The sequence below is a fragment of the Cryptotermes secundus genome, unplaced genomic scaffold (genome assembly GCF_002891405.2).
Source record: "Cryptotermes secundus unplaced genomic scaffold, Csec_1.0 scaffold6, whole genome shotgun sequence".
In the NCBI taxonomy this organism is placed as follows: Eukaryota; Metazoa; Arthropoda; class Insecta; order Blattodea; family Kalotermitidae; genus Cryptotermes; species Cryptotermes secundus.
This window is the reverse complement of record NW_019725001.1, coordinates 1,431,982-1,489,818: the sequence shown is the minus strand read 5'-3', so window position 1 is coordinate 1,489,818 and position 57,837 is coordinate 1,431,982. Positions and strand designations below refer to the sequence as shown.

General features: G+C 41.6%; 1 protein-coding gene across 1 annotated transcript; it reads right to left on the bottom strand.

Moving 5' to 3' along the window:
• Nucleotides 1–7,437: 7,437 nt before the first annotated feature.
• Nucleotides 7,438–40,788, bottom strand: LOC111863151 (transcription factor Sox-21-B). The gene is made up of 2 exons (XM_023849202.2): nucleotides 40,355–40,788; nucleotides 7,438–8,438 (listed from the first exon to the last, which is right to left on the bottom strand). Exons 1-2 carry the CDS (start codon nucleotides 40,564–40,566, stop codon nucleotides 7,820–7,822), a joined length of 831 nt encoding a protein of 276 aa, XP_023704970.1. The 5' UTR covers nucleotides 40,567–40,788; the 3' UTR covers nucleotides 7,438–7,819.
• Nucleotides 40,789–57,837: the final 17,049 nt, after the last annotated feature.

Genomic DNA, 57,837 nt, shown 5'->3' with positions numbered 1-57,837 from the left:
TGGGATACCCGCACTCGGGGTACTGGATGTTGTTGTGTTTTACGCTCCGATACGTGTAACATCTTCCACAAAAAACTGTATATTGTGATTGTTGAGCAGTGCAAGTGTTTCCATGTTTTTGTTGTGGATGCCTCTGATGATGGCTCTTTGTGAGCCGAAACATGTAAGGCAAATGTGAGAAAATGGTGACAAGAATATATATTGTTACACTCGACGGAGGTTCTATTGATAATTGGTGATTGATAGTGTAACGGACCAAAATGAAACAATTCAAAATTTATGCATGAAGTTTATTTATGCATAAATATTGGGAGATAACCCCAAAACGGACCATAATATAATGATGCAAATCAAATTTGAGTGACCTGAAAGAGAATTCAGTTGTTTTCCTTTTGCTTTGAAATGTCGAAATTTCTTGTTCAGGATGTAAAGAACTTAATTTTTTTGACTACCTCATGTTGATATAGTTTTATTGATCTATTCATCATCGTCACAATTATAGTCTATATGACTATCAGGGAGATGATCTTTTTTACCCTTTAACAGGCCGTGAACACACATGGGGTTGTGAGATGTCGAGGCTCTCACATTTTTCTAGAAAATTGGCTCATAGATGGCCATAAAATTGTCAGCCTTACGCGATGGCCGCCCTTTGCCCCATTATTGTTATTATTATTATTTATTATTTCTAGTGGGGTGGGACAAAGTCCCTTGTACTGCGGCCACTTCTGGCCTATTGTACTAGCCCCAGATGATAGGTGAGGGTGATTGTGGAGCAATTAGTGGAATGAAGATTGGCAGGGCAAACCTGCCCCAGCGCCACTTTGTCCACCACAAATCCCACTTGACCAGACTCCGGGATCGAACCCCGGCCGCAGCGGTGGGAAGCCAGCGACTAACCGCTTGAGCTATGGCGCGAGCCCTTTGTCCCATAGGAAGATGCCTGGTACTTATATCTGTTATAGGCAGAGTCGACCCCAGGGCCATAGTGTGGCTGGAAGGATTAGGTAAGTTGAAAAAAAATCTCATCGGGACTCCAATCCGCGACCTTCCGGCTTGTACCATAGTGCTTCAACCAACTACGCTACCGCATACCCCTTTTTTGATCAGTTTCAGGGTAATTCGCCTAATTCAAGAACCTTCCTACTTTCTTGACCCATGTGGTTTGCAACTTCTTAAAAGTTGGGTAGTCTCTTTGTTTACAGCCTGTCGTATGATAAAGCAAGTTCGTTACATATTTCATAATTTAATCTCTTCAGTCCTAATCAGAAGAACTTGGAAGGGGTCAACCATGTTCTTTTTACTCCGCAATTTTTTCTTTCATTGGCACTACAGCCCCAGTGGGCCTAGGCCTACCTCCATGAACTTCTCCGTTCACTTCGGATTTTCTAGATCTTACACATTCGTTAGGACTCCTTGGGCGGGTGATCAGCTCGTCGCAAGGCCTCTACCTGTACATAAACTAAACATCCATGCCCTGAGTGGGATTCGAACCCACGATCCCAGCTTTCGGGCGAGCGAAGACAGTACATGTTTCAGACCGCTCGTCTACCGTGACAGGCTTATTCCGCAATTGGAATGTGACAAAGAAACGTAACCTTTGGGAGTTGAAGTCCGGAAACTGGTGAAGCCAAGTCTTAGTATTTTCCGGGTTTAGCAGACTGCCATTCCGCTTCTCGACGAAGACGCCATAGAAATGATCAAGTTCCAATTGCTAGTCAGGCCTATGCCTTCCTTCGTCTCCCAGGGTTAGTGTTACCAGACTATTTTAAGAAAGTAAATAATGTAGTCTGAACAGGCATTTGGTTAATGCTCGCTTCGGTTCTCTAAGCGGAAATGTTTTTGTATGTGACTGATGAAGGTTTTGAAGAAGAAATGCTCAGCGCAGTGTAATTGTGTCATTAAAGAGGGCCAGACTTACTGAATTATAGACTCAATTCATGTGACATTACAACAATTTATTTACAAATACACTATTGTACAGGCTCCATGTAAAATTATAGTATCAATAAACTATAAAAAAACATAATTTATTTTAATAAAACTGTAACACAGACCAACAAGAAATAAACTGTTCAATTTTTCGGTGATCTCTGAAATAATATTTCAATTCTGCAACATTTATCTTCTTGTTTATGTTCAGAAATAAACATAATGCGTCATATTGTACTACTTAAAAGAATTTCACGTTTCCTAAAATAACAATTATATAATAAACGACATGAACGCGGATACTTTTGTGGTAGATAAAATTATTTGCGATTTTGTAATTAAACTTAAGAAGTATGGCTCTTCTCATCCAGAAATGTAGTGAGCGTTCTTTATACTAACAAATATAATTCAGCCTTTTTGTTAACAATTAATTTCTGTTGAGTGCCAGTAATTTATATATATTTTCGTTATTTATAGTGAAGTGAGAAGGTAAAAACTGATTCATCAAATAGCAAAGAACCAGAAATGCTTAAATGCCTTAACTCTTTCTTGTCACAATCAGAAGAGGGAAGCTGCGTTCAGATACACTGCTGATTTCATGCCCGTAATTTCTCCACGGAAATTGATACAAAAATATATGAGATTTATTAAAATTGTTTCATGTACTTTATGTGTTCAGGTTTGATATACTCTTGCATAAATTTCATTAACAAAATTAATGAAGAAAGCAGTCTTCTGGGATGTGGCCCCGTGTATATGTGGTGTTAACCGACGTTTCGGAGGAACGTATCGCCTCCATTTTCAGGGTAGAGGGAAAAATAAGAAATCCGCAAGCAAAGATACCGTGAGAACCGATACTTGTACCGGTTCTGTCGCTTGCGGATTTCTTATTTTTCCTTCTACCCTGAAGATGGAGGCGATAGGTTCCTCCGAAACGTCGGTTAACACCACATATACACGGGGCCACATCCCAGAAGACTGCTTTCTTCATAGTCACCGCCGTGGAAACCTCAAATCTTACAATAAAATTATTGTTTGATATAGGCCGTAGCTTATTCGGAATGTGTAATTTCTCTCTTAGTTCTTTAAAGCTTGAAAAGCATTTGTGTAGTACTGTACGTCAGAGGGAACTGTGCTTCTTCATTACAAAGGCCAGCAGATTAACAAGTGTATGTCTAAGGATACAATTGCTGTTTATTCTCAGTATCATATTGTGTACATAACTGCACTGTCTGGGCAAAATATAAAGCTTTTTGATATTAGAACACGTACATGTACTGTAGATACTCAAATATTCAGCAAAGATAGTAGAAACTCGTCATTTTATTTGTCGCTGTCAAGTATTAAGTTTGCTGGCCCAGGAAGTGTTTACATTCGACGAAAGTTACACCCCTCCCCCGCAGATACACGGGGTGTCTGGACATAAGTGCCTGGAATCAGTGATATAATGTGGAACATTTAAAGCAACGAATTCAAGCAGAAATTTCCTCCATCAGTCCAAAACTGCTAAAACACATTCACAACAGCTTGAACTTTCATTTTCGAACGTATTTCGAATGAAATGCAAAACAGATAGTTTAAAGACGCCATTGATTCTCGACTATTCGGACACTCTGTGTATTAAATATATTTTTTCCTTGTATTTCGAGAGAAAAGTGATTACATTTATTTTGGTTGATTTAAAAAGTTTTGAAAACTGGAAGCAAGAATTCAGCAGCGTATAATATTTTTGTAAGGGCGCTGGACGTTAGACAAGAAGGTAATTGATGTTTATGTCGTGAAATACACATTTCAATTATTAGCAGTGTTCTACTGGTTATTCCGAACATGTGTTCAGGCAGATCAGGCCCTAAAATAAACTTTGTCGCATACGCAAGACAGTCAAAGCCCAATTTCTTGTTCACATACAACCACTGATGTTCCATTTTTATTTGGAAGGAAACAAAATGTCATGGCACAAAAACAAATGAAAATAAATGTAATTATGCTAATTTAATTGCGAATAGACTCAAGTACGAAATATTTTTGCTTGCACCGATTGTGGAAGAACGGCATAAATTTTACCCATTCTTAAAAATTAAATTTCTCGCGATCATTACTTGTTTGGATCTGCATCATTCTTATAACATTTTCGGCTGTCTTCACTCTATCGTTTATGTTACTAAATGCTATGATTAATTCTTATCACAAACTCCGAAGGATATGTGATTTTATTTTATTAACTAAACAGTGTCTCGTATCACCTTCCTGCCCTACTTTTCCCTTAATGTCCTAAAGGCATTTCACTGCAAGTCAATATCACTTCAGATTCGTGCTCGGGAGGTCCCGGCTACGAACCTTGTCCATGGGACCGGAAGTTCTGACTGAGAATCTTCTGTCGTTTTCCTCACTCTGTTGAATTCAAGGCACAGAGTAGTCTGCTTGTGTCAAGTACCGCTTTCTCCCGCATTCACTAATCATCATGTCCTTTCTTCGCTCAATAATGCGAGCTGTCGAGGGCGTCGTTGTGTGCGTTGAGGACAGATAGCAGAATAGCAGTTTCCGCAAGGCGATGGCGATAGTGAAGCAAGCCAAAAATAATTCAGATAATGTTCGTGGGAAGCACGTAGCCTGGATAACCAATTAGACGGGGTTTGAATCTCTGTGGGTGCCGAGATCTGCATCTCGCGACCACATCCAGACCGGCTCTAGCGCCCCCTGCCGCAAAGCGGTCGGGCAGTGAACCGACCGAGTGCAGACTGCAGTTACATCTGCACTTGATAGCCAAGGGCATCTGCGTGTGGCGGTACCAAAGTGTTACCTTCTAACAGTTCTTAAGTAATGGAACATAAAATATCCTGAAAGAAGCATATGTTTTGGTTCACTTCTAAGAATAACCTGTTGTTATATAACGGGAATCGATATAACATGTTTGGCGATATTAAAATAAAAATAATATATAACATTTGATGTAGCAATGAAATGTAGAATAGTAGAAATGTAAACACAACTTTAGGACAGCTAATATTTGAGCATATTACTTTCATATGTTAATTATGTAGCAAACAGAAATTATATCATATATTTCGCACGAATAAAACATCATTATTTTGAAATATAAATGGTAATATTTATGAACGTTCTTAAACGCTTATCAGTAAAGAAATATCTGATTAAGGATAAACAGAATCTGCTGTATTCCAAGGTACGCGGCAGTCTCATTTCTTTTCCTCCTTGACACACATTGCTAATTGTCAGTGTCACCCTGCACATTCCCTTACTTCACAGATGCAGATGTAAAGGCTGTAAATATTTATCAAACCTATGTTACACCATACCTGTTTTCCACTACGAAGTACTTTCTGCTAAACGTAGCATAAACAATCGGCAGATTAACATTATTACATCATTTTAATAGTATATTTATGGTGTTGTGATATGTTGAACTTCACTAAAATACCGTATAAAATATTTCGTTATATCTTAATACAGGACTGATAAAGTGTTTGGCAACGCGATTTGGGGAGAAATATTCTCTTTTCTTCTGAAGTTATTTTTCCTTATTTCAACAACAATACTTACGTATTTGTCGTTACATTGATAGATATATCTCTTTTGTTCGATTTTCTGTGATCGATTTTTGTTTCATTATTAATATGGTAAAGCAACCGAGAAGTTGTGAATGTCCACAGATACAAATATAATTTAACGTAATTTAACACTTCGTCTAACTAGCAATTTGAGTTTCTCGGTTCGGAACGGAATGCGCTATGTTGGAAAATGCTGGTAGGCATTCGGAAGGATCTGCCTTGAAATATATAAGAGGCATCGCATTGAATGTTGTACCTCTTTGTTACTCCATTCGAAGAGTTTCACAGGCGACCCCCAGCAAGATGGCGCACGGCCGCATTTCTCAAGACATGTGCAAGTTCTTAGTGCAGAGGTGGTTCAGTCCGCCTGGGAGCTCTTGTTAGACAAAGCTTGACTTCTTATTTTGTGGCTGTATAAATAATTATTTTTATATGAACAAAATTCGGTACCCGAATAATTTGAAAGCAAGCATAAAAGAGGCCGCTGAGCATGTAACGAGAGACATGCTACAGCGTGTAGACAAGATGGCGGAATATCGGTTGGACTTAAGCAGGGCCACGGATGGTACGCATGTGGAAACTTATTATGTTCAAAATTATTTGTGGTACATTTTAAAATAAATTTTTAATTTCTTGAATATGCATCTGTTTTTTGTTAAGTACCGTTTCTAGAAGTCTCAGAATTATTTTTCGGACACTCCGTGTGTAATTCAAGGAATCGCTTTATGAACGCAATAGGTCTACGTAAAGTATAGCCGATAATAGAAATTCTAGTGCTCAGTCTCTCCTAATGACTATCAACCTCTCGATTATTTCTTCCAGTTGTCAAAACAGCAATATTGATAGTATCGCTAGGAAATGGAAACACGTTATTAATATGATAAAAAGACATATTATTTTCCATTGAAAATTTATTGAATTATCTGCTTTTATATGAAGTTTGGTACATGTAATTTAAGAACTGTTACTTCACACACATCTTAGGCCATTTACTTCTTTTATATGAATAAGATAATACGCCAAGCGACATAAATGAATTTATGCAAATATATATTTTGAGCCCGTTCTCCAAAATATAATACTTCTTAAAATATACCACAGGCGATGATTGTGAAGTGTGGAAGTACTCTGTAAGTGCATCAATTGATCCGTACTGATCAATTGATCCGCCCCTGAATCGAGAATGATTCATGATTTTGTTGATACGGGTTTGTAAGAAAGCGGAACTAGCCATTTGTTTGCGTTCGAAGAAAGTTCTAAGCCTTGTTCTCTGCCCGCCCTCCCACACTCCTCCAGTGCTTTGCAGAGCCAACAGAAGAACACGAGTATACAGCAACTTGCATGACATTTGTGCCGGGTCAGCTCGGACTGCAGCTTGGGGCTCAGAATGGTTCTAAATAAAGCGAAATGAAAAAGAAACTGAACTCGGTTGACATTTATGAACTTTGATGGTGTTTAGGTCATTAGTAGGGAAGTAGCTCAACATGTCGAAAGTGAAAAGGTTAAGTTGCCTCTCTGCTTAACTAAGCACCACGCTATGAAAACGTTTGGGACAGTGGAGGTATAGTTCCACCATTCTTAACTTCGGCACTAGAAAGAGGTGAGTGGTCAGCTTCACGCCCCGGCTGCTTTTACCTCGGGGAACAGACCTCCCGGTGCCCATTTGGTAAGAGCTGGGTGAACCTCAGAGCTGGTCTGAACGCTGTAGAGCAGAGAAAACTGTCTTGCCCCTGCCGGGAATCTAACCCCGGCCGCCCAGCCAGTAGCCCATCGCTATACTACTGAGATATCCGACATTATTGTTAATCATAAATTAATTATGAAATGTTTCAATGTAAGGCCTTTCCTGAACGGTCCATGCGTCTTCTTGCCATGCTCCCGGGTATGTACGTTAATGCAGAGATACAGAGAAAGCCGTTCTTTCTCATTCGTTCAAATTCTGATAAAGAATCACTCGCATTGTTGCCGACAGTTTCGCCAAAATGAACTCCGGAACCGAAGGAGAGTTCCATTTCGAATTGAAATAAAACCGCACTTGTTTGAGGGGGCTTAACGTCCTCTTACGGACGAACCATCTCGTGATGCTGGCGATATCGTCTTGTATATCAATTCTACTGACTGCTGTTGGTTGAGCTCGGACGCTCGTCTTGGTCTTCAGGCGTTCCTGAGGGAGCAGGTGCGGTCGACGCTGTGGAAGATGTGGATGGTAATTGTCCGTGAAGCCCCCACCACCCCACCGCGGCCCCGCAGTCAGACCCGGCAGCTAGCAGGCTCCCCAGGTTCCCCCGCGCCGAGTCCGGGAGAACGGGGAGAGGCCTTCAGATAACATGCGGAGACGCAGCCGCCGAACTTGCGTAGTGATCCTCTGGTTTCACTAGCAGGTACGCCACCGGCCGCTTGATGCCAGGGTCAGAAGGCGTGGGGGAGCCCGGCGATGGGTCGGTCGCTGTCGTGGGTACTGTGGTGGGCCCGCAACTGCACGGAACCATACAGGGAGCACCCGCGGCCAAACTGTTTGGCCAGGTTGCCGCAGCTGCTGCAGCTGCCGCGTGCGAGTACAGAGAACTGCCGTACAGCGCCTGGAAAGCAAGGTCCGCCGCTGTCTTGCCACCTCCTGAAGTCGAAGCCAGGTCGTCGGCATGCAGCTTTGCTGCGTGATGAAGAGGGTACAGGGGATATGGAAAGGGTGGGAATAAAGACCGCGGGAATTTTAAGTCGGATTCTCCTGTTAGAAGAGGGTGAGGCGGTGGGTGTGGGCCAGGGGGAGGCACTGGTAAGGGAGGAAGCAGTGACCGGGGAATGCCGTGAAGGGGATCCATTCCAGACGACAGAAGCGGCGACAGTGAGAATCCGAATTTTGGTTCCTTCTTCATGAGAGACTTCGGTTTCCTCCGGGGGCGATACTTGTAGTCGGGGTGCTCCTTCATGTGCAGCGCCCTGCAGCAGAGAACGGCAGTGGCGTTAGGTGGATATCGGTCAGGAGCTGGCAAAATTCAAACGAAAATGAGTTAATATTGGAAGAATGGAGTTAATGGAGTTAATGGAAGAATGTAAACAATGAAGAAGAGCAGGAGGAAATACAGGAGACTGAGGAATGAATTGAAAAGAGTCACGGACAGGGCCAAAAAGGAATATCTTGAGAATATATGTAATGAGATTATAGAATTTCAAAGAACAGGACGTTATGATCTGATGTACATGAAGACAAAAGAACTAGGATGGAAAGAGAATTATGGGGTTCGAAATATTGGCATCGAAGACTCCCAGGGGGATAGAATAATAGATCAGAGGCAAGTGCTGAAAATTTTGGAAAATTATATTACAGAACTATATGATCAACTTAATCGGCCAGAAACCTTGGAAGTGGAAGCGGAAGAAGAAGTAGATACAGACGGGAAACGACCGTATATTTTACAAAGAGATGTGGAAAAAGCTATCAAGGAAATGAGGAATGGAAAGGCTACAGGAGATGATGATGTACCTGGAGATGTTCTTAAGTTACTGGGAGAAGGTGGTTTGAAAACACGGACAAAACTAATAAACACCATATATGAAACTGGGGAGTGGCCCAAGGACTTTACAGAAGTGACAATGACTGCCTTAAAGAAAAAGAAAAAAGCTACAAAATGCAGCGACCATCGCACAATAAGCCTTATTGCACACACAGCAAAGATACTTAAAAGAAGAATTGTAAGGAAAATGGAGGATATACTTGGAGAAGATCAGTTTGGATTTAGAAGAGGAAAAGGAACCAGGGATGCAATTGGGATGATGAGAATTATAGCATAACGAACTTTGGAGACAGATGAAGAACTGTGTGCTTGCTTTATAGACTGGCAGAAGGCATTTGACCGTGTAAACTGGACCAAATTAATGCAGATCCTAAAAGAAACAGGTGTCAACTGGCGTGAAAGAAGATTGATTAGTAAATTGTACATTGATCAGAAAGTTAGAGTACGACTGGACAGAGGGGAGACAAGAAGTGTGCAGATTGAAAGAGGAGTTCGACAAGGATGCTGTTTATCACCATTTTTGCTCAACTAGTACAGCGAATGCCTTACCAAAGAAGCTCTGGACGGGCTTGGAGGGTTCAAATTAGGAGGGCAAGTTATTCAAACTGTAAAATATGCAGATGACCTTGTGTTAATGGCTAAGGAAGAAACTGTGCTACAAGGCATGATTGAGAGACTAAATGAAATTGGAAGGTGCTATGGCATGGAAATGAATGTGGAAAAAACAAAGTAATGAAAATTTCGAGACAACCAACCCCAGTCACAATAAAGATAGACCAAAAACAACTGGAAAATGTGAAATGTTTTAAATATTTGGGTAGCTTGTTAACAGATGATGGAAGGTGTACTAGTGAAATTAAATCCAGGATTGCAATGGCAAAAGCTGCATTTAGCAAGAAGAAGAATCTTTTTACCAGCAAATTGGACTTAAATTTGAGAAAGAAACTAGTGAAATGCTACATTTGGAGCATTGCTTTGCATGGAGCTGAAACTTGGACACTTAGGGCAGTAGGTCAGAAACACCTGGAAAGCTTCGAAATGTGGTGTTGGAGAAGGCTGGAGAAGATCANGTCTTGACAGATTACTGATGAATGAATGACTATATTATAAATAATGTAGCACTACAACAGTTATATTATGATACATATGTAAAATGTATTGTAATTTCATAAAATAAATACACAAATAAAATAATGAAACAAATAAATGAATAAGTAAATAGAAATGGAGAGAACGAAAATGCAATATTTTGGATTCCTGTTACACATATTTCCGGTCTAGAAAACCAAGATTAACGACCGTTGCGCTGACCACATGACACTCTCTATCCGCAAAAGTTGGCACTAACTTCGCCGAAAAGCGGCGGTCGCTCGGTCGGTATAATTGGCTTACGGACTAAAACCACGGAGTTTGTTTTGTTACACACATTTACCATATCCGTCGAAAAGTCGAGTGAGGCCGGAAGTACAAGATTTTTCTGCTATAGAACGTGTTCGTCCCAGTACAAATAATTTATATCAATGTATTTAGCCTAACATATTGTCACTTTGTTGGGGTACGCGTGACGAAAATAACGGGTTCTACTTCGGATGATTGGATTTCTTAGCACTTCAGTTACAAATTTTCTTAATTACAATTAGTATAACTTTGTCCCTGCTTTATACAATTTACAGTTTACCATTGCACAAGCACTAGAATTTCCAGTTTCCACTAGTCGGCCCCTAGCAACGAATCTCAACACAGAAACTAACACTTCAGATCACTAGGATGTCTTCTTGTCATTTCTTGTTCAATCACCCTGCAACTTTGGAACTCATCAAAACTCTTCTGGACTCTTAACTACACTGCACTAACCTGCATTAACCTAAGCTACAAAAGATCTTCGTTATATACGTAGACTCCGTACGGAGAACACAGAAAACACAAGTCACTTCATTCCTAGTAAGGGAGTTCATTGTCGCGCTGGCTGTTGCCTAGTAACGGGCTATACTATTCGTCCACTGAGACATGTCTTCTATTGTCCCACGTTGGAAATTGTTTACTGAGCATTTGCCTAGAAACTCTTTGAGCAAATCTGTTACGATATTTTAGAAAAAGCATTTAATTCTTCTCGCAAAGTTTCACCATTTCGACCCCGAATATAAATAATTCGCCCTCTTATTTTATGTTTTGTAATTAACGAAATTAATATATTTTCCTATTAGACATATTCACATGTTTGATTTGTTAATTATTTTAGGGATGTTTTAAAAAATAAATATTAGATAAATAAAAGTTGCACTTTGATGATGTTAATAATGACAAGGACGGTAACATGAAGTAGGGTATAAAAAGAAATAACAGATCAAACTTGTGTAGAATCCATAAGCCCACTGTATGTGTAGCAGTAGCTGTATGCGGAGCTTACGGACGGAACCACAAAACGGGCCACTCACAACACACACTGAAGTTTCCTGTATTAATGTATATTTTCATCACGCGTATGAGGACTAAAGACGGGGTTCGGATTGGTAACTGGATTCATTAACCACCTGAACGTAAAGCTATCCCTGCAACAAGCCGCCCTTTAGCCCCAGGAATAATCCTGGTACTCATTTCTGTTAGAGGCGGAGTCGATCTCAGGGCCATAGTGCGGCTGGAAGGATTAGGTCAATTGAAGAAAATCCATCTCATCGGGGCTCGAACCCGCAACCTTCCGACTTGTAGCACAGTGCCTCAACCAACTACGCTACCGCGTGCCCCTTTATTAACCACCTACAGCTCGTAACTACAAATAGTTGTTACGCTGATCCTGATTTTCACGCTAAAAACACTCCAAGCTCTTCAGTCTATCTTCACTAGTGTTCGCAGATTTATAGCACAGGAACTATGAAAGTCTACTAAATTACACACATTCCTAATATCTATGTGCTACAGCACATGTAACGTCACACTAATTCTTCCAATTCTTCCTCTGGCCACACTTCTCTTCCTCTGGAACTTCGGAACTCAAGTCACTCTTCCAGCTTACGACTGCCTCATACCTTCCCTTGAACTAACTGTCACCACATTCACTTCTCTTATAAGCACTCTGCATAGCCGCTTCTATTGTTGATGACGTTACCATTTTCATAGCAGGGTCCGATACACGGAAATGTGTTTAGCGAGCCTTTGCTTAGAAGCGGGTTGCATATCCCCGTCACCGCTGCTCGGCACAGTCTCATATATTGTTGAGTATTGGACCCTGCTTACAGTGCTGTTGCCTGGCAACATGTTGATGAAATCTGTTACAGTATTTATTTATTTTATTTATTTATTTGTAGTTTATTTATCTTAACTGTGCTCTCAAACACACATTACAGACGTGCATGTCGAATGATAAGATGATCAATGAATAATGTGACTGGCGGTCTAATTTGAAGCGCTGTCCTCATATCTGCTTGAAGGACTTAGGGTATCTCGTCCCCTGGTTGAGATCTGAACCCAGGATCTCCAGTAAATTAAGGAAGGATGCTGACCGTTCGATTTTCGATACTAATGTAAACTGCAGGATATTGTAATATATTTTTCTGTTTCCACTTCACATATTGAATAGTGTATTTTTATTTCCCCTTCTGTAAATTATTATTGAGCAAAAAAAAAAATGTTTCCACAAATCTTTGCGTAAACATAAAGCCCTGCATTTCCTTCCTCTAGAAGACAATTCGTGTGTGCTTCACTTCTGATATTCTCTCACTGCTCAATTTGACCCTTGCTTCTCTGCAAGAGTCCTGTATTCGTGCCCTCAGGCGGGTACACATTTGTTTCTTTCTCGAGAACCAGGCGTTTAAACAGTGCCGTTTTCTGGGATGTGGCTCCGTGTAGATTTGCAGTCTGCAGCCACCTGCTCACGATGATTCCTCGCTCACGGATTTTTATACACTGAAAATATAGGCGATACGTTCCTCCGAAACGTCGGTTTATACAATATCTGCAGGGCGCCACATCCCGGAAGACGGCATTCTTCATAGTCACCGCCTTGAAACCCTCAATTCTTACAAGACGTGTAAAGTTGTCAGTGTTGAACAGTGCGGCTGATGATTCTGTCACCAATGAATGTGTTGGGCAGAGGCTGGTGATAAGAGAAGGAATGCTGTATCACCTGACACCTGTAGAAATAGGCGTCCTTCTTATAGTTGATGCTTTTCCTCACGGACACTACAAAATACCAAGAATTGCAGGTAAACATTGGTAAGTGTTCCTCAACGGGTAAGACTGAATGTCTTCAGTAAAATAAAAAGTTCTATATAAAAAAGAATATTTTGACTAAATAACAAATTTCTAGACCACCTGAGTGAAGGACTCTGTTATATGGAAGCCGTGGAATCAGTTAATTATTAAGAATATGTAGATTTATTTACGAATCAAATGTTCTAAGATTCAACAGTATTATTATGGGCATTGTCTTATCGGGAGAGAACAAAGCAGATATAATTCGGAAATATGTTTCCAACATGTCCGACCAACCACCCACTCAGCTACCCACTCATCCATACACTAACCAAAACACCCACCGACCCATCATCAGGCCGCTCCATCGTTCAAGTGGTTTGTCGCTGGCTTCCCACCACGGCGGCCTGGGTTCGATCCCAGCGCTGGTCAAGTGGGGTTTGTGGTGGACAAAGTGGCGCTGGGGCGGGTTTTCTCCTAGTACTTCGGTTTCTCCTGCCAATCTTCATTCCACCAATTGCTCCACAATCACCCTCACCTGTCATCTGGGGCTGGTACAATAGGCCAATCAGTGGCCGCCGTGCCGAGTGGACGACTCCACCTCCCACTAAGCGAATTAAAAAAAAAAATCACCCAGCTGTCCGCCTGTCCACCCATGCGTCAACATAATTATATGAATCAAATAATTTGTTCCAAGTACAGAGATTTTATCATGAATTTTAAGACTATGGCTCTTGGTATTTGACACCGTGTAGTTCGGTAGGTAGGTGCAGACGTTTTGGACGAATCTCCTGCCCCCAATCTTCAGGGTAGAAGGACTTCGCGCTATCCCGCAGATGAAAGCAGCATGTTCCATCTCAACATTGATATCTGTTTAGCAAACTCCACGGCGTCACATCCCAGATGACCGTTCATCACTTTCATGAGAACCCCAGACCTATTTAACAATTGAATCTCGGTTCCCGCACAATGCACGTATTTTTGGAGAGTTGATTAATGAAGCAATGTTCAGGGACAGATGAGAACACCGAAAAACCTGGCATGAAATTTATGGAAGACATGCGCTTCTCCAGTTTATTCCATTTGCTTCCCTCTACAGCGACGCGATGAGCATGTCTTCCTGTGTGTATGTGTGTGAACATTGCGAACGGAAACAATAGAACATGGGGCCACGGCCTCAGGACAATACTTGCAAACGAAGGCAAAACGCGGCCGGCGTCCGACCTCAACGATTGAGGTATGGGTGGTCTAGGTGGCTTATTTCTGCTAATAGTCCCCCACACTCTGATACGCTCCTTCAACAACACCTTGATACAGATAAATCTCTTTTACAATGCATGTGCGAAATTTAGCCCAGCTTAGAGAAGAGTTTTCTGTCTATTGTCTGAGGGCTTATACACCTACAGCAATTGTTACGTCATGTATACATGCAGTGTCATGTACATCCGCATCTGTTGCTTGCTGAAGAGGTTTAAGGATAGAGGCTACTCTCACCTCAACTTAAGCGCGATTTAACTTAATCTGGTGCGGAATGCTGTGGTGTCTTACTCGAGGCGACATTTTATTTGAAACACTGAGCCTCCCTTTTGTAAAAACAGCGAAATATTTCCTTCCCCTCTCAGTTTTAACAATAAGACTACATTAGCTTTGGGAACTGCATTTATAAGAATATGTCCATAATTGAAACAGTAATGTGATTGAATGCGCTTGGGGTCTCTGGATTCGATTCCCAAAATAGTCTCTATATCCACAGGATGCTCTAGGGACCTAGCTGACCTCATATCTGCTTAGATATTGGGGGAAACTAAGACGATCGGAACGTGAACCTCAAACATAATGGAAAAGTAGAAAAACCGACTTCGTAATCAAAATTTGTCACTTTGAAATATCGTACCTCAGACGAGAATCTGAAAGGAAGATAAAATTTGAAGAAAGCAGTCTTCTGGGATTTGGCACCGTGTATATGTGGTGTTAACCGACGTTTCGGAGGAACGTATCGCCTACATCTTCAGCGTAGAAGGAAAAATAGAAGAAATCCGCAAGCGAAGAGACCGTGAGAACCGGTAACGGTCTCTTCTCTTGCGGATTTCTTATAGTTTTCCTTCTGCGCTGAAGATGGAGGCGATACGTTCCTCCGAAACGTCGGTTAACACCACATATACACGGTGCCAAATCCCAGAAGACTGCTTTCTTCATAGTCACAGCCGTGAAAGCCTCAAATCTTACAAGATAAAATTTGGAAGACTAGGTGTCGATGGAAAGAAAATAATAAAATAAAATATGAAAAGAGAAATTAAATTACCTCCCAAATTCGTAAATAAAAAAATTTGAGAGCTTTTAAGCAATGTATGAAACCATTGAGGGAATTTTACTTACTTACTTACTTACTTACTTACTTACTTACTTATGGAGCTGATCCCTTCTTGAGAAACCGCCAATGGTGCAGCTACTCAAGAATTTCCCAGCATTTTATGGAACCCAAAGGTACATTACCGTGTTCACAAGAGCCCTCCAATACTCTCTATCCTGAAAAAGATCAATCCAGTCCATACCATCCCATTCTATCTCTCTAAGATCCATTTTAATATTGTTCACCCACTTGCGCCTTGGTCTTCCCAGTGGTCTCTTTCTTTCTGGCTTTCCCACCAATATCCTATAAGCATTCCTCTTCTCCCCCATTCGTGTTGCATGCCCTGCCCACCTCATCCTCCTTGACTTGATCATTCTAATTATACTTGGAGAAAACTACAAGTTCCAGGTCCGAGGCTGACTGTACATATTCGTAACAAGCCTATTATTAAGATGAAAAGCCCCACGCCCAACCCCCCAGCTGGAGGACCACCCCTTGTCTGCTGTCCACGACTGCTTATTCAATATATTCGCAGCTTCCTTCCATACTTGGAGGGCGCATCCTCCCACCGCAACCTGAGGACGCGCCATGCCGTGGTGACAGAGACCTACCTGACATGGCCATTAAGGGAACCAGTGGGGTAAAAAATAAAAACTATGAGAGACTCACAATTGACATTTTATGAAGTGAAGAGTATCGTCTTCTGGGGTGTGGCACCGTGTAGATATTGTATAAACCGACGTTTCGGAGGAACGTATCGCTTCCATCTTCAGGTGAGAAGAAAAGAAAAATCCGCGAGCGAGGAACCAGCGTGAGCAGGTGGCTGCAGATGCTGGTTCGCTAGCGGATTTTTCTTTTTTCCTCACCTGAAGATGGAAGCGATACGTCCCTCCGAAACGTCGGTTTATACAATATCTACATGGCGTCACATCCGAGAAGATGACATTCTTAATAGTCACGGCCGTGATAACATCAAATATTACATTTTATGAAATATTTACTGTCCCGACATTGGCGTGAGTGACACGTGCATACTGCTGCCGAAGTGCTGCATCAGCTAAACTCAGGTTCCTTACATCTGTCAAAATTTGGCGTATATAAATAAATTAACAAGTAATATATAAATTAAACGAAAAGATAAAAAAAAATGAAAACTAATCGGTTACAGCATGTGGAAAGAATGAAAGTTTTTAAATTGCCCAGATGCATCCTGAGCTGGGGACAAACAGCGAAAAGGGACGTAAGAATGTCTAGGAAGAGTTGTAACGATATTTGAGCCGGAACAGACCTCAAAGCCCATGCTTTGAAGTTAACGGCTTAAGTAACTGTGTAGGAGTGTTCGGTTTGCATTAATTGAGCATAGGTCATCCTGAACATGGGTTAGCATGTCTCTCCTAGCTGAGGGAGTGTCTTCTAAGAAGGGCTCTGTTGCATAAACCACGCTACTTTTCAAATAAATGTGTGCCCAATAACAAATTTATATACAAAAATCAGTTGGATTTTGTAGATGTCCTTAGTGCACGATTTGCAAATTCTTTTGGTAAAAGACGTGCCCTTTGCGGAAGACTGAACATTGAAAGGTACTGGTCTGCTGTCATCAGGATGTTTTGGACTAACTAAATGTTTCCATCGTAGAGGTCGAAGTGTAAGGCGAGCAAGCAAACAAACAAGTAGAGTGAAAAAATCATGTTCATTTATATGTTCGGGATTTTTTGTTATAAATAGTCAAGTGAGACAGTCCACTTCTGGCCTATTGTACCGGCGTCAGATGCTAGGTGAGGGTGATTGTGGAGCAACTGGCGGAGTTAAGATTGGCAGGGGAAACAGAAGTACTCGGAGACAACCTGCCCCAGAGCTACCTTGTCCACTGCACATCTCACTTGACCAGACCCGGGCTCGGCGACTAACCGCCTGAGCTATGACGAGGCGCTTATGTGTTCAGTATGACTCACGTCTATATACTCGTATAATATAATATATAATCTGTAACACTAAACAACACGACGTGCAATATTTGTAAGGGAAATCAACAGTTTGAGGAGTCTTCTGACTTTATTCTTATCAGATTTGTAGGTCACGTGATCACATCTAAACTCTTAAGGCAGTTTCAACATCAAGAAATGCTTCGATCGATGACAAAGAACTGCATGTAACCGGAAGAAAGTAGTCCACGCCCTCGCAACGTATTTTCGTAGTGGCTACAGGCTGACGTCTCATAGTGGAACCTCGGGTCCAATTCCCGATGATTCTGTGGTATTGTGACACGAGTACATAGTCCCTTACAGGGTTCGTTGCGAGGCAACGACTGGGTAGACACGTTTCTGCGACAACGGATACGCAACGCAACAATCAAAGACATTGCTGGAATTGGAGTTTCCTATAAGGTCCAATTTGATGCTATATAGCGAACACGACAGGCGAAAAAATTTCTCCGGCTGTGAACCTCAAGGGGCTTGGCACCAAGACGAAATGATTGGCGGTAAACCTCTAGTAGTAAAGTAACTTTGACTTTGAACTTGAAAACTAGTGAGAATTCGAGTTCGTGAATTAGCGATAACATTGTAATTACTTCTAATTTCTATTTATAGTTGTTAAATAGCTGATCACAGTGGCCACTCGGCCTAAGGCAAGAACCGTCTGTGGTCGCTCGAACACTGGGGTCTTTGGTTCGAATTCCATTCAAGCCGTGGTTGTCTGCATTTATTCTTTGTGTAGGTAGCGGCCTTGGGACTGGCTGATCCTCGCCCAAGGAGTCCTACCGATTGTGTATAGGATTAGGAAATTAAAAAAGCGGCCAAGGTCCAAAAGGCTGTAGGGTAATGGAGAGAGAATAAACGCGTTAAATTAATGCAATTACCAATCCAAACCCCACGTCTAGTGACTAACAAGAGGCAGTATTCATGGTGGAGAAATGGCATTTGAGAAGAATTTTCTTTGCGTTTCTTCTGTTTCGCCGCTGCTCAGTACACATCTATCCGTGCGCGATGGCCCTCTTGGGCATTAAACTGAGCTTGTTCCCAAAGCCAGCACAGAGTCAGGAAGTTAAGTTTCTACGTTATGAATAGGAACAAACATGCTTCCTCTTTTTCTTCACAATTGAAATATTTGTCCGTTTTATCGTGTTCCGACATGCCCACCCCAGGACCCATGTATTGCTGCTATTCAGTAGCGCGATGCAGGGGAACAGCGTTCCAGTTGTCACACTGCAGAACAGGTGTGATACTTCGTTATTCAGTGTACTGAGCAACGTCCTTTTCTTCGGTGGCGTGTGTGAATAAAGCGTATGAATGGCGTCTTCTGACACTTGGTGAATACATCCCAAATAGAGCTTCATTGTAGCGCGTTATCTGACAGGCGCTCCGCGAGTTAAAGGTGTGAGGAGGAAGGAGGCTGAGGGGTTAGCGGAGACAGTGTTAGGTGACTTGCAGTGGTGTCCAAAATGCTCTCGTAGACTTGAGTATGGTCCTAAATTTTGAGACGAAAAATGAAACAATAAAATAGAGGTAAAATTTCTGTTATTAATTAAGCACCACACCATGTAGATATATGGGGAAGTGGAGGTGTAGCTCCACGATTTCTTAACCTAGGCAGTAGATACAGGTGAGTAGTAAACTTGACGCTCCTGTCGCTTTTCCCTACGGATAGAACTCCGGTGGTTGCTTGATAGGAGGCTGAGTGTGCCCCAGAGTCGGTCTGAGCGCTATGTGAAAGAGTAGTGACCTTGTCCCTGAGACACTGTACTGTACAAGAACATAAAAATTGTACTCTGTTGTGTTGCGTATGTTATACGTAATCGGGGATATTCATAATTTATACTCCACATGTCATTAGGATTATGAGGCAAGACAAATAAATTGAGAGAATATGTAGCAACCTTGGGAAACATAACGAATGCATACAAAACACTAATCGCAAGGCATGAATGGAAAACGTACCACTTCGAAGGCCTAGGCTTAAATAGGAGAATATTATTAAAATGAATCTGAAATAAGATGGAAGAGTTTAGACTTGATTAATCTGGCTTAGGATGGAGACAGTGGCGAAGTTTTGTGAACATAGTAATAAACCTCTGGTTTTCATAAAATCAGAGAATATCTTGAGCATATGGGAAACTTGTGGCTCCGTGGGTTTAGTTATTCTTAACTAAAACTCCATTTCTTTTGTTACGTCACCAGTATATCGATGCTTAATTTGTAGGAACATTCGGAGCAGAATATATTTCAGCATTCAACTAGGCCTAAGATTTCCAGGCTTGTCGCTAATTAAATAAATTCTTTAGCATTCGAAATAGACAGTGAATTAGTAAAAGCCACAGCGCGGCATCCGATTTGCGGCTTCTGACTTTATCTCGAACTTCAAATAAAAATCACCGCCACAAAGAAGTAAACTTTTCCTTCCGCGTGATCGCCGAGTTACGAAAACGCGCACATAAAAGTAAAGGTAAAACTACACACATTCGTTAACTTGGTGTTAGATGGAGGACAGTGACATGCTTCACCAAACGGCCGCTTTATCCGCACTTGAGGAGTCCTCGATATGCTTCGAGTATGTACCCAGGTGCTCCTTAAATCTGGTCTGGACATGCCGACGAAGTTAAAAAACATAAGCAAAGCCTAATCATTCCTAAGCGTTCGCGCTTATTTATTTATCTCGAAACAGGCTAAGGCTTATGGAAAAATATATCATCCATAAAGTTTGTGAGCCATTTTTCTATATAGAATTTGATCAAATAATTTTTGCTCTGATAAATACTTAGTAATTTACACGCGAATTACAGTCAGCATACTTACAGAAATTCTCATAGTTCTTTACGTAAAATGTCCGTTATTTTTGTCCTATTTAACCAGAGTTGGAATATTCTGATGCATTTTACTACAACCCCGCAATATAAAGTATCATGAAAATCCATTCGTCAATTTTCAAGTTACTCTTAGTGAGCACACGGATGTACAGAGAGAGAAGTTAATGCGTGCAAACGCGTCAATCCTGCAGTCGGTGCAGCTTACAGAAGTGAAGCATGTGCCGAACACGCAGTTAAGTTCGTGTTCGTTCAAGTCACTGTTAGTAAGCACACAGATGTACACAGAGGGAAACTAATGTGTGCAAACGAGTCTATCCTGCAGTCGGTGCAGCTTACAGAAGTGAAGCATGTGCTGAACATGCAGTTAAGTTCGTGTTGGTTCAAGTTACTGTTAGTGTGCACACAGATGTACAGAGAGAGAAGTTAATGCGTGCAAACGCGTCAATCCTGCAGTCGGTGCAGCTTACAGAAGTGAAGCATGTGCAGAACACGCAGTTAAGTTCGTGTTGGTTGGCCCTGTTATGAAACGCCGAAGAGAAGGAAGCGAGGAAACAAAGCTGTGCACGTGTGAGAGCACACAGAATGCTGTTTGTTGGGAAATATGCAATAATAATAATGATAGCAGTGGGTGAGGACCTTACAGAACACTCTCTGCAGGATTTGTGTGTATGGTGGTGTTACCTTGCTGAGATTCCTGCAGTACTGATACTGTTCTCGTATCTTGACATTAGTGAATACGAGCTAAGCGGATATCCCGTTCACTGAATGCAAGTGCCATTTCTATAGGAATTTGATAACCTAGATATCAATTTGAAACATCTGGGCGAGGAATCTGTATGGAAATAACAATTTTTCAGAATTAATGTCTCATCCGGTCACTTTTCGTGCTACTTTTGCATGACAGTGAAGTGCGCAAACACTGGGAACAAGTTACTTGCTAAATTTTAATACGTTTTTGACCTACGATTCACTTCCTATTCAGATACGCAGATAGTTAGTGAGAACGCTGCGCAGGCGTGTCTAATCAGTCGGTTGCTGTTTCTATGATTCTGCTTCTCAACTCTTTCAACTTAAATAATGGAAACGTCAGGTGACAGGTTTTGTGAGCACGTGCTCCAGGGCCGGTAAAATCAGAACTTCGATGTTAAGTAGTTTATCGGGAGTATAAAACCTGGTCTATTGATTTCTGTGAAGATCAGTTGTTCCGAAATAAAGTGTTCAGAGAGTAAGTTGTGTTTTCCTTGATATTATGTTATGTACTGCAGTCGAAACAGATGTATGGAACACTTATTAATTGTAATTAGTTATTTGCAGAACACGTAATTAGAATGTGAACGTCATTACTTATTTCACTCACTCACTCACTCGCGGAGCTGAGCCCTGCTTGAGAAGCCGAGAATTGTGCAGCTACTCAAGATTTTCCCAACATTTTATGGAACCTGAATGTTCATTACCGTGTTCACAAGAACCCTCCAATGGTCTCTATCCTGAGCCAGATTAATCCAATCAATACCATCCCATCCTATCCCTCTAAGATACATTTTAATATTGTCCACCCACGCTTTGGTTTCTCAGTGGTCTCTTTCCTTCTGACTTTCCCACCAATATCCTACATGCATTCCTCATCTCCCCCATTCATGCAGCATGCCCTGCCCACCTCATCCTCCTTGACTGTCATTACTTAAATTGAATCATTTTAATCATATTTATTGTAAATAACTACCATCATTCTCCGAATAGAAATTTCCAGTTACAATGCACTTTATGAAGAGAACCCCCCCCCCCAACTAGAATTTCCTGAAAAACACGTTTCGTCATTGTTTCTCTGAGCATATTCCTATCTTGGTAGGCAATTCCACTTTCCCTCTTTTGTTATTTTTATTTGTATCATGGTCTCATCTTCTTCCAACGAAAATATAGAGGGAGGTTTTGGGGTTGAGCTTTCGGGCGAGTGCATAAGTATAATGTCATGAATGATGCCCTGAAGTGAGCCTCAGTGCGATTATAACAGTGGTGGCAATTGTATAAAACACAGGGCCCCTCATTTGTTAATTCCTCGGTGTGCAGTACTAGCGAAAACAGATAACAATTCCATAAGCCGCTGCTATAGTAGCGCAGCATAACTGAAAAGAGGATTATCATGCCCTCTCCTCACAGATTTAAACGTTCATGCTAATTGAATAGGCGGGAGGCTGTATATTTCTTTTGTGCTAGTGGGTTGCCTTGCGAGGTGGGGATACTGCTATCTGGGGAAAACGGCGGAACAAGATAGTGTGAGAGAGAGAGGGNGGGGGGGGGGGGATGGAACGTTTATTCAGGATTAGCTCGCAACATTTTACTCAGGAACATTTGTGTTCCACTTCCACTTTCGTGAAAAATAAAGAGAACTTCCGTGCCCCGTCCAGCGTTTCGTAATTGAGATGACAGAAGGCATTGTATAGGACTTCTACTTTGTGTAACGCAAGTACGTGCAGTTGCCTCGAGTGAAGATGTGTAATGGCAGGCAAATACAAATTAAGACGAGTAGTGTAAGAGACAGGCACACATTCTTCGAGACAAAAGCGTTCAGATATTTTCAGCCGACGAGCTTATAATCCTTTGAAACTTAAAGTTCCTCCATGTAACTCAATTCTTACCTTACAAGAAGGATCCGGGATACTCTATAGGAATAGCGACTACACTATGATCTGCTCGACCGGGGTTCGATTTCCGGCAAGGCCAACAAATTTTTCTCTTTTCCATAACGTCCAGATCTGCCCTGGGGCCCACCCAAACTCCTATCCGGTGAATAGAGGGGACCCTATTTTCGAGGGGTAAAGCGACTTGCGGCCGCTCACGGTAGCCGAGCGGTCTAAGGTATGAACTGTCTTCACTCGCTCGGAAGCCGGGACCGTGGGTTCGAATCCCACTCAAGGCATGGTTGTTTAGTTTGTGTGTGTGTGTTCGTTTTTCTGTGTTTGTGTACAGGTAGAAGCCTTGCGACGAGCTGATCACCCGCCCAAGGAGTCCTACCGAATGTGTAAGATCTAGAGAAATGAAGTGAAACGGAGAGTTTCATGGAGGTAGGCCTACTTCCAAACGAGGGCTGTAGTTCCACTGGAAATAAAAAGCGACTTGGGCGAAAAACTAATCACTCACCTCCTTGTAGTGCCGAGAGCAAGAGTGGTGGAGCTATAACTCCACTCCCCCATACGTTTTCATGGCATAGTGCTTAATTACATATTTAAGTACAGCGATAAATTTACCTTTTACATAATGAATCTCCATTCTAAAGACAAGCTGGTTAAGTTTATTCAAGGGAATAAACGCGTTTCATTCTGAGAATCATGAAAGATTCTACTCTGAGGAAAAAAAAAACAGATTTCGCGTGTTAATGTTAGTATACGAGAATGCTGGGCTTCGAAGGGTTAAATTTCTAAGTTAGGGATGCGTCACGCGTAAAACAAGTTGAGTGTGTTCTGGTTCAATGAATCTCCCATTTGCATCGTGGACTCTTACCGGGAACTGTTGGCTTATATTTAAAGGTGTAAATGTAAGGTATAAATTTTTGGACGAGGGGATGCTATACCGGACAGGAGCGGTGTTAAACGAAAGTTGTTCCGTTACAAATTACAGATATTACAACATAACTACGTAAATTTAGGGGGCGTAGTTACGGAACAGTTTCCATTACTATTTTATAATCCGAAATATCTAAAAAATAATGCATTTTGTAGTAAGAAGTTTTGGGGTGAACATAGTTTGATGTTATTTGAATGCTTATAGAAATCTTGCTAATATACATAATAAAAAATCGTTTCTGAATACAATATTTTTAGAGCCCTGTCAAGTGAAACTTCATGTTATTATTAAAATTGCTTGTTTGTAACTTCTAACTTTGTCGTAGGCCCATTCTATATTTCACATCCATCGTGATTAAATCTGTTTACACCCTCTGTTCAGTTTTTCCCCCAAAGCTTCAAGCGAGGATGCTCTTCTGCACAGAATGCGCCCGAAGCAAGTTCCTCTGGATTACACTACGAAACGTCCCTGATGATGGAGGCCGTGACGTTTTAAGTGGTGAGAAATTTTCGCATTTCCTAACTGTAATTTTGCGAGAATTGTGACTGGGAGGTGTACTGTTTTCTAAAATGTTACGTTGAGTAGTCTGCTAAAGTTTTGCCGACGTTTCGGTAGAACTTTGCCGTTTGGCTTAAGACGCTAAATGTGGAAGCAACACGTTCCCCCGAAACATCGGTAAACTTCTACCAGACTACAAGGAGCAACATCGCAGAAAGCAGTACCCTACACCATCATCGCTCTGAGAACCCCGTATCTCGCGAAAAGATTACGAAAATGTGAGATTTAGATGTCTCGAGGAGATAGTGCCACGACTACGGTAACTGAGGAGTTGACTGTGTAATTTGTAATAGAGCACCGACGTTTGGGAGAAACCTGTTGCCTCAATGTAAAGAAGTGTCCTTGTTTGGGAAGAAAATTGTAACATAGGGCACCAAACCCATTCTCCCAGAAAATGGCATATTTTCATTTATTTAGTTTCTTGTTAATTTTTATCTTTTATATCGCTTTCTTTGTTTTCATTCATTTATTTTCTTATGTATTAAAGATTAAAATGTGGATCTATACTTCCACTCCACCATAAGCCTTCATGGCGTAGTGCTTAATTAGTTAAACACAGGGACAAATTGACTTTTTTTTCATTGGCGCCACAGCCCCAATTTGGGCGTTGGCCTACCTCCATGAGACTCTCCGCTTCACTTCGGTTTTATTTTTTATTGCTAGTGGGGTGGGACGAAGTCCCTTGTACTGCAGCCACTTCTGGCCCATTGTACCAGCCCCAGATGATAGGTGAGGGTGATTGTGGAGCAATTGGTGGAATGAAGATTGGCAAGGAAACCGAAGTACTCGGAGAAAACCTGCCCCAGCGCCACTTTGTCCACCACAAATCCCACTTGACCAGACCCGGGATCGAACCCGGGCCGCCGCGGTGGGAAGCCAGCGGCCCTTCACTTCGGTTTACTACATCTTGAACATTCGGTAGGACTTCTTGGGGGGGGGGGGTTGATCAGCTCGTCACAAGGTCTCTACCTGTACACAAACACAGAAAAACGCACACACACAAACTAAACATCCATGCACTGAGTGGGATTCGAACCCACGATCGCTCTTTCTGAGCGAGCGAAGACAGTGCATGCCTTAGCCCGCTCGGCTACCGTGACCGGCACTCGACGTTTTACCTGTTAAAAATTAATGTTACTCTTACTAAGAACTTTCGTCTTGCTGCTGACCTCAACATCTGGCAATATAATGCAATATGTTGTTGTTTTAAGCACTGTTGCCAGTTTCAGAGACACGGATACCCATGTGACACACATTCAATTCGAGAGGAACACATTTCGCCACATTGACCTGTGTAATTCTACACAGCGATGTCTGCATGATTCAATCATGTTCCTCCAGGTGGAATGTTCACCCAGTCACGTGCTTGTCGATTATGTCAAATCCGGGTGCATTCTGAGAGGAAACAAAGCGGTGAATCATGAATAATGTATGCTTCATAACTCCCATAACAATAATTTAATGTAGTTGCGACTGCGGGACGAGCGGCTGCTAATATCTCCGTGCACACTCCCCACTTCCGCCCGAGTGCGTGCCGTGACCCAAGCTTTGTTCCTCCTTGTTGAGATTATGGAACCGCTGTCTGTTGCATCTAGCGAGGTCTCTCAGTAAAACTGTACCAACACTAAACCCACCTCAGGCCGCTGCTTCTGAGGTCCTGAGTTGAAACCCCAGCAAAATAACTGGCTGCAATGATTTTTCGCGATTTTCCTCGGTTCTTCAAAGCAGTGATGGGAATATCACCTCAAATTAGACCACAATCTCTTCTTTCTACACTTCATTAGCCTCTAATCGTCATTTATTCGACGTTACTTACACGTATATAATCTGAGATACTGTCAGCTTCTGTAAATAATCAATAGATAAATGTATAGAAAAAAGAAGACAAATCTCAGAGCTACATCGATTATCTTTAAGCGTAAAGTTCATTTAAATAATTTTCTAGCCTACTTTCCCTATTTTCAGAAAATAAAAGAACCCTTATACGATAATCTTGGTACCTCTGTCGTCCCACCTAACGTTGCTAGGCAACGGCTCGGTAGACACATGTTATCAGCAAAGAATATATACGCAACAATAAAATAGCTGTTGGACTCCATGTTCTCTATGTGGTACATGTCGTGTCAGTATGTTGTAAAAGGAAAGTAGGCAATTTCTTATTTTCGGAACTTTTTGTTAGAATTCGATTCTGGTCCCACAAAAAACGCAATGTATGTCTATTACGAGGAGCAACCTGTTAATGCTGTTTAGGGAAGTGATCGCTGTCTTATTTTCTGAGACTCAAACGGAGCCCATAAATATAATCTGAGAAAATATTCCGAGGTCCTTTCATGTTAAAGGAGATAGCAAAAGTGCATGTACATAGGGGCATTTTCATGCAAAGGAAAGACAATCGTGAGAATGAAAGAAACCAAAATACATTAAGAAACGATTAGCAGGGCTTGGAATTCCAGAGATGTTACTATCGCCGGTTTCTTATCTAAAGTTATCCGCGGTTTTTGCTCCCTAATTCAAGCCTAGAGCGCTACCACTCTACCTACCTGCTCGGTATGACAATATGGCTGAGTGCGTTCAAACAAAATGGAGACGTTAGGTTCCCATCAACAAATGCTTTTAGGGTGGTACTCCACTCACAATATTCCGAGGCTCAGGTAGGCCATCATCGGGTGATACGCGAGAAATACATGAATGATGATGGACGCGCATAAAACTACAATGTTAATATAAATTTGGAAAAATTTAATTCATGTAGATCGGATGGGACTTAAGGTTTAAAGATTAAATGAGCGCGTAAAATAGGAGGTGAACTGCCCCCTTGCGTAACTGATCAAGCACTGCTCCATGAACCCGTACGGGGGAGTGGATGTATAGATCCACATGTTCTTGACTTCGGCACTAGTTGCAGGTGAGTGGTCAGCTTCATGTCCTGGCCGTTTTAACTCCGGGGAAAGAGCCTCCAATACACACTTGATAGGAGGCTGGGTGGGCCCCAAAACAGGTCTAAACGACCTGGAGAGGAAATAAATGCTGCCTCTACCAGGACTCGAACTCCGACCTCGCGGCCGTCCAGCACATAGACAGTCGATATACCGACCGCACTATCTCGGCGTACCTCTCTTAAATTTAAAAATTGAAAACGGAAAGGCAAGGCGAAAATAGCTATACAATTAGTGGATTTTCCAAGGGGGGCAGACGACACCGGAGCAAGTAAGAAAATGTAGGGTCGAAATGATAAGGGGGGTATATTTATATGTAATTCAGATATGTGTGTTTGGATTATTTTGCAGGCGATTTGGTGTAGTTTTGGAATGCATTTCTCTCATAACATTTTTCTAATATAATTTAATATTTCTTTTTTTTTTTTATTTTCTTAGTTCCTTGGGGTGGGGTGGGGAGGGGTGGGGTGAGACTGAGTCCACTTGCTACGTCGGCCACTAATTAGCCCATTGTACCAGCACCGAAATACAGATGATGATGAATATGGTAGAGTGTGTGGAATAAGAATTGACAAGGGAAACCGAAGTACTCGAAGGAAACCTGCCCCAGTGTCCCTTTGGCCACGAGAAATCCCATATGACCTGACCCGGGCTCGAACCCTGGCCGCCAAGGTGGGAAGCCAGCGACTAACCGCCTGAGCTGTGGCGCGGCCTTGTAGCCTTTCTCAATATTATAGAATAATAATTTGCTGGCTTCAGACGTTACACATTCGAGCACAGGAGACGCTGTACTGACTGCTTTTGTTTGGAAGTGTCCGGGTCTGATCTGTGTTGGGATGCAGTCGGTTAAGAATGTTTGTTTTCGTTTCTATCTGCAGTTAACTCCATGAGACCGCGAAATAATGCCTTCAAATATGCCCGCCCGTCTGCTTCACAATTCTTCCTTATACATATTTCGTGATCACTTTCCAACCTTGCCCTATCCGGGGTCCTGCCAGCGGTAACCTCGACGTGTGCTGACATCTGGCATCTACCGCTGTGTAGACTGACGGAAAATAGCGGATAGTACGTTAAGCAAGTGGCCAGCAGGATTCTCGCTTACCTTACTCTTCTACCTTGAAATAGGAAACATTATATTCTGCCGAAACATGAACTGCACTACACTATGTTACATCCCAGAAGACAGTATTTCCTCACTTTCATATTTCATTGAAAGGTGTGCTATGTACGCAGCTGAAAGGTCGTCCTTAAATAGTGTTAAGAACACAGTGAGGAGAACCTGCAGACCTAAAGGAAGGGTGGGGGGTAGAAGGGGGGGGGAGGAGACAAGTAGGTAGTGACGAGATTCAAAATTCGTGCTCTTACCCAATCATTATGGGGAGCAAGCGGTAGCGTAGTTGGTTGAAGTAATGCGGTACAAGAGGGAAGGTCGCGGGTCCGATTCCCGACGAGGTCATAGGATCTATCAATTGACCCAATCATTCCAGCCGCACTATGGGCCTGAAGTAGATTCAGGATTCTTCCTGCTGGTAAAGGTCGGCCGGAACGTAAGGCTGACAACCTCACCGTCCTCTGTGAGCCGATTGTCTAGAAAATGTGGGAGCCTCGAGGTCTCACAGTCCTATGAGCCTCCACGGCCTGTTACATGAATAGTTTCTCTTTGTTTTTTCACTGGTTCTAAAGCCCCCTTGGGCCCTGTCAGTTTCATGACCATTTTACAGGAGGTAGGACTCCTTGGACGAGTGATCAGCTCGTCGCAAGGCCTCTACCTAAACAAAGGACAACACAAACACACAAACACATACCAAACATGCATGCTTTGTATGGGATTCGAACTCGCGATCCCGGCTTCCGAGCGAGCGAAGACAGTACATGCCTCAGACCGCTCGGCTACTGTGACCGGCAGTGTATAAGAATAATATATAAGAATTCAGTTCGTACCTCACAGGAAACAGATCCGAACCCACGATCCCGGCTTCCGAGCGAGCGAAGACAGTGCATGCCTTAGACCGCGCGGCTACCGTGAACGGCTAGCTTCACGTTTACTTTTACCAAATGCTAATGAGACTACTAATTCAAGGAAAATAAGATGGGTAGGACATGCAGTACGGATGGGAAATATAATTAACTTATGCGACTTTTATCGGGAGACCTGAATGGAAGAGAATAATATAAAATGTAATATTAAAAAATTTGTCCTTGACTGTGCGGACTGAAATGATATGTTTCAGCACAGACCGCAGTAGCGGATTCATCTAAACACTGTGATATGCTTGCGGGAACCGTAAAATGCTGGGAATTTCCTTTATATTGAGGAACAGTCAGTGTTTCAAACATAATTCCATGGAATTATTATAGAAAGAACGAAAATTTCCTTTATTATTTGCAGGTAATATATAACACCTCCTACCCCCAGATACTTGCATTTTTAATGTAATTTATGCATCCAAAATTTACAACACCGGCTTCATGCTGAGTGGCATTCGCTGTGAACTGCAGCAGCACGTCACCCACATCTTCCATCCACAGCCCTGGTTCAGGTAATGGCCAATTGTGGCGCTGATGACATTCATCTCACTGCCTATGTATTGCCTTTTGTAGCTGTTACCAGATTTAAATACACGAGTATTATTCCCACTATAATTGAATGAGAGTGCTGAATGCTACGGAAGTTGACTTCCCGTTCGGCTATAGTACACATCGCTCTAATACAGCTTCTGTGCCCTTTGTGATAGTACGGACTATGTACGGTGAAATGTGGTATCGGGTTTCCTTCGAAATTCAAACAGCCCTGACACATTTTCACACTCTCTGTGTAGAAAATCCGTGGTTACATAAAGCCTTTAGAATCAAAGTCCTCTCTGGATAAAGGGCATATCTTGATTCTCATAGTAAACGTACCATGCTGTTCTGGGTTTTGACACCTTATACATTTGTTGGTGGATACCGAAGTTCGTGCGAAACACATTGCCTCCAATATCAGAACTGAAGATTCTTCGATCCTGAACACGTGGTAGCATGTTCTTCTGAAAGCCTGGTATCTGCCTACAAGACTATACGATTTCACAGCCTATAGAACCACAATATTTTCACGTTTCTGGAGTTTCGTGACTAATAATAACGAGTTCTGGATTGGATGATCGGTTTTATTAACACCTTCCTTTACAATCTCCCTTAATCACAATCAATTATAGTGCTAACGCTAATCTCTCACTTCACAAATCACTAAAGCACGCTAAATCTTCTCAGTTTTCATTAGACGTATCCTGGTAACGGATTTATAACAGTCTCACTGTAACTACAGCACACATCGATTCTTCTTTCCGCAGACTGCGTTGTACACCGTTGTACTCATTCAATTCTCATTCTACGGATTCCGCTGTACTTATGCCTCCTTCAGCTCTCATTTTACGACCGACTACTCACCTGGAATTCCGCATTATATATCCTCGGGGCGGATTCCACGGAAAACACCGTCTCGCAAAAATCCGTAGGGTTTTTTTTACCGCTCCGTTGACTATAAATGGACGTCCTTCTATTGCTGACAGCGTAACTTCGAGACTGTTTACTGAGCCGTTGCCTAGTAATGATCATGTGCGTCACAATATGAATAGTCATTGCCATAAAAACGTCAAAAATTATACGCGTATCTCTGTAAGAGGAGAAGATGTTTACAGTAATACACAAACTTTTGATTCCTAACTCCAAGAAAACAAAATATGTCTACTCTGTACTTAATGTGGTTAATATATCTCAAAAATGATATTTCTTTATGTCTGATGTGAAGTTTTCATAACCGGAACTGTGAACAGCACCGTCTTCTTAGTTGTAACGAAGTGTAGTTCGGAGAAGTTTCGACTTTTCGAAGGAAAATATCACCTACACTTTTGGGGCCAAGAGTAAGGCAAGTAAGAAACCAACAGACGCCTTGTAGCTCAGAAGACCATAGTACGTACCGTTCTTTATTTTGGGAAATAATTGAAACTGATAAATATTTTCATTGGCTGAAATATCGTGTTCTCTAATATTGAAACGGGGAACAGATACTGTTAGCTGCTGCTGCTCTCCATATTGAATGGCTTAGAATAAATTGATTCTAAATTACAAGGACGTACAGACAAGAACAAGGAAAATGTCTGCATACTCCAACCATAGGCGGAGGAAAGGGACGGTCAGGAAATATTTTAATTCGATAAGAAACTCAGGACCGAACGCTGTTGCAGTAAAACCATTTGCGACCGAAATAAGGAGAGAAATCTCATTGTATCTAATTAATTAATTTAAAAAGTGATGAACTCCACGGAGCGAAATTCTCCTTGAATAGCCAATACGAGTACTTGCTCGGTTAGTCAAGAATTTAGGTCACATTTTAAGAAACCCGTGGGCTCTTTGCCATGTTCTCAAGAGCGCTCTGCCTGATCCTGTTCTGAATCAAATGATTGCAGCCTACAACTTTTCAACCTCTTCCCTTATCATACATTTTAATATTATCTCCCCATGTTCACTTAACATCGTACAATTTGTCCCTTCGTTCATTTTTTCAACGAAAACTTTGTGTGCATTTCTCTCTCTCCTGTGCCTGCTACATGTGTGATTCCTGCTAGGTTGGAAATTCTTCCTCACAGTTTTCTCCGACCAAGTACAATTAGTATATAAGTTGCTGTGGTGTCGTTGCTTGATTCTAGAATCTTAAGTAGGTACTCGCTCCGAGCTTAGAATTGGGTAGTTTCACTTATGACCACAGCAACAATTTTAAAATTCGGAAAGCTTAACCCTTTCAATGTTGAAGTTTTCTGGGTTATGATATTTGTTGTAGTATGGGAAGTGGGTACAATGTTTCGAAGGAAGATACTGATTCCATAGTCAAAACTGAATATTACACTATGAGCTTTATCGTCTTGAAAGCCTCACACCGTACAAACAGTCGAACTTTTGAGTAACCCAGTTCTTGCGACCTACGCGTGTGTATATATTACAGACTCATTAAGTTCCCAAATCAAATTTTCTTTTTATTTTTGCATAAGACTGTACCGCTGCAACAAACGTAGAACTTAGGTATGGTTGTTGCTGAATTGAATATCTCTGTCCCCTTCTAGCTGAACATTGTGTCGAAATTGGGTGTGCACCCCCCGCTCTTATGAAGTCAAGTGGTACTGTAACCCTGTAGGGTTTCTCTGTCTCCTCCCCTTTGCTCCAGACAATAAAACTGTAGGTACATAAGGTATTATATGAACGGCATGGAAGTCGAAACCATCAGCATTCTAATTACAGTTTAACAAATGAATAATCCTAAGCAGTGGAGCCGTTTTGTGCTTTCAGTCTCCGGAGTTTCACTTGTATGGGTTTTGTGTGTTACATCGGGGCTAGCTTTCATTTATAAGGGAGGCCTGCCAGTCTATGGCAGTTTCTATAATAAAGCTTTTCCTCCACTCCCCTGTCATTAAATATTCTATTATAAATAATTACCTATTCGGCGCGCAAACTTGATTCCTACCCCATTCACTCTTCCTCGCCTCCCCGTGTCTCTCTTTTACACATCATGGTAAAGTTCAAAAGGGAAATTTAGAGGCTACTGTGCTTGCTCAAACGATTTTGTAATAACAAAAGTAAAAACCATTCGGTCACAATACAGTATAACTATATTCACCTTCCCATGCAATTCTATTTACAGTTAAGTAGTAGTTGTGAATAATACAGCAGGCCCGTCAATGGGCTTGTGATGTCACCACAGCCATCGCATGCGGCTTTAAACTAAGTTTCCACGTGTTGCAAGGCAGAGAGTACTCATGAAGAAGATGGCATATATTGCTTTTTTAAAGGGTTTAATGGGTTATTTTTCAGGGGATTCCGCAGCATATGTTTGGATATTTATGGGGAGAAAGATAAGATAAATTCGGCCATGTGCAAATTAAATGTCTGCTATTTCTCTGGAACAAGGGAGTTGACCTGGTGTTAATGGTGGGGTGGAACAAGGCAGAATATTATTTGGTTCTGAACTGGGGGCCAAAGACAAATTACGTTTCAAGATATAATTGATATTCCATATGTCTGTAAAACTCTGTGTGCTGTTGGTACAATTTTCTATTTTAACTGGACATGTATACAGAAAAAATGACTTTTTGCTTGATTAGTTCCGTGAAGCAGTCTGTCATGAAAAGTTAATATACGGGGATCAGCTCTAAAAATTTCCCGCCTTCATGAAGCACAGATACTCGTTGCTGTGTTCATAAGAGCCTATTCATGGTCCTTAGGCCAACTTACGTATTTCTATGGTGTGGTTTTCCATCGTGTTCCCATCGACGTCAGGTTCTTCCAAATAATCTTTTTCTTTCACGTTTTGGGACAAAGATTTTGTTGTCTATCACACTGGAGCTACATGCCTCGACCATATCATTTTTCTTTTTATGGTAAAATGATGTTCCTCATGTGGTTTCCCCCATCCAAGTGTCGCTTCCTCGCCAGCCATGCTTTTCCGTAACTCCAGAGAACCTAGATTAACGTGTCTGAGAACAGGGCGCCGAGGAGAATATTTAGAGGAGGTTGGAGAAAACTGCATAATGAGGAACATCTTAATATGTAAAGAGTTAACTGTTCGGGGACATTACGCCGTGTGAACCAGCTTTCAGAGGAACATTTCGCTCGCCTCGTCGGGGCCGAAAAATGAGCTAAGAACACAGCTGTTCCTGCTTGCTTCATGCTGGTTACGTTCTTAGGTTACTCTTCGAACTTGAAGATGGAGACTATATATTTCTCCGAAACGTCGTTTGACTTTCATCGTACTACACGGCGTTATACCCTAGAAAAGAGACCCTCAGATCCAGCCTCATAATACTGTGATTAGCAGGGTCAGGAAAAGGAGATGCCATTTGGCATAACAGAGAAAAAGTTTGGGCCATGTCACAGCTCAGATGGTTAGTTTCCGGTTTACCAGCGCTGTAGCCCGGAACGGTGCCAGATCGTGTGTTATTTGCCGTGTACAAAGTAGAATCGTCGTGGGTTTTCAGCGAATATTTCGCTTTGTCCTGGCACACCGCATTCCGGCAAATGTTCCACATCCACCAATCTCCCTGTCGTTTGCGCTGCCCGGTCTCGAATCTGATGTCGTTGTTAAAAAGGAGAAAATGTTCACACGTGTTCAAACCTCATATAGAACTGTAGCTGTTCTCTTTCAGCCTTCATTTGAACTGTGTTAGCGCGAGGTGTACTCTTAAAATGTTCTCATTGTCATCTGACATTCTGTCACTGATGAAACTGGGAGAGATTTTTTTTAATCTCGTAACACAAAAGTTGCTATGTATCAAGACTTTGGATTCTCGAATTGAATTGATATTTTCTAGTATGATTTTCATAATTGTGAAGAGACAAATATTAGTTGTAAAAACGATTAGTTTCACATACAGAAGATTACTACCAAAGAGTTGTTTGTAAACTGCTTCATATACGTAAATAATGAGTACAGAATTAAAACTCCAGCCTCAAAATATATATTATATTTAGATCAGAAGAATATTGTTGTGCCCCAGGTTATTAATGAGTATGCTTTATCTTAACAAGGGGTCAGATTTACGTGTTATTGATTAGAAAATAATTATAAGTTTTATAAATTTAACTACGTCGGGTGAACCACAAGTTGGAAACCCGCCGGAAGCCAGAGTTGAGACGCCGTACATTCTTTAGCCATCCGGTGTCAGTTGTACAGTCTATAGAAATTGCTGACAAATTAAGTGACGACACGAGGCAAGTCTTGCCACCGCACAGTTTGCTGACTTTAGGGGTTTTGCGCGAGCAGCTTTCCGTGTTGTTGAATTTTGAGGGGCTCGGACGGGAGGAGCCGCGAACACTCAGATTTTAAGAGTCGCTCAGAACAATCGCGTAGTAGGAAGGAGACGCGATGGAGTCAGATGTCTTCCTTTTTGTGATCGTGAGTACTTGCCTGTGTTCGGATCACTGATGATTGTCAATATATGATTCTGGTTCAATGATTTTGGTTAAACTGTTTTAGTGCGTAAACCTTGGAGTGTACAGAGTAATTCTGAATTTTTGAGTGATGGTTTAGATACCAGCATTTGGTTAATAATTAAGTTTGGATGGTAACCATTTGTATTTATGCTGGTATGTTGGTTTGAGGTTGTAGATAATGCTAATCATGTGAGTTTGGTAATTTAAAGAAATTTGAAAGTGCTCGTGCAGTTGAATGTTTTGTTCGTCAACATTTATGCATTTGTTACATATAAAATGACAGAATCTTGCACGAAGAGGCGAATGAGTTTGGCTATCACATTTCTAGGAGGAATGAATTTGCTGGTTCCTTTTGTGGAAAGTAACTGGACTCCGGGTAATGGCAGAAACCATGTAGCAGCAGTGGACAAGAATTCAAGTAATGAGAATAATTGCTGGTTGTATGAAGAGTCTGAAACAGTAGAAGCATGTCATCCGTGTACTGAGTTTGAAGTTACAAGTAAAAGTGTTGGTTTGTGTCATGTAGGTTTAGCGTATTGTGGACAGTTAAATGTAGGAAATTGGAACCCGGGGTTTAATCGAAGGTTTTGTGTGTATTGACAGGTTGTTCGTTGTAATGGTGTCTATTTCATTATATTTTACTTTATTGTTATTGGTGAGCACTCGATTTATTTGTGGACCCCCCCCAGTGCAGCACGTTTTCCACCTCACAGGCTAAGAGTTATCCACGGACGTCCGATAGGGCGTGAGTACAGTCACTGACCCCTATTAGGGCACAACAAATTGGTGGTTGCGATAAGATATCAAAAGACATTTTTGTGTCGCAATCGTTGTGACGCACACACACACACACATATATATATATATATATATATATATATATATATATCATGAAAAGTGTGGAACCTCTGTTATTTGGTTGCAGTACAGACATTGAGATAGTGATGTTAATATTGTGACATGAGAGAATGACTATGCACGGGGTTTGGATCGGTAATTGGGTTTATTGGGCTCTTACAGATCCGTAGCTACAAATAATTACAACCGCTTCACCAATTCACACACTTCACAGTTCACTACGGCACACACTTAAGTCTTCTCAGCCTGCTGAGTCTTCACCAGTCTCCTGGTAACGGCTTCCAACTGCGGACGTTCCTCTTCTTCTGGGTTCTCCCGGCCTCAGCTACAACATCTCTCGACTGACTGACTAACTGTCCTCCTTATAACATCTCGGCACGGACCGCACAGGAAACACTGTTCCTCTATTTTTACTTGCAGCTGGCTACTAATGGCCGTTGTTAATTTTTTTCATAGTCGTTGTCTAGCAACGGGTCTGGATGTCACAATAAAAAGCTAAACAGATTTAAACAGTTACGTAGAACTGTTAAGGCCTTATAAAGATGAAAATACCCGAAGTAAACGTCACGAGAACTCGCTACAGTAACATCCGTACCAAACTTCTCTATGGGTTTGAACGAGAGTATAGACATAATATGGCGACCGCAGTCACGTGAGCTTAATTAGGGAATGTGAACGTCATGAAGACCCTGCAGTAACAGATGTCAGTAAAATGATGCCTGGAGCATTTTGGAAATCATTCTGAAAACCGAATGCAGAGGTTACTGCATCAATGTAAACCGAAGGATAGAAGATACCAGGGACGACCCCCCCCTCCCACAAATGGATTATTTCTAATTCTCGTAACAGGAACAGGACAATAGCTTAATTCGTGATAATGACGCATACATTCTTGTTACAGTCATGTGTCCCTCTTCGGATTATGTCATTATTAGCCCTTTATTGTGCAGTGATTACTAAGTTAAAGCGCGCCAACTCTGCATTTAACGTAACGGGCTTCTTTATGCTCCTCAGACTAATTAACAATTATTTCCCTATACAGCATTAACTGTTTGGTTTAGGTAATGGAGGCGGGGTGTTTTCTTGCCAGAAGTAAATGAATTTTTAAATATTATACTATTGATGAGCATCATGCCTCAAAGGGGTTTAGAAGTTTGGAAGAGCATGAACTCAAATTTATACTAACTGGCTCCATTGAGCTGAGTTCTTCTTGAGAAGCCACCAGTTGTCCAGCTGCTCAAGAATTATCGAACATTTTATGGAACCCTAAGATTCATTACCGCGTTCACAAGAGAAAGGTATAAAAATTTTATGAGGGCAGAAAAGTCGCCACAGGAAAGTGGGTTGACCGCATCGTGCAATTGCAATTGCAATTCCTGTAGGATGGTTCAGTTCTTGATTTTTTTTATTCTCAGGATTGAATCCAAAAAACTAAAACTCGATTCGACACATCAATATTGTTAGAATTTCGATTAAAAGTACTTAGTAGCTATTGGTCAATATGGGTTAGATTAATATATTTAAATTTCACTACATCTTTTAGTGTTAAAATAAGAGATGGATTAGCAATAACAAGAGGATTAATCTCTACCGACCTCCTAATTCACCCGCTTGCTAAACGTCAGTGAGATGGATTCAAAAAATGATATATCATGAAGCAATTCTGCTACTACGCAGCCCCGTCATGGTTTTTGTAGTCTATGAAGCAATGGAATGAATGTCGAATTTAAGCGTCGAATGAGAGCGCGTGTGGCCTAGTCTAAAGGCGCGTCCACATTACTCGTGCTCGTGTGATTCGCTATGCTCGCCAGTAATGTGGACTATATGAAAAGTCACGAGACAAGCAAATTTTAGATTTAAAAACTATAGCCAATAGATTAAAATACGACTACAACCTATACACACTACGAGTAAATATACGGATCCTCACGCGCCGAAGCGTGGCGAGCAACTGAAGTAGTGTGGACGAAGATTTACGGGCACAAGTAAAAGCCAGACGAGTCTCCCGACGAGCACAAGTAAGGTGGACGCGCCTTAAGGTGCCTTCTGTGGGAATATGTACCAGAGGCGAGGCGAAGTGGAGGAAAGCATATAGTTTACCATATGCCCATGGAACGGTCAAGTGGAGACTCTGGCTGGTGTCTGTTCCAGCAGACAGTACTAGGCAACAGTTTGTCTGGAGGGGTTTGTAAATTAAGATCATGTGGCAGACAAGACCCTTACTGAGAAGCTAATAGTTGTTGAGCTACTGAAATGCAATATCCTCTATGGAACCCGACGTTCCCTTACTCACCGCAACAACAAGAGTCGCTAGTGTCCGCAGTTATCAGACACATGAATAGTCATTAATACTATTTGTTCATTGCATTTTATGGATAATAGTTTCCATGGAAATGAGTTGATAGACCCGCCCATTTGAGTATTAGCCTCAACAAGGTACAGAAGCTAAAGATTTTTGTTTCACGAATTGTACTCAGCTATCACGAAAATTTTAACTTTACATTTGAATTTGGACTTAGCTGCTCTGTCAGATGTACATAAGAGGAGCACAAGTAAATTCTTATACAACTTTTAATGTACAGTTGAATGGAAATATAGATGAAAATTAAATATTACGGGAGCATTTTGAGTAATTTATAAATATACAGGAATTAGAAAGGAAATTTTATAAAATTGTGTTTATGAAGGATGTTGATTTTTGTCAAAATAGTACATGCTTTCAGTCGTTCGTTGACTATGTAAGTTGAACGCTTTACCATATTTTAAATTTGTTCGTTACATATGAATAATTCCGCCTTCTGTCAAGTATTTAGGAATACTTAGGCTGCATTTAAGTCAGTTTTAAAATGCCTCAGCTGCTACCAATGCTTCTTTATTCTTTTTTAATTTATTACGAGAAATTAGGAAAGTTAGAAATTCCCTTGACAAAACAAACGTAAGCGTATTTTACATGACGTTCAGAACTTTAATATACTTAGTATATACGTATTTATTGTAGCAAGTAAATTGTACGTTTTGTCCCAGATATTTTATAAATGTACTCAGTTTCAGAAGATGTTTGACAGGTTAAGAAAGGCGGAGACAGTAATGAGACCTAAAAATATAATTGATCAGAATTTATATTTGGTAGGACGAGAACAGAGAGTTCTAATGCCAACTGTTGTTTTGCTGGTTAAAGTTGAGCGTAACTTACTCCTGATTAAACGGTTAACCTGAACATGATCTTCTGACAAGCGGTGTCAGAGAGGCGCCAACATTAATGAAGATCCTGCTACATCCATCTTTACGTCATCTTGGCGAAGAAAGCGGCAGATTCCTCCGAAAAGTTGGCACACATGTACATAACCATGCTGAAAAGCGTCACTTCCGGATGGCTATAATCTCAACATTCAAGGCTGTTAGAACCAGAAATCTCTTGGGTTTATATGGGAATACACATTTACCCATTGTTTTACCCCCGTGTTCCAAATGAGGAAAGGGGACTCGAGAGCCTCGTAACTCTTGTATTAAGAAGAGAAGAAAGCGTCAGGGATATTAAGAAATTTTTATTAAAACGAAAATAATCTCTCAAATGTCACTTGTATCTGAAGGTGTTGAGATTACGCTAACTGTAGATGTCTCACTCAGCTATGATTATGTTTCTGGAGTTTACGCTTCATGTGATTATATAAATTTAACTAAGTTTAAAGAAGTCTCTGCTTAAATATTATAAAAGGTCATGTAATCTAACGAAACGAAGTAGCGACAGTAAATATTTTAAAACTCTTTAATTTTTCCGTGTGAAACCTGAGCGATCATAAATTTTAATTGTGGCCACCACACGAAGAATTGTATATTTTGATATATTTTGACCTCAGTGTTTCTGAAACTATAATACGTCTGGGTTTATTCTTAGACTAATTAAAAAATTTTTAATAAAATTTAAAGAAACACTGCTGCAATTTTAAAAGGAATCCCTACTTAGACTCTGCTAATTCAGAGAGATGAGTGAATAATTTTAACCTGTGCCTCTTTCCGTACGTACGGACTGGGAACAAAGTTTTTTTGCGCAAAATATTTCTTGTGTGCCTCTGGAAATCCGTCCCCAGAAACAGGCCTTCCTTTCGTGGCGATATGAATCTTCTGCTTACCTCAGTCTCTTCGCTTCGTCAATGAATGGCCTCTTCTCCATTTCCGTTAGCAGTTTCCACTCTGCCCCGAGTCTCTTGGAGATCTCAGAATTGTGCATTTTTGGATTGTCCTGAGCCATCTTTCGCCGCTGGCCCCTGGACCAGACCATGAAGGCGTTCATGGGGCGCTTGATGTGTTCCTGGGGGTGCAGCGGCTTTCCTCCGTTCATCATCGGGGGAGATACTGATGACGAGGACGTCGAAGACGTCGAAGTCGACCCCGAAGAAGATGAAAAGAAGTAAGGATGTTTGAGGAAGTTTGACGACGGGGCGGAGAGCGTCGCCGTCGTTGATCTTGGCACCTTGTTATCCACTTCGGTAGTTTAATTCATCTTACTGTCTGTGATACACATGCTCAGTTCGATCGTTAGATGTCCAAACACATGGCCACCGCACTGCGCTACTCAGAAAACCACTTTACTCTAAGTTTAATGTAACTTTCACTGAAATGAATATCAAATGTATTTAGGGGTACTACACTCTTGATATTGATTAAGTCAGTTGATAACGTTGGTTGATTGTTGAAACCTTTCTTAAGTAAATGAAAGTTTAATTGATTTTCAATTAATTCTGTCGGTTCCTCGTTCTTCTGTGACACGTGGTTCACGTATTTTTTGGTTCTGTGTCAACTGTCACGCACTTCGAAAGTTCACACGGAGCTGTCAATTAATAAATCGGCTGATTTAATTAATTAATTTTTGAGGACAACAGAGAGACTTCATATTCTACATTTTAACAATTTCTTCTTCTTGTTATGGCGACTTCGTAAGGTGTTTATGAAATATCACTGTTTCTTTAAGACCAAGAAAGAAAAAGGCGTGAGGAATTGTTGCTGTAGGTAGCTTATGCCTCACTGAGGCAGTCTGGTGAACGGGCCCACACTGAAAGCTGCAAGAGGTTGCAATGATCACAGCTTCTTTGCTTTATCTGTTTATGGACCGTCTCTGCGTCTGTGCGCTTTGGGAATATAATACACTACATTAGCGCGCCAGAAAGAGACAGGTTACAAAAGAATGAGACCAATCATACAGTGTGACCCCGCCTCCTTTTGAGCGAATCGATTGTAAAGCCTTCGTGTATTGGCTGAGGCAACTGCGTCGAGCGCCGTGGCGTTTCTGTAATCGCCCGACGGCTATGACTGCCTGTCTGTCTGGTGGCGGCCGAGCTGCGTGCTGCAACATGGCGATCGGCGTCGTCCTCAACAGGTGGTCTGCACCCCCGCAAGATGCGATCCTTTTCTCTGAAGAAGTCTGATAAAAACTGTAACGAATTGGTCATAATGATGGATGATTGACGACTGATGATAGCTGCTCTCTGTGCATAGCTTGTCTGCGTGTTGTATTAAATGATTGGGACTCCAAATTTTTAATGACCTGACAACCGGAACTCACATAATCGTTTAATTATTGAAAGTACAAGTACAAGTACATTTTGTCGATCCTTGGGATTTATGTGTTTTGCATGATTCTTAGAATAATCAGCAATTATTATTCTAAACTGCGTTTTTTTTTTTCAATTTAGTCTTTGTAATGGAGATCCAGAGTGTTTCTGTGAGGTACGAAATAATTGTCTAAGAATTATTTAGATTAACTTCCTTCTTAAAAACGGTTAGCACACATCAGTTTAATTCTTTGCAATTTCCCGAAACTCGCTGTTAATTACGAAGCTATTTTCACACACGTGGCACCAATTCGCCTCAGAAAATTTCGTCGCTTTCCTCAGTCCAGGCCCTCCTAAATAATTTAGCGAACGACACTGTAAAATAGTTATTATGCCTTCATCTTATTCGGATGTCCCGGGTTAAAATATTCTACCAAGATATTCACTGGGAAATGGCGTGGTTTTCTCTGTTTCACCAGGAAAATTGTAATAAAATACCTTAATGTGGGGCCCCACCACTTCCTCCAGCATTTTTCAAAATTTATAATTCATAAATATGATAGTCTCTGACGCTGCCTGACCAATGCAAATGGAAGACCGTAAAGAGCCCCGGTAAATTTATCCCTGTGCTTAATCAATTAAGCACCATGACATGAAGACGTATGGGGGAATGGAGGCATGGCTCGGACGGTAGACAGAGGCTGGGCTTGTTTCATCCGGGAAATAGCCTCCGGTTCCCACTGGATATGAGGCTGGGTCCATCCCAGAGCTGGCCTGGACACTATGAAATAGGGATAAGTCCTCTGCCCCTGCCGGAAATCGAACCGCTGCCGTACAGCCCGTAGCCCATCACTTTTCTGACTGAGCCAACATGACCTAAAGCTGATAAGTCAAAAATAAATCCAGATGACTCTGGGTTTAGTACTTTTAAACAAGCCTTCATCGCTTCCTTTCACAGCCTTCTCGATTCAGAATTCATAATAATCCTCCCATCTTTCTGTCCCTGTATAATCTTCGTAGTGGAGTAGAATGTCCCTGCCGAGTGGCAAGCGGAAAGCCGCTGAGCGCACTGCTTGCCAGCAAATGGTTGTCTTGCCTACGTTTCTTCGTAACTCTCCGCTGAGTCTCAGCACAGACAGCGACCGTTACCAGTCAAGCTGACAGTCAACGCCATTCGATCTATACAGTCGATAAGTCGTCATTCACTTGCAAAGCGTTTAGATCATTTGCGTCAGATAACCTGTGTAGCGCATTGGTTACTATATGTACCAAGCGCCGCGTCATAGCTCAAGCGGTTAGTCGCTGCTTACCACCGCGGCGGCCCAGTGTTCGATCCCGGGTCTGGTCAAGTGGGATTTATGGTGGACGAAGTGGTGCTGGGACACGTTTTCTCCGAGTACTTAGGTTTCCCCTGCCAATCTTCATTCCACCAATTGCTCCACAATCACCCTCACCTATCATCTGGGGCTGGTACAATAGGCCAGAAGTGGCCGCAGTACAAGGGACTTAGTCCCACCCCACTAACAATAAAAGAAATACTATATGTACCAACTGCTTTAATATTAAGAATCTCTGCACTTTGTCCACATAGCGCACTTCTTGTGTTGTTAGGTTCTTAGAAAAGAGAGGCACTTATTTCCCCTAAAACAGAACCGAATGGCGTGTGTAATGTAGACTCAGCTTCTGTGAAGTAGACACATAATTTTTATATATATATATATTTTAAACTAACGTCAGACTTGGAAGACTTCTAAAGAGATACATTTTTATTTCCTTCAGAAACAAAACCTTTTTTTGAAATCTTCTCATAACGTTTGTTAGAACAGTGGAATATGAGATTAACTTGAGCACGAATGGAACTGCGGTTAAGCCCTGTAATTATTCGTGAGTCATGATAACATTTTGCCGCACTTTACCCGAAGTATCCCATAACTGATGTCCACGCACTCGTAATTGTTCGGTAGTTTCTAGTTATACGCGAGGCGTGCAACTGATTTTGCTGACTATATTCTGTTATTAGTAGAGAACCTTATTATATGCGCAATATCGCCACATTCATAACGTATTCAGTGTAATATCCTCATTAAATAAGTTAACGGTAACTACAGTTTGAATTTAGTTTCAAATATTTCTGTTATATGAACAAGCAAGACAGTGAATCCAACTGTCTCTCTTGTGACAGTGGTTCCAACTGGCATTAAACTTCCATTTTGCTGAAACAGTGTTTAGCAAATAACAAATAAAAATCACTCCGTCCAATGTGACCTGTAAGTTTTTTCTACTTGAAAACAGTGAAAACAGCACAGCAGCCACGAGCAAACCCTGGACGATATAAAGAACCTCCACATCAAGATAGTCAGGTGGCACAATATCTGCCCCATATAAGAGGGACGATGGGAGGACGAACACGAGCCTGCATGGTTTACGAATTTTAATTATTGACAATCCAAAAAAATTTTAATTAGCATCAAGAAATTTTATACAATTTTATAAAAAACTTTACATTCCCAGGAAACTGCTGTGTTTGTGAAATGTTTGTGTACTATGTATTGTAGCATATAAGTGTACGTACTTTACGTCTAACAACTTATGTGATGGTGGTTTCCTATTATAGTGATGTTTGCCCTCTGAAGATGGTCCACAGAGACCGAAACATGTAAGGGTGTTAAGTTTTCATGTAGTAAAAAACTTACAGGTCACATTGGACGGAGTGATCTATATTTGTAATTGTTAGTGTGACGGACCAGAATGAAACAAATCAGTGTTTAGCACTTGACATTCCTACTTTATAAAAATGTAGCTTAGAGACTGCATTCAAAAGAGACAATCAGAAGTGCTATGAAACAAGGTTGTTACATGTGTTTGTTTAGAACGTAATGAGAGATAGCAAAGTGTTTATTGGTAACAATAGACCGTAAACTGCGATGGTGGTGCATGGGTAAGACATAGAGTTCTGTATCCAGTTAAACCGCAACACAAAACCTTCTTTTCTTCGACAATTAACAATGTTTTAACTATGATAGAATCCATGAACTCAATTAAACAATAATTTAATTTTCCATAGCTTTGAAATATAAAAGTCGGAAGTGACTGTCCACAGGAACTCTCAGCCTGTAGGCCTACATAGCCAGCTTTCGAAATTTCAACCGAAAATTGTTGTGAGGCACATTGTACTTAATTCACTGTGTTCCATTCTTATACATTAGACTAATAGCCCTTGAAGGATAACAGAATTAAGAGTTTTACTCTATAAATTTGAAAACTTCTGTGAAGGTAGCTGCATTTATAGGCTACTGAAATGCTTACTTGATATCATAATTACAGGCTCTAGGAAATTGCGTGAGCTCTGACGCTATGCCAGGTAACGCGAGTAGAAGAGGGTTCTCCTCCAGTGATCAAGATGGACAGTTCATTCTTTCGTTGTGTGCTGGGGTGAAATGCGAAGTATCTGCAAATCGTCACGATTCAGAGGCTATCGAGGGGGATATCCTGGAGTTCTGCTTCCTGCGCTAATGGCTCCAATAAAGATTTCTCAGAAACGCTGCCCTACAAATGTTGCAAAAACTATCGAATCTACTTATATGAAAATAATGAGTTAAGATTCTAATAAATAAGGAATTATACAAAAGAACTCCGTTTTCTTAGTCCGCAAGTGAACAATACCGAAAGGGCGACCAACGCTTGACGGCGAGGTTACTGCCAGCTTTAGCGGATAGTGTCGCGTGGTCAGCACAACAGATCCCCCACAGCCATTAAACTCGGTTTTCTAGACGGGAGCCGCTACTTTTCCATTCAAGTACCTCCTCAATTATCCTTATGAGGCTGAGCGGACCCCGTTCCAGACCCACTACTTCTCAGAAAATCTGGTAGCACCGGGGAATCGAACCCGGAACCTCTGGATATGTAGCCAGGAACTCTGACCACTAGACCACAGAGGCGGTCAAACAAGGAATTATAGAAAAGGAAACATTAAGGAAACTTACATTTGTCTTTTATTTAGCCCCTGTTCATTTAACGACGATATCCGCTGCATAGGCTATAGTAGTGTGGAATGACGGAATGGGTGGAGAGCTACTGTTCCGTTATTTGGTGGGTAGACTGAGGAAAACCACTAAGAATTTCTTTGATACACATGCGACTGCAACGTCAGACGAATAGAAAATAATTCTTACCTGTTTAGAGTAACAAAAAGACCGCCTCTGTGGCCTATTGGTCAGATTTCCTGGCTACAGATCCAGAGGTCCCGGGTTCGATTCACGGCGCTACCAGATTTTCTGAGAAGCAGTGGATTTGGAACGGGGTCCACTCAACCTCGTGAGGATAAATGGGGAGCTATTTCAAAGGAATAGAGACTCTGCTCAAGTAAACCGATATTAACGGTCATGGGGATTCGCTGCGCTAACCACGTGACACTCTCTATCCGCTAAATTTGACACTAACTTCGCCGACAAGCGGCGGTCGCTCGGTCGGTATAGTTCGCTTGTGAACTAAAAACCCGGAGTGGCAAATCTGATATCAGTTTCGTCTAACGTAGGCCTACAGAAGATCAGGGTGGAATAGAGGGAGTGAATGTTGATAACAAAAATATGTAACTTTGAGCGTAAAGCACATATTTATTTCTTTTGAGATATAATTAGAACTGGCGATTCATGGAACTAGCAAATGTAAGAATTCTGCATTCAATCAGGAATCAAACATTGCTATAAACTGCAGAATCGGAAATGTAATCCCAAAGCAAACCAACAAGTTAATCATGCATGTGTAATGTCTCTATAAAATTAAGAATCAAATTTATCGAGAATCTTTTAAAATTATCTTCGCAGAGAATTACAACCGCTCGCATCCATAATTCAGATTTGAGGCAAGAGGATCCTGTCCCATATTTTATTTAATCCTCCGTGTTCGAACCATAAAATTCTCTCAACGGTTTGTTTTTACTATCGGAAATTTAAAAATTAACAGAACCTTTAAAAAAGTCTAAATTGTGAGTGAAACTCCATTTTTCCATCGCTGTTGTATGGCTTATTGAATGCGCATCGCCGGAGGTGATTGTCTTGCTGGAGCTGTTAAGCATGTATCCACATTTATGGGCTGGCAGTGGAGCGGCAAGGGCGAGCAAGAAGCCTCTTCGTACGGTGCTGCTCCCTTTATCTGCAGCCAGGAAATTAACAAAACCGAACGATGCAATCGTTGTCACGTCAGGTTACAGAAGAGGCGCCACAGTCGTTAATTTGCCGGAGTTGTATACAGGGATTGAGTTAACATGCGAATTCTGAACTCAGTTCGGAACGTATGAGTGAAAATGTGGATTTTATACTTGTATGTTTTTCCTCTCTCATTGACAAATCTGCTATACAGGACAGTTTTCTGTCAAAACGTACACGATCCTTTGTCATTGTTCCCGAGCAGTAGGTACGAACCAGCCAGAGCGGAGCTTAATACAAAAAGAACAATGCACGAGGATAGATAAGACACATATTTTTATTAACAAGGTCCACACGTATGTCCTACTCCACACTTCATTTTATTGGAGAATATTTTGACGAAAATGGAGTATTCAGTACATGTAAAATAATTAAACTGGCAGCAATTGTGCTCTGCTTACAGTTTTTGACTTAAAACTTGTAAAGCATGAAGAAATCGACTGCCTGCAACAATTACCTTCTTATGTCTTCACTAATTTTATTCTGGTCTGTAAGCAAAATTAAATAAAAAACATTAAGGTAACAGTCCGTGAAGGCCCATAGGGTTGTGAGACGTCGAGGCTCCCATATTTTCTAGACAGTCGGCACACAGATAGCGGTAACGTTGGCAGCCCCAAGAAAGATTGCTGGTACTCATTTCTGTTAGAGGCTGAGTAGACCAAAGGGCCATAGTGCGGCTGGAAGAATTAGGTCAATTGAAAAATTGAATGACCTCATCGGGAATTGAAACCGGAACATTCAGGCTTGTAGCATGATACCCCAGCCTACTAAGCTACCGCTTGCCCCATTTGACTTTAGAATGGCTACAAATCTAGAGTTTAAAGATGGGCGGAACACGTAACACGAATGAGATAGGTATGTAACATTGGCAAAGCGTTGGTCTTAAAACCTGAAGGGTGGTCACCACTTAGGGACGTAAGTTTAGATGTTAAGATAGGGCTAAAATGTAGGCTGGAGTTGTGTGCTTAGGGACAAGAATGAATGTGCCCTGTTGTGAACACTGCAATAAAATATCTGATCTTCGTAAAATATAAGGATTTTCTAGATAGCTTGAAACAATGTGAGTTTCTCTTGAAGAACTCTTCTCGACTCTTAGACCAATGAGAACGTTATATTCTTATATGTGAAAAAATGGAAAGAAACCAAAAATGTATAAAAATTTTTCAAAATATATCCACGATGTTTTAGGAAGAGCAGTAAGAAATACTGAAAATAACTGTAATCGAACCATTTTAATAGAGTAATTTCTTTTTAATTCGCTTAGTGGGGGGTGGAGTCCAGCTGGGTCCACTCCGCACGGCGGTCACTGATTGGCCTATTGTAGCCTGCCCCGGGTGATTATGATGATGGAAAATTTGGTGGAATGAAGATTGGCAGGGGAAACCGAAGTACTCGGAGAAAACCCGCCCAAGCGCCACTTTGTCCACCACAAATCCCACTTGACCAGACCCTGGATCGAACCTAGGCCGCCGCGTTGGGAAGCCAGCGACTAACCGCTTGAGCTATGGCGCTGCCCTAAGTGAGTAAGTAAGTAAAGTGACCCTATTCCTGTACCAGGCCGTGAAGGTCCATAGGGTTGTGAGACGTTGAGGGTCCCACATTATCTAAACAATCGGCTCAAAGATGGCGGTAAGGTCGTCAGCCTTACGCACCGGCCGCGCTGTACTCCCCAGGAAAATTATTTAATTAATTCCTGGTACTCATTTCTGTTAGAGGCTGAGTCGATCCCAGGGCCATAGTGCGGCTGGAAGGATTAGGTAAATTGAAAAGAATCCAATGACCTCATCGGGACTTGAACCCGCGACCTTCCGGCTTGAGGCATAGCCCTTCAACCAACTACGCTACCGCGTGGCCCCCGGATATTTATTTATGCTACATTAAAAGGTTGGTCTTTTGAAGGACACGTATTTATTTTCTGTGAGGTAAGAGCTACACTTTTAAACATTACTCATGTGACTCCATGCTCCAAAGGATAACGTGCAAAGCCGCAGAAGGGAGGAGTTGGGCACACATGTCTTCAGGCCTGTAGTGAAGGAAGAACTCATACGTGTTACATTCGATCTGAACAAAAGGATGCTATATTTACGTTTCGGGAGGCAGCTCCGAAACTGCAAGACGATAGGAACTATTCTGTCCTCATTGTGCGAAACCAGGGATCCTGACTGCTGGTTTATGTACCTGCACATAAAGGGAGCTGCTGGGAACAGTGGTGCGAATTACGACCCGTGATAAGGAGTTTACGATTGGCTGCATGCAGGATCCTGGGATGGGGGAGGACTTTATAGCCACTGCTTGCAAGAGGTTTGAAAAGGCTGGGGCTGTACCAGCAGTGCCTACGCTTCTCTTGCAACCGGCGATCCATCGCGCTACGATGCGAAGGGATATCCTTTGTAAGTTGGCATCTTCTTTGGCCGAGCTGAGATTTTACTGCTCTTCTGTTCCTGCCTTCCTCCTCTGTCTCTCTGCGTGTCTCTTTTCATATATTTTAGAGTCCCGATGAAGTTACTGGAATTTTCAGTTGACCTAATCCTTCCAGCAGTAAAATAGCCCTGGGGTCGGCTCCGCCTCTAACAGAAATGAGTACCAGCAATCTTCCAGGGGGTAAAAGGCGGCCGGCCGACACGTAAGGCTAACAACCCCATCGCCATATGTGAGTCGATTGCCTAGAAAACGTGGATCCTCGACGTTTCACAACCCTACGACTTGTTTCAGCTCACAATGAAGTACTCACGATGGCGGTGCGCCATGGAATTGCTAACTCGGTGAGTGGGTAGAAGCGTTTCAGAGGAACTAGCTCTCTGGATCTGTTGACATCTGGGCATGTCACTGTGTAGCCTGGAAGGTAGTCAAATGCTGCCTCACTTTACGGCAGAAATCCTAGTGTTTTTCTGCAATATGACACCGTGCAGTCTCGTAGGTGGTTACCAGTCTCCTTCTGCCTTGAACTGGTAAGAAGTAGATTTCCCAGAAAAGTTGGTACGAAATCACAGTGTAATAGCACACAGGAATGAAGTAGGAAAGTGCAACATAGACTACGCGAAACTTAATGTCCTCAAGTGGGTGAATAAATCGGCCAGAGCGTTAAACTGATCATTCAGCTGCTCATAATTCTTAACCCGAGCAATCCAATTCAGTTCACGCGTGTGAATCGCGTATAGTTGCAAGATGGTGCGCCCTTAAGCACGGATTAACGTCATCTTAAATCCTGCGTGTGGTAATGGAAACTATACGTACCACTTCCCTTAACATTAAACACAATACAAATGTTATGTTTTTGGACATTATCCACTCTTTTATCTTTATCTAAAACCGCCCTCTTTATATTTCGAAACACAACGTTTTGGAGTCTAGATTCTGTCTCCGTCTTCAGGCAAAACCTACTCAGTTGGTGCCAATAGATAGAGCTAGGGACTATCTCTATCGATTGGGCCCTAGTCCCTAGCTCTATCGATTGGGCCCAACTGAAGAGATTTTACCTAAAGACGGAGACAGAATCTAGTCTCCGAAACGTTGTGTTTCGAAATATAAAGAGGGCGGTTTTAGATAAAGATAAAAGAGTGGATAATGTCCAGAAGCACTAATGTTCCATCGTCACAAACTTTTAGATCTTAGTTAAACACAACAATTTGTCCGCAAAGTTTGTTTATAATGTTGGTTTTATGGTTAGAATGAACATTATCCTGCTATTCTCTGTAATGTAGATGTGATGTAAATAAGATCTAAAAATTTGCGACTTGTATATTAAGACAATTATTGATTTTTAGACATTATCTATCTCCCTGCTTTTATTTAAAAACAACTTTCGGAGACTAGACTGAGTCTCCATCCTCAGAAAAAGTCCGCCCATTTGGGCCCACTCAATAGAGCCAGTTGTTTGTAAATGAAGAAAGCCAGGACAGTGACTAATACCCAGAAAAGCAATAACTACAGATGTGCTGTGTTCTGTACACCTTATCGTTACGTATTTGTGTTAATCTAACAAATTTATTCTTTTTCTATTCTCGAAATAAAGGGGTTTTCATGTATACTACTGTACTTTATTACTTTTATCTCTTCGCCTCTAACGTAAATCAACAAATTCTTTCATGAGCACACAGGCTAGTGAACACTGCTTAGGTCCTGAATAACTTCTATGTTCAAAACTGATGTAGCAGTTCGTCGGCTTCATATTTTCTCTCTTGGTCGTGCTAAGGGTTGATGCCGATAATGAGATTATGAGTGGACGCTAGAGATAACTGTTCTCAAATACCTGCTAAACGAAGGAATCTCTGAGATAGTCAATGACGAAAGCTCGAGCAAATGGACCGAGTTGGAACCGAAAGCAAAGTTCAACCCGGAGAAACACATTCTTCATGGTACACGCTTCAGAATGATTAAGCTTTCACTTTCATTTGTTTCTGTGGAGTGCTCACTACATTGTACGCCGGTCCAGTTTCCAACATGGGGGCTGTTCCCTTCTATCAACTGCGCTCACCCCTCCACACAACACAAAGGGCCAAGTGTGGCCGAGCAACCCACCACCAAACTCCCCCCTAATTATGCTATTCAGGTCCCATTGACACCATGAATACTGGTCTGATGACTGAAACAATGACGGAGATTCTTGTGTCAATTATTGTTTGATTTTGTTCCTCCCACCCCTACCCCTCTCCCGCCCTCGGCCACGTTTCGTCTGGGTTAGATAAGCTTGAACCGAACCGCTCGCTTTTGCAAGAGGCATAGAGAATACACAGGGCAGCAACTGCAGTTCTGAACACAATAACAGGAGAATAAATGAGTATTAAAAAGAGCGATGATGTTTATGAAGAGAAAGGAAAATAGTGCAAGGTTAGGTTATGTTTGGTTTCTGAAGTAATTCCATAGTCATGCGGTTATCAGTCTGTGAGTCCTGGAACCTATGAGGTCCGATGTGTAATTTAGCTAACAATTCGTTTCCTTCTTCAATTCCTTGGTGTTAAGTCTCATGCTGAAGATTTCCTTTGTAGATTTTAGGGCGGGGGGAGGGGGCAGCTGAGGAAGAAAAAAGAAGTCTGCTTCCTTCCAGACATTTCAGTCTGAGCGTTCGAGTAGCGAAAGGTACGAAGTGAAACGTTGTTATTCACAGGACGAGTTTGTAGGCTACTGGCTCTCAACCAGAAACACCCTTTCGCGTGTTTCTCTGAACTACAGCGCGGGGTGATAAGATGATTTCATAATTAACGATGAATGGTGAATTGGAAACGATTTCGAAAGAAACGGTTGTAGCTTAGTCGAGGTACAATCCCGGAATTTGAGTGGAGAAAATGAGTAAGTGAACGAAGAACCTTAATCAGTTTATCTGGTATCCCAGCCGAGATTCGAATCGAATACCTCTCGCCTACACGTCTAGAGCGTTACCGCTACGCCAATCTGCATGGTAACAACAACCATTCTCACTCCACGCAACATGCAATTCCATTTAGAGGTTCTCTTCTGCGTATAAGTTCCGCTACAACAGCAACTTTGCGAATGTGTTAAATGTGTCATATAGAAATTCAATTCGAAGTTATCAGCCGTTGTCTTGTTCATAATTGTGGATCTATCTATCTATCTATCTATCTATCTATCTATCTATCCTTCTGTGTCGCTTTATATCTCGGATAACTGTACATGCAAAAATTCGTTTTAGAAAGGAAAACCTGGGGAAACTGTTGATCTTGTTGCTGCATGCATGAGCTCCAGTCGGTGGTGACAATGTGTACTGTTATAGTCACTAAGTTGAATTTAATAGAGGCTTCTTTATTCCAGTGTAGCTTAGGGCCGTGTGGTAATGAAAGACTGAATTGTGTTGCTTATCATGAGCCCGTACGCTACGAGAGCACTTCAATTCCCCCGTCAAGATGAATGAGTATGGAACAATGCCAGTGTATGTAATGAGGCGGGTACAAGGACACGTTATCATTTAACCCAGGAAACAAAGGTGGCGTGTTCTTCTGCCTCCACAGAATGCGTACCAGTAACTTTGTTCTTCACAGTAGGACTTAACATCTGTCTCTAATAAAGTGACCACTGAGTTACTTACAAACGTAAGGTAAAAGTAAAGTTATTCCTCTGTTTATTTCACTGAGCGCCGTGCTGTGAAAGCGCATAGGGACTGGAGGTGTAGTTCTAGCTTTAGGTGGAGGTGAGTGTTCAGCTTCGCGTTCCTGCCACTTTACCCCCGGAGAAAGAGCCTCTGATACCCAATGGATAGGAGGCTGGCTGGGCCCAGAGCCGGTTTGGACACTGATAAGTGCAGAAACTCTGTTTCCGTTTCCCTTGCAAGGAACAGAACCCGGATTCCTCGGTTTTCCAGCCATAACCTAATCGCAATAGCAGCTGAGGTAACTAGGCTCCTAGAATTACAGATCGATTCTAAATTATTGCCGGAGTATCCGTGGCCTCTGTTTTTCAAATCTGAAAGAACAAAATAAAAACCGCTCACGGAATGTGAAAGTGTAACTCAAAAAGTTTTATTGCTTATGGAATCAGTGCTGCAAAATGCTAAACAACTTCAACATGCACGTCTTTCCTGGCGCATAAGATGTTTTCTTTCGTTGTTTCCGGTGTGCAAATTGTAGACTACGGAAACCCCGACAATAATTTAGAATCACGCACACACGCAGCCAAAAAAGGACACATCACAAGACGCAGTATACACAAAATATAGGAAGAACGACTCCCATAGCGAAAGAATGATATAATACGTGAGTGTGAAATAAGACGTATAAGATGATAAATCTTAACACATTTTAATATATATAAATTTTATTATAGTACATGAAGAATATACATTTTAAATAATTTTATAAACGACACATGATGACGAGCAGTGCAATAGTTTAACGTAAGTAACACACATTATAAATATAAATCACTCCGTCCAATGTGACCTGTAAGTTTTTTACTACATGAAAACTTAACACCNAAACTGCTGTGTTTGTGAAATGTGAAATGTCTATTTTGTGTACTATGTATTGTAGCATATAAGTGTACGTACTTTACGTCTAAACAACTTATGTGATGGTGGTTTCCTATTTGTAGTGATGTTTGCCCTCTGAAGATGGTCCGCAGAGACCGAAACATGTAAGGGTGTTAACTTTTCATGTAGTAAAAAACTTACAGGTCACATTGGACGGAGTGATTTATATTTATAATTGTTAATGTGACGGACCAGAATGAAACAAATCAAACTTAAGTAACACACCTGAGGATGGCACAGTGATGCCGAAACATGTAGTGAAGTGACATGTGAGATTGTGTGCACTAGAAGACGGTCAATACACACACATCATGGTCCATTTTGAATCACATTTTATAACTGCTGAAAGTACCGGTGTGAATAGGCCTATAAACATAGATACTTACACATAGCACACGAACTATTGAGCAATGATATGAGATTGTTTAGGTGAGTTCAAGAGGTGAATAATTCTGTAAAAATTCTGGAGTCCTGCAAGGGGCATCGAACAAATTCTGTACCCTCTGTTGCCATGGGAAAACCTAAGTTTTCGGAGAAGAATCTGCCCTGAAACCGCTTCGTTCAGGCCAAATCACACATGTACATTCGTTAGTCGAACCTGAGGAGTCTTAGTTGGAGCTACCTAGTGAAGCCATGATGTGTGGGAGCTTTGTTCTGAAGGTCACAAGAACACGTGCATGGGTCTAGGAGCTTAGAAATGTTAAATATTTGCCTATAACGAACAACCCCCCCCACCCCCAAGAAAAAATTGCAGAGTATGTTTCCCTTTTAATGCAGATGCTAGTATCAATTATGTCAGGTAAGTTAACTATTTACTTTCGCACTAAATTTCGTATGCACAGTTGCAGTGCCTCATTAGTTATCGCTGTCAAATCGGAAACACAGGCTGGGTGGGATTTGAGGTCTCGAACTCGGACTTCACAGACACAAAGCAGGTCATCTTATTGAAACCCGACATGGATATTTTGTGATAATTTTGAAGCATAAAATATCAATTTCTTCTAATATTGTAACTGTGTTTAGCAATTCTAGCCAAATTGTACCAATATATTGGATATAATAATATGTTTTGACATCTCAAATTTCTGTTTACTTTCCAGTAACTCGAAATTTTATAAAGCTGTATTTATTTTCAAATGGGTCGAAAGAGAACACACGTATTCAGGAAATATTTCTTTAATTTTCTGTCGATACGAGATACTCCCAAATAGTGAAAGAAGTTCTTAAACTAAGGGAATTTTTTGCATTCTCTTTTTTCAGAAACTTACCTGTATATTGAAGAATGCACCCTCAATCTGACATCTCTGCTCTTGTATCCCTACGTCCAGAACAACATGGCGCCCACCCAACATCCTCTATGTTTATTTTTAATAGCTTAATAAATTACCTGTCATTAGGTCAGAATATACAACAGTGTCTAATGGTAAGATGTTTAATGAGTAATGAATTGGAAGGGATTTGGAAGGAAGCGATCGCGTCCTAACATGCCGAGGCTCCGTGTGCGGCTCCCCACAGCTAAAGCGACAGAACCGTGAAAATGACACTTCCCATCATGCAGTACGTGGAACCGTGACTTCGCGCCTCTTGCAAGCCTCCATGGCACGGAACATTGAATCAATTACGGATGAATAATTACCCGACTTAAACAAGTAATGAACATAATTCATACAGCATAACGTTTCCCTTCTTTATATTATCACACAGGAATGCGTGTAGATCTTTATATGCTGCAACAATAAGCAATATGCTCTGATGAAGCGTAGATGTCACTAGTAGTTCGAGCGCTATGTATCTGTTACGTACCCCACACTATTCGTTTCCCTCCCGACTCCCCTAAACCAGCATTTCTTTAATGAGGCTACAATAGGGCTAATTGTGGACAGGCGTGGTTCGGATAGCCAGCCCATCCCTTAACCATATATTGAGTAAATGTGTGTTGAAGCCTATTTGATCTGTTCTCTGGCTGTTACGTCAGTCTTTGTGATCTTATCGACTAGATACGTCTGTGTCATAAATCAACTAAGGTTCGTGGTAGAATAGCGTAATCATTGGTTCTCTTCTAAACTTTGTCCGATCACGGTGGACCTTGTTGAAATACAATACATAAATATTTCTCCGTATTCGACTGATTATAATGGCATTCATCCTAGCGGCATCTTCTGAAATGATAAATCGAAATAAGAGAAAGGGATCTGAATTAAATTAAGATTAATAATTGTAAGGCTGTCTATTATGGCCATGGTCGGTGTTCCCTCGCATATCACGGCTCCTCTGAGTGCAACCTTAACAAGAGTTTTATCCTCCCAGATACAGCGTCATGTAACCTGCTGGGAGTCAAGCGATATTCCGGAGGAACATATCACTTCCATCTTCACGGTCTAAGATAAGCCAAGCAAGCTCTGCTTGCCACCTTCTTTCACACTGAAGATGGAGGCGATATGTTTGACTTCCGACGGACTAGATGGCGTTATATCCCAGAAGATAGAAATCATCGTAACCACAGCTGTGAGAGACTCAAATCCTACATGAAATTTACCAGTTTACAGAGTACAACTTCACGGAGAACTTTGCGTTGCAAACGAAGACATGTACACTTTCCTCGCAAGTGTTGCGGCTTGCGCTGTACATAAAGAGAAGTAAGCGCATGCAGCATAATTCGTTTTTATGCTGTTAGTACAGTTGTTGCTGGTTACTTCCCATAAGAAATTCATCCAGTCTGAGAACATAATTACTAATTGAATTCCGCTCCAGACCATAGCTCAAGCGGTTAGTCGCCGGGTTCGATCTCTGGTCTGGTCAAGTGGGATTTGTGGTGGACAAAGTGGCGCTGGGGTAAGTTTTCTCCGAGTACTTCGGTTTCCCCTGCCAATCTTCATTCCACCAATTGCTCCACAATCACCCTCACCTATCATCTGGGGCTGGTACAATAGGCCAGAAGTGGCCGCAGTACAAGGGACTTAGTCCCACCCCACTAGCAATGAAAAAAATCCGGTCCAGAAAACCGAGATTAACGGCCGCGGGGAACCGTTGCGCTGATCACGTGACACCCTCTATCCCTCTATCCCCAAATGTTGGCACTAATTTCGCCGACAAGCGGCGGTTGCTCGGTCGGTATGTTTCGCTTGCGGACTACAGTCCACGGAGTTTGTTTTATCAATAATTGAATAATTCAGAAGACAATTTTAATATTATCCTCTCATATACACTAAGGACTCCAAGTTAAACGACTTCATTTTTTCCAGTTAATGTTTTTAATCTCAGCACCCCATGCACTCCTTCATTTTATCACTAACGGTACATAGTGGCGACTACAAATTATGACGTTTGTTTTCCTTTCTGCTATCACTTCCTCTTTCTTAGGACTACATATTATTATCATTGAAAGTCTTTTATAACCAAGTAAGTCTGTTGAAGTAAACCGACCAAGAAAGAAAAGACACGGAAACTGCTGGCCGATACGAACCATTACGTTGCATTAGCTCTTTAAACCACAGTATTTACTGTATGTCTCACTTGCCTTAACATGAAGAATCTATTCTTTTGTGTTTTTTCGAAGGATTCCTAGAATAAAAGTCTATTACTTTCCTAAACAACTCAAGGACTGGTCTTTGTAATGGAGGAGCAGTGAGTTTTCTGTGAGGTAGTAACTGAGTTTGTAAATAATATTCAGATGAACTTCAGGCTTCAAGGTGTTAAGCCGAACTCATAATCATCACTCAAGCGTGATTTGTGAATATTCGCCTTCAGATATACAAGTTTAATAAAATCAGCTGCGGTCTCTTTAAGTGTGACGCTTTTGCTATATATATATATAAAGTAAAAAAGTAAATAGTAAAGCTAGCCCTGTAACAGGCAGTGAAGGCCCATAGGGTTCTGACACG

What these genes read in the sequence shown, in the direction of transcription:
- LOC111863151 (XM_023849202.2), bottom strand. Translation starts at nt 40,566, where the DNA reads ATGATGAACGGAGGAAAGCCGCTGCACCCCCAGGAACACATCAAGCGC. An exon ending in GACGAAGCGAAGAGACTGAG is followed by an intron (nt 8,439 to 40,354) that starts GTAAGCAGAAGA and finishes TCTCTGCTGCAG; the next exon opens with GGCGCTGCACATGAAGGAGC.